The 72,089-nt window shown below is 35.7% G+C and overlaps 2 protein-coding genes across 5 annotated transcripts; both read left to right on the top strand.

Moving 5' to 3' along the window:
• The first annotated feature begins 13,069 nt into the window (after positions 1 to 13,069).
• Positions 13,070 to 56,921, top strand: LOC133313542 (uncharacterized). Of its 4 annotated transcripts, none has more exons than XM_061514929.1 (14): positions 13,075 to 13,423; positions 15,705 to 15,814; positions 22,074 to 22,136; positions 22,233 to 22,422; positions 31,546 to 31,650; positions 31,744 to 31,874; positions 31,995 to 32,559; positions 33,629 to 33,697; positions 33,851 to 33,927; positions 38,863 to 39,144; positions 41,395 to 41,719; positions 41,808 to 41,957; positions 50,306 to 50,842; positions 56,495 to 56,921. In XM_061514929.1, exons 1-14 carry the CDS (start codon positions 13,166 to 13,168, stop codon positions 56,681 to 56,683), a joined length of 3,051 nt encoding a protein of 1,016 aa, XP_061370913.1. In that variant the 5' UTR covers positions 13,075 to 13,165; the 3' UTR covers positions 56,684 to 56,921. The 4 variants fall into 4 exon arrangements, with proteins under 4 accessions (XP_061370916.1, XP_061370913.1, XP_061370914.1 ...); XM_061514930.1 differs by having other exon boundaries at positions 13,076 to 13,423; positions 33,632 to 33,697; XM_061514932.1 differs by lacking the exon at positions 50,306 to 50,842 and having other exon boundaries at positions 13,070 to 13,423.
• Positions 56,922 to 62,867: 5,946 nt separating this feature from the next.
• LOC133313544 (asparagine--tRNA ligase, cytoplasmic 2) lies at positions 62,868 to 68,839 on the top strand. The gene is made up of 8 exons (XM_061514935.1): positions 62,868 to 63,254; positions 65,027 to 65,263; positions 65,830 to 66,414; positions 66,997 to 67,182; positions 67,296 to 67,360; positions 67,679 to 67,805; positions 67,922 to 67,980; positions 68,656 to 68,839. Exons 1-8 carry the CDS (start codon positions 62,868 to 62,870, stop codon positions 68,837 to 68,839), a joined length of 1,830 nt encoding a protein of 609 aa, XP_061370919.1.
• Positions 68,840 to 72,089: the final 3,250 nt, after the last annotated feature.

Raw genomic sequence — 72,089 nt, 5'->3', positions numbered from 1 at the left:
ATCCCGCTTCGTATTTTTATTCCTATGGTTTGCCCCTCAAATGTCCATCTTGTAGCACCTTCATGTATTCTACCATTATAATGTATGATTGCATAAACTGACCCATTTTCTAGAAGAAAACAACAAAAACATTAGACAAGAAGAGGTTAGGAAAATTAGAAATAGGATAAACCAATTCTTTTATTCTAAATTACATTATTAAAAAACTAAACATTACTCATCAATCAATAAGCATTATATAAAATCTATACATATAATTAATTATACATGTGTATGTTAGGATAACACCAAAGAATTAATTTCAAAGATTATAACTATTCACTAATTAAAGTAAACCTTATGTATAAAAAAATAAACCCTAAATATTAATTGCAAATCAATTATTCTAAATCATATTATTAAACACAAAACACTACTCTCATTAATCACTAAGCATTATGTAAAATCTCTATATATAATTATTATACATGTATATTGTAACATCTCCTGTAATCGGCTAGCAGAGAGGATATCACATTAATTTCTTAAATCATATTTTAAATTAAAGAATATAAGATTCTAACGTAGTAGATTTAAAATAAGGCATATGATAAAATATTCTAAAAATTAAATTATACAGAAGTCAAGTTCACTATTACATCTGAAATAGCCTAGATTACATCATAATCTAACTTGAAAAGAAATATTTTTATTCTATTAGTCAATCCACTGATCTCCGTAAAGTCTTCAAAGTCTTTAACCATGGTGTTTTATCCTACTTCAAAGCTACACATACAGGCCTGTTTATTCTTTGGAAAAGTTAGCACAAAAACAAACACACGTGGGATAGATCTCAGTAATATTGTGGTTTTTGAATTATAACCATTTCGGCCGCAATAATGGAAAATATCATTATCTCAAGTAAATTTATAAGGATAAAATAACTACTGAAATAATAACATGTAATAAATTGTATAAAATTTAACTGAAGCTTTTAGTGTCCAAATTTTGTGGGTTTCTGAATGTGAAAGTTCTGTATAGCGAAGCTCAAGCCATGATAAGGTATCCTTTATTCTATAACTATTCTGATCCCCTTGTGGATCAATCACATCAGGATTATACAATTAAAATTTACACATTCTCTTAATATTCATTTAGTACCAAAGGAATTTCTTGGTTCTATAATCTTGATTCTAAATCATTACCATAATTAATAAATTTACAAACTCATAAAATAAAAGATAACAGATAATCAAAAGTGTAACAACACCTTCACAACTTTTACAGAAATAACTTCAAAATACCAGCTTTACATATAAAATAAATAAAAAGAATAAAATTTGGAGAATGAGGTTTTACTCCCAATATTACCTTCCTATTTATTTTTCTTACTTTCTTTTTTCTGTCTGTCACTCTTTCTCCTTGCTCTTTTTTTTTCTTTTTCCCTCATTATCTCACGTTTTCACTTTCTCTTTCACAGTCTCATGCTTTCTCTTTCTCTCTCTATTTCTTTCCCCTTGTTTCTTCTTTCTTCTCTCAGTTTCCTTCTTTTCTTTCTACTATTTTTTCGTTTTCTTTGTCAGGAGGTTATGTGTGTATGTGTATGTATATATATAAGGGAAGAGTTATATTGACAAACTTTTTTCTTACAAACTTACATACTACATTAAGTTTGACCAGTCACACACTCTTGATTGAAGTCTGACCAGTCAGACTTAGTGTAGTTTGTAACTTTGTAAGAAAAAAGTTTGTCAATATAACCCCTCTATATATATAAACATGTTAAAAAAATATCTAACTAAGTGTAATCATGACTTTTTAGATAAAATCTTACTAAGTATCGTCATCAGATAAAAATTGTGAGTCTCCTTGGGGTGCCTACACGTGTTACTAATAAATTTTTTATACACGAGTACGGCGCTAGATGTGCCAGCTAATTACACAACATCAATTAGTACGGCGCTTTAAGCACCCACTTGTGACACAACATGGTGCATCTTGCGTCAGTGCCAATTTTATGTAAATGACAATTTATGAGACATAGTAGCGCTTTTTGTGCCACTCTTACTATTCATTTCACATTTTTTTGTGTATTAAATCTATTTTAGGATAACACAAAAGAATTAATTTAATGAATTATAACAACTATTCACTAATTAAAATAAACCCTTGTATAAAAAAAATCCTAAATATTAACAGGAGTCAATTATTCTAAATTACATAATTAAACATCTAAAAACTACTCATCAATGACTAATTATTATGTCAAATATCTAAATATAATTAATTACACATGTCTGATTAAAACATAAAAAAATTATAACATCAAATAACTAATTAAAATAATAACTAAGAAATAATCACTATATAATTAAATAAATAAATTTAAATAGGTCCAAGTTTAGAAATGCAACACATAAAGTTGAGAAATGGTTCACTTACCATAGTGTTTTTATTAGCTGCTACCCTCGAAGTAAATAATGCAGTGAAGAAAGTTGAAGTAAAAATATCTTGGTTGTTGCAGAAACTTTTTATGGAAAAAAGAGGTTTGGAAGAATTTTTGAAAGAGTGAAAGGTGAATGATAATGAATGAATGGGATAAAAAAATTTCGGTAGATATACGGGACTCCACTTGGCACACCTTCCCATTTACCCCGAGGGGGGCATTTGCAATTTTTTTTTTAAATTTAGTTCCCTGGGGTTTTGGATTTAAACTAGAACCGGGGCCCGGTTAAGGGGCGATACTAGTTGCGAGAAAAAAGAAAAAGAAAATTAGTGTTTTGCTCAGGTAGGGGCAGGACTTAGGTTGCGTTTGTATTGACTTTTCAATAAAGTTTTTTTTTATGATTTCCTTATTTTAAAAGTACTTTCTACAAAAATTACAGTTATTTAGATTTTAAAAAAAATATTTGGCTTTTGACTTCTGCTTTTCTTAATAGTTAAAATTTTTAACTTCCAAAAAAAGTAAGTTTTTGACTTTTTTTTATGACTTATGCTTTTTTTAAAAGCAGACATCCAAACAGATTTTTTTCGAAAAGTGCTTTTTTTCTTAAAAAAAAAAAACTTTTGAAGAAAAAAAAGCCCATCCAAACAGGCTCTTAAACCAGCTGCCCCCGCTGCGGATCCAAATGCACCCATTGGTAAATACCGGGAATCGAATACTACATGAGGAAATAAAGGGGTCAAAATCCCCCATTTGTTCAAAAAGCCCTGATATTGGTTGTCATTGTATATCGGTAAAATACATAACATAGTAGACTGCTGAGTTCCTTAAGCATGTTGACAGAAGTTCGATTCCTGGCTGTGTGTATAGAAAATGCTTTATTGGTATAGGCAAACTCACTTCGGTGATCTTTACGCTTCGAAAGGATTAGTCTTCGACTATCAGCTGAGGAATACCTTGAGGAAACTTAAAAGAAAAAAAAATGTATCACAACACAACTTGAATGCAAAAATTTGCAAAATATAAAAAAGCATTTAAAAAATGGAAAAACATTTTCTCATGTTGTAGGAGAATTATTTTTCTCTTACTAGCGACCTTTCAATTTTTGTGCAATAGTTTTTTTTAATAGATGTGAATCATCCACAAAATATGTTTTGTAGCATGAGAAATTTTTTTCCTACCGCAGAAAAAAATTAAAACCCAAAAAGGTTGTCCTTATTCGAGCTCGAAGAATTGTTGACACCAGAGCTTTGACTCAGTGAAAGCTCCAGCATCATGCGTCTGTTCAGATAATCACTTATTTCTAATACATGTTATTTTTATTATTCGTGAACTAAATTCATAAGGTACATTTAAGAGTGTTCACCAACCGATGCAAACTGATTCAAACCGCTGTGACAGAACCGAAAAATCGAAAACCGAATTAACCGAAAAATCAAAAACCGAAAAAATCGCAAAATTTAATTAGATTGGAACGGTTTTTGGATAGGTTGGTAAAAACTGATCCAATCCAAACCGATCCAATAATTCCACAACCTTACCATCTACCTACTTGAGCCTTTCATCAATCTTAGCTAAAAAATAATATAGCAAAATTCTAAATCCAAGATCCATTAATTAACCTATCATGTTGGAGAAAATGGGTTGTGCTTGATCTATATTATGCTTTTTTTTGTTGGTAAGATACACAATATATTTTTATTACATAGGTTATTGTTGTACATTAACTCCTCTATAGGATAAAAATTTGGAAAATTTAGATTACTTCATATCTCAGACAACCATATTATAACTTTTTTGTTAGAGGTAAAAGATGGTAATTTAAATTTTTGTTGTGCAATGCTTTTAGATTGCACAATAATCATCATACAAACTTTACAAAGCCGATACATACAAAAGATATGTTATTTGAACAATAATCATCATACAAATCTTAGGTTTTTCAAAAAATCAAAAGCCGACCAAATCCAAACCGAATAAAATTGGATTGAAACGGATCGGATTCGAAAAAAAAATCCAAACCAAATGGATGATTACATGATTAAACCGAAGAAATTAGATCAGATGAATTTTGCTTCCAAAATCGATCCAATCCAGACCGCGAACACCGTACATTATTTCTTCACATATAACTTCTAATCAAATGACATAATATGATTCAAAATATTTTGGTCTTATATATAACACTAACTTTTTTATGGATTATTTTCTTCTTGATAATGTTTTTAATGGATTTTTAATCCTACTACTTATGTGCTTATAATATCATAATATTGCTGTAAGTTATTTTGAATAATTGAGATTAAATAAAAAATGAGCGACTGAAAGTATTATGTTTTTGGTTCCATGTGAGATTCATTTTTCATTCGATTCATATTTTTTAATGCATTATAAATCTATAAAATTATTTTATAATAATAATAGATGACAAGGATCGATAAAATTGAAAATGATTGTATTTATAGAATCTAAATCGAAAATGAGTATCGCATATTAAAAAAAGTATTTTAATTAGATAACAATATATAAATTAATGGTTAAAAAATATTTTTAATCTTTTTAACTAACACTATTTTTAATTTAGAACCTATAAAAAAGTTTTTAATTGATCCGTATAACATACGGGTATTATAATTGGGTTTTATATATGTCATGTTATAGGAAACTTTTAATGTTATATTACTCTAATACATTTAATGTGGGTCCCACTCAAAAAGAAAGAAGAAAATAAGGTGAGGCCATCCTTTTTTGTGAGAGTATCATGACACTATAAATTTCCTACAACATGACATATATAAAATCCATTATAATTTAGCCATTATCGTGTATTACTTTTATAAAACTATCTCGTAGAATAATAACGAATTAAAGCATAAGATTTGAATTAAAAATAATTGTTACATATAACAAAAATATTATATTTTTAATCTTTAGTGGCGACAATTAAATTTAGTTAATTTTATATTTTAAAATAATTTTATGATATTATATCCATTCTTTTTGGATGTATACACATGTTCATCAATTATTCTATTAGTCCACTTAGATCTATTATAGAAAGTATTTCTCCCAAAACTATTTTCTCATTCCCATAATGTTGTTAAACCCGATCCGGGCATCGACTCGGTCGGGGTATTGGGTCACTGGTCGTACCGATAAGTCACTGGTCGGATCGGTTGATCCAAATATATATAAATATATATAGATATAAACATATAAATTCAATTATATTCTCCATATCTAAAATGAATTAAACAAGGTTCACTAAATAAGCTAAAAAACATGAAGCATAAAAAAATAAAAATACATTTTATTACTATGTCAATTTAAATTGCAACTCAGAATCCCCATAAACATACCTCTCAATGACATTTGATAGAGGTTATCTCTATCTATGAAGGAAGAAACGAAAGAAAGGGGTGAGAAGAGAGAAAAGACTCAGAGGTGAGAGAAAAATGATTCAATTCTTATTTCAGTTACTTGACATCTGTACAAAGCAATTCATTTATATCAATACACGTTTACCCTTTCCCTTACACGTCATCCTATACTAAGCACCTTGCTATTTCGGTTACACTTCTTTTATTTACAATGTATCTCTAAATCTTAGTGGCTTCCTTCTTTCTCTAACTGCTTTCCTTTCTGCTATGCTTGGCTCTCTTATATCTCCAAGGTTCTCTTCTTCTGTTTCTCCAGCTCTTGCATCTTTTATGTTCTCCTCATCAGTTAGTGTTGTATCAATACTCCCACCATTGAAAACAACCTTGTCCTCAAGGTTGAAGTTAGGAAACTGCTGTTGGAGTTTTGCTACACCTTCCCATGAAGTCTGTTCAGCAGGCATTCCCTCCCATAATATCAAAGCTTCAATTGTACCATCCTGATGCTGTCGAGAAGCTAACACTTGTTTAGGCTGCATAACAGGCAAACCACCAGTAAATAACTCTGGCAAGGGAAATGGAGAGATATCATGGTCCCTTTGAAACGGTTTGAGGAGTGACACATGGAAAGTATGGTGGATCTTGGCTGAGGCAGGTAAGGTGAGTTTGTAAGCAACCTTTCCCATTCTTTTCTCAATAGGATAGGGTCCAAAGTACCTGTACCCAAGTTTATTGGAAATACGGCAGCAAGTGATTGTTGTCTATAGGGATGAAGGCGAACCCACACCAAGGTACCAGGTTTGTAATGAACATCCCTTCTATGGCTGTCTGCTTGATGTTTCATGAGCTGCTGGGCTTTTTGTAAGTTACTCTTGAGCTGTTGTAGTAGCAGTTGCCTATCACTCAATAGTGTGTCCACCTCAGGTGTTGTAACTGTTGTGGGAATGTAGTCTAGTATTCCAGGAGGGTCACGACCATATACAATTTTGAAGGGGGACATGCCAGTTGCTGAATGAGATGCAGTATTGTAACATAATTCTGCCCAAGCTATCAATCTGAACCAGTGCTTAGGAGACTCGGCTACAAAGCATCGCAAGAATTGTTCCAATACTCGATTCACTACTTCGGATTGACCATCCGATTATGGATGGTATGCAGTGGATCTTCTCAAACTTGTTCCACTTAGCTCAAACAATTCCATCCAAAATGTACTAAGGAATATGGGGTATCTATCTGAAATGAGAGACTTTGGAATGCCATGGAGTTTACATACCATATCTGTAAAAAGAGTGGCCACCTTCACAACATTAAATTTTTTTGGCAAGGCTCCAAAGTGTGCCATCTTGAAAAGTCTATCAACCACTACCAAGATTGCTGTGTGCCCATAGGAGTTAGGAAGGCCAATGATGAAGTCCATGGAGAGGTCTTCCCACACTCTCTCAGGTATTGAAATTGGTTGCAGAAGGCCTGCAGGTTTCTGAGTGGGAACCTTAACTTGTTGACAAACTATACAAGAGTTAATATACCTCTTAATATCCTTGTGCATGCCGAGCCAGAGGAAGCTTGTAGAAGCTCTAGCAATTGTCTTTTGTATGCCGAAATGACCACCAGTCAGTGTGGAATGGCACTCCTTCATAACCTTATCAATCAAAGGTGAGTGAGGATCAAGGAGCAATTTCCCTTTTTTTTAATACTAATCCATCTCTGATTTCCAAGCCAGGATCTGCACTGTTGGAGTTTGTTAAAAGTTGATGGTGTTGCTGGAAAAATGCATAATGTATATTCTCTTCCCGTAATTCATCCAAAATATCAAATTGGTGGACTGAAAGGGCCATGAAACTCATGATATCAGGTTGTCTTGATAAGGCATCAGCTGCACGATTTTCCTTGCCTGGTTTGTAGACTATTGTATATTGGAATCCCAAGAGTTTGGTGAGGTAATACTGCTGCTCTGGAGTTTGGATAACTTGGTCCAAGAGAGATTTTAAACTCTTTTGATCGGTTCTAATGAGAAATCGTCTGCCAAGCAAATAATGTCTCCATTTCTTCACTGCCTCTGTTATTGCATATAATTCTCTCACATATGCTGCTGCTCTCTGCATTTTCAATGACAATTTCTTGCTAAAATAAGCAAGTGGATGGTCTTATTGAAGAAGGACAACACCCACACCAAGGTCAGATGCATCAGTCTCAACAACGAAATCTTGATCAAAGTTTGGTAAAGCTAACACTGGAGCACTAACCATGGCTGCCTTTAGACTTTCCAAAGCTGTTTGAGCAGTTGGGGACCAAATAAAAGCATCATGTTTAAGTAAATCTGTTAAGGGAGCTGCAATGGTTGCATATCATTGAACAAATTTTCTGTAGTAACCTGTGAGGCCAAGAAAACCGCGTAGCTTCTTGACATTTTTGGGAGCTAGCCAATCAAGGATGGCCTTTATCTTATTTTGATCCATACTCATTCCATTGGAAGAGACAATATGTCCCAAATATTCAACCTCCTTTTGAGCAAAAGAACACTTGCTTTTTTTGATAAAAAATTGGTAAATTTGCAAAGTATGTAAGACATGTTTTAAATGTTGTATGTGCAGGTCCATATAAGTACTATACACAAGTATATCATCAAAAAATACAGCAACAAACTTGCGCAAATAGGGCTGAAGTATGTGGTTCATTGTGGCTTGAAATGTAGAAGGAGCATTGGTTAGCCCGAAAGGCATAACCAAGAACTCATAATGGCTTTGGTGAGTCCTAAAGGTTGTTTTGTGTGTATCTTCTGGCTTAAGGAGAATTTGGTGATAACCAGCCCTTAAATCTAACTTGGAAAAAATTTGAGAGCCTCCTAACTCATCCATTAACTCATCAACAGTGGGAATAAGGAATCTGTCTTTGATGGTAATGCTATTAAGTGCCCTATAGTCAATACAAAATCTTTATGTTCTATCTTTTTTTTTAACTAAAAGGACAGGAGATGAGAAAGGGCTATTGCTATGTTTGATAAATCCAGAATCAAGCATCTGTGCAACTTGTTTTTCAATTTCATTTTTTTGAAAATGGGGATATCTATATGGTCTGACATTTACAGGCAGTGTGTTGGGTTCAAGGTGAATTTCATGGTCTATTTGTCTATGTGGAGGCAAGTCTGTAGGTTCATGAAAAGTGCATCAAATTCTACTAAAGAGTTGTTGTACCTGTGGTATTGCAATCTCTGTTGGTGAATCAAAAATAGTGTCCAACATCTTCAAATGAAACAAGGATGCCACTTGTCCTGTTTGCTGTATCTTGCGAAATTGATTAAGAGAAATTGGGCCTGTATGAGATTCTCCTTTAAGCTTGATAGTTTCTTTATGCCATTGAAACTCCATAGTCAGCTTATTGTAATCCAAGGTAACTGGTCCAAGTACTTGCAGCCACTGAACTCCCAGGACCATATCAGCTCCTTGAACTGGTAAGATATAGAAATCCTCCAAAAAAATATGGTGCTGAATTTGGACAGGAACTGCAGGACAGAAGCCTTGACAATGTAATGTCTGCCCATTACCCACCATGACTTCGAACTGCTTGTCATTGGTAGCAGGTAAGGATAGTGAAGAAACCAGCTTGGGTTGGATGAAATTATGTGTGCTCCCTCCATCCACCAACAATGAGAACTCCGATTTACCAATATAGCTTGTAAATCGCAATGTTTGAGGGACAATCACACCTGCTAACGCGTGGAAACTGATTTGAGGAATAGTTGTAACAGACTCATCCACCTCATTTCCAAGAGGAGAAAGGGAAGAATCAACTAATGAATGGAATTCTTCGACTTCCTCTTCATCGGGAACAATCAACACATGAACAGAAGCCTTACATTTATGACCAAAAAAATACTTGTCTCCGCAAGTGAAACATAAATTTTTGTCTCTGCGTTCCTGAATTTGGCTTTGTGTTAGCCGTTTTCAATCGGGTTTTAGTGTATTTGTAGTGTTAACTGGATAAGCAGTCTTGGTTGGGTTTGTATTCTGGGTTGTTTTGGAAGGGTGAAGAGGTGTGGGTAACAATGGAGGATAAGAATAGTGTAATTTTGGGGGGTTGTTCTTTAATTGGATTTTGGACTCTTGGATTTTTGCTAAGGACATGGCACAGGTTAAGGACGTTGGACGAAAGGAGGAAACATCATGTAAAATTTCAGGTTTCAATCCTGAAATAAAACAACTTACAAGAAAGGATTCAGACAATCCATCTACCTGATTGGAAATTGTCTCGAATTGCTCCTGATACTCCATTACCGTTCCCGATTGAACCAATTTCGCCAATTTGCCTTGATAATCTTCCATTTCGGATGGCCCAAATCTGCTTTGTAAAGCTTTAGAAAACCCAGACCACGAATCAATCACTGTGTTCTTGTGCAACCACTGAAAACAAGCTAATGCTTTCCCCTCAAAATAAAAGGGCGCTATCTTCAACCTCTGATCTTCAGCCATATCATAAAAATAAAAAAATTGATTGATTTTATAGATCCAACCTTGTGGGTCGTTTAATCCGTCGTACCTGGAAACCTTAAGTCGCAAATTCTTGGCTGCAGCATGATCGCGCGAGCATGCAGAGTGGGAATTTGTCGCGGCACCGTGTGCTGGTTGTTGTTCTCTGTAATTATCAAAAATTGCATCCAATTTACATGCTAATTCTTGAAAACGCTTGTTCATCTGCTCCTTCAAGATGTCTACTTCAACTTGTGTGTTTTCCAAACAATCATCAATGGATCTGTTGCGTGTTTCCGGTGCCATAGTTCGGGGATGAAAGCACCAATTGATAGAGGTTATCTCTATCTACGAAGGAAGAAACGAAAGAAAGAGGTGAGAAGAGAGAAAAAACTCAGAGGTGAGAGAAAAATGATTCAATTCTTATTTCAATTACTTGACATCTGTACAAAGCAATTCATTTATATCAATACACGTTTACCCTTTCCCTTACACGTCATCCTATACTAATCACCTTGCTATTTCGGTTACACTTCTTTTATTTACAATGTATCTCTAAATCTTAGTGGCTTCCTTCTTTCTCTAACTGCTTTCCTTTCTGCTATGCTTGGCTCTCTTATATCTCCAAGGTTCTCTTCTTTTGTTTCTCCGGCTCTTGCATCTTTTATGTTCTCCTCATCAGTTAGTGTTGTATCAACATTGAACTCATATTTTTCATATTCAACTACATTAAAATGACATATGTCACATTCTTTAATTTATTATTCCATAAATTGCTTCAGTATTGGAAACTAAGAGATCATTGTAGAAGAGTATACTAGCAAATAAAATTACAAAAAGTTTTTAAAATGAGTTTTACATTTTTTTAATAAGATGAAACAAATTTTTTTTTTTAAATGAATGACCCGACCGGGTCGCCGAGTCACCAGATTTGGCCGATTTTGACCGAGTCGATGCATGATCGGTCCAATACTTAACCTGAACCGGTCTGATGATCGGTTCACCGGGATTCGGGTCGACCCGACCAGATCGGGCCAGGTTTTACAACAGTGCATTCCCAAGACTCAAACTCAATATTATTATTGTTCAGAACTTATATAAGTCACGTAAACTCAAGATTGTGAACTTACCAATTATAAGGTAAAGTGAAAATTGAAACTTTCGATAATTTTTCTAAAATCCTAGCTCTAGGGGGTGTTTAGTAGAGGAAAAAAAATCTATGCCTGGTAATTACCATTGCTAGGAATATACTGGGAAAGCGAATTATCAGGAAATGTGACTAAAAAACTGTTTGGTAGGCCAAAACAAGGTTGTTGAATCGCAATACATATCGTTTATCATTTGACCAGTTTTTTTATATCGAATCGTAATATACAAAATATATTAAAAAATAATTTAAAAATATATATTAAAATATTTATTTAATAATTTCCTTTATTAATACATACATTTTAGGTTGATTTTTGATTTTAATTCACAAATAAAATCTTTTTTTTCCTTATTAATAATTATGTTTTAGATTAATTTTTTTAATTTGAATCATAAATAATTTTTTTTATTTTTTTAATATTAAAAATTAAAAATTTTGATTTGATTTTCGTATCTATGATATACGATACATATCGTATACATGTAGTATGGCACAATATCGTATCGTCTGATATGAATCCCTTTCTGATACACCCCAATATACGTATCGTTATATTTGTAAATCGTATCATATTGTATAAATCGTATCGTGTATTGTAAGATACTGATATCTATAGGCCAAAATATGATCAAAAATATTGGCTCAAGTTTTCTGTTTTCTATATTGGTTGATTGTAAAATATTATTGGGAATGTAACTGCACATTTACCAAAATAAAAAAAAACTGCACTATTGGCACTAATGGTGCCATCACTGCACTATTAGCGCGAGAAGAAAGTATTGCTTGAAGACTTGGCATTAGTGGCGTCATCATTGCGCTACTGGCGTAGTGGCCAAAATATTTTCCCACCTCTCGGAAATGGTGGTATTCTTGGATGACATTTTGCCTTAAAAATTCACAAATAAGAATTCTCAAAAAATCAAATTCTCAAGAAAAATTTCACAATTCTTATACCAAACGTTGGTAAATAAGATTTCCAATATCACTTTTTCGAAAATCTAAAAAAAATCCTTGTATTAGGGCTACCCCATTATCTTGAAGCCTCTCTTATTGTGGATTCTCCCGTATTAAAAAAAACATGATATAGTCATGGGAGAACCATAATCATACAAAGGTGAATTAGTGATAATAAAGGAAGAGGAAATTTTTTTTATTAAAATAAATATTTACAAAATCAAAACCATTGGCTATCTTTGTATGATTATGATTTTTTATATAATTATATTATATTTTTTTAAATATGAGATGATCAATTTCCTTATTATTATATACAAATACAATAATATGCCACACTAGCAATTGTCTCCATCATAAACACTAGATGATCTCATATGTTACATTAATCGACCCGTTTGAATCGATCAATAACAACAATAAATAATAAAATTAAAAAAATATATAGTATAGGTGTGATTCGAAGAAATGTTTTTTCATATCCACACGAAATCAATACGAATGACGTGACTAAAAAAAATGTATTTTAATAAATATAAAACAAATAAAGTGAGCCAACTGCCAAAACAAACTGTCACTAAGAAGCAAAGATGTGAAGTAAGAGTAGAGTGGTCCATAGCCCATAGAGTTCCGAATTCTTAACGAAACTGGGATATTCCCTTCCTTATCCCCATCAATTCTAAATAACGAAGATTTTCTTTTATTTATTTATTTTTATTTTTATAATTCTCTTTGGGGTAGTCGCTGCATTTTCATTCTGTTAATTCCGATTAGGGTTCTTCCAATTCCGATTAGGGACATGGACTTCATCCAGAGCCGCGTGGAGCCATGGATCAGGGACCAGCAAGCGAAGCTTCTCAAGGTGTCGTGGGGCCCACTCCAATGGCGGATGAAGTGGCCATGGACAAGCCACAGCGAGCAGAAGAAGCGGATTAAGGAGGAGTACGAGCGACGGAGGAAGCAGCTTCAGGATCTCTGTCGAGCACTCAAGGCCGAATCAATATCCGATTTGCAGGATCTTCTCTGTTGCATGGTTCTCTCCGAGTGCGTTTACAAGGTATATAGTGTTTTCGTTAGCTTCAATTGTTTCTTTTTTTCCACTCTCACTGAATAATGTGTTTCCTTTTTGTTTTTGTTTTTTTGAAAAATAATTGTTCGTGTTGAATTCACATGTAAATGCTTGTGGTTCAGTTACAATTTAAGTGGCATATGGAAATTCCCCAAAATATTTTTTTAAGTCAAATTTATTGATGGATAGAAGGTTGTGCTGCGTTTGCAAAGAAGTGGCATAAGGGAAATTATGAATTATGTATTTGGAATATTTTATTTTTATTTTAATTTTGAAAAGCGTTGTGAGAGTGTGTGTTGAGGACATGGTAGGGTGTTGAATTGCATATGGGTTTTAACGGTGCTGGTTTTTGGTGTTTGCTGCTGCATTTTCCTCTTGGTAAAGGATAGTTGATATCTTGATAATAATGGGAAGGGTCTAGTTCACGTAGAGGGTCATTTGATACTAGAGGTTTTTCAGAATTCCTGAGAATGGGGTTGGAGTTACAATGGGATTGTTCATGCTTTTGAAGGTCAAGGTCATTGGAATTCTGCATGTTTTTTGTTGGAATATTTTTCCTCTCTATGATCGACAATAAGTGACTGTCTTTTTGTTTCAAATTCAACATTGTATATGCACTTTGACATTTTTGCCAGATTGGGATTTGTAAAGCAGGAGCTGAATAATGTGAGATTTGTCAATGAGTTAAAAGAAAAATTGAATTGTGGACTACTTAAATAAATAATTTTATATATACTAGAATGTTGAATGTGAACATATTTAAGAAATTGAACTTAGTATCTTAAATTATATTTATGAACATAAATTTTATTAATTTCTTCATTGGGATTTATATCTTATTAATTAATGCTGACTCTAATATTATAGAACCTCGGGTTGACTGTCAAGACACACAATTCTTCCCCAAACAGTTTATTCTCAAGTCTTACATTGATCCCCAGTGGATGGTTCAGTGCTAAATGGGTCATTCATCTTGTTTAAAGTTTGGACTCAAAAAAATCTTTCTAGAGCCCTTTTACATTATGACATATAATGTGTCCCAATTACCATTCCATTACAGAGGCATCCTATTATTAATTTGATATATAAGAATGATAGAACTGGACCAGAGATTAAAGAAAAATTACCATTCGTCTTATTATTAATTTGATGTGGTCTCCCTCCCTTTGGATCAATGGAGAACCCAAGGTTAGGAAGAGATAGAAAAATTACAGAATTTTTGTTTCTCAAGTTTTCAAGCTCTCTCCCGCTCACCCAGTTGTCACCACTCAATACCCTCTTTTCTCCCTTTTCTTTCCTTATATCCTACTTCAGCCTATTCCGTTAGAGGAATATCCTCCAATATCTGGTAACTTTAGCAACTGTGTCTAACATTGTCAATTAATATCAGGTAGCTCTATCTACTAGATCTAACAGCATCAATTAATGCTAACTGTTATTATTAATAGGGCCTGGCCCAACTAGATCATTGGGTCTATACTTATTTCTTCTCACATTCACCTTCCTAATTGTGGGCCTGCCACTGACAAAGAATTATTGGGATGCTTTCAAATATGTGGTGAGGAATTAGGATGTAATGTTGATTACCTTATACAATGATGTAGCCAAACTAGAAGAGATACATACAATGCAGGTATAAAGAAAATAATTCATCTTATTTAATAATATGATGCTATGACAGATTTATGTTTTAAAATTTGAAAACTGGACAAAAACTGACTTGAAAACTGCAATGTTTCAGAAAAATAATTTGAAAAAGTTGCACAAATAGTATTTGTGTAACTGATGGATCTTTATGATTGATTTGAAGTGAAGATTATATTGTTACAATTTGGGTTTTATTTTAGGAAAGTTAAAAGTGAATGGAAAATAGGGAATTCCTTATAATAGTACATAAAACTCTTCAGTTGCTTTGACTTATGATGTAAAAAATGGAAAACCAGTATGCTTGTTCCAGTTACAATCAACATATAGTGCTACTCTGAATCATATAGAATGTAATTATTGCCACGTCTTGATAATCTATTGAGGGTCATTCCTGGAGCTTTGTTTTGCTGTAGTGTTTAGTTAATCGCTATTAACATGAGAAAATATATTGGATAACAATAATCTAGGAATTACCTGCATAGTATATGCGCCTCAGAGTCTCACAAGTGCCTACAACAACTTTGGTACTTCAATAAGTTTTTATGCATACAATGCTGCCTATTTGTTAGTTAGATACAACCCACATATAACTCACATTTACTTGTACTTCCCTACACCATAGAGACCTGCTGCTGAGCTGATTCGAGCTGTAAATAAATTTAAGGCTGATTTTGGAGGACAAGTTGTTGCTTTGGAGCGGGTGCAACCTTCATCAGATCATGTTCCTCATAGGTTTGTCATTCTTTATACAATTTAAGTATTTAACCATGTCAATTTGATCATTCTTCTTATCTTATATTAATTGCATAAATGCCATTAAATATTTTGATATTCAGAGGCTTTTATCCTTTTCATTTTAAAGTTGACATTTGATTTCTTGAACATATTAGAATATATTTGGATTGTTTTTTGGAGGTAAAAAGGGGAGGTTATTTGGATACCTTGATATTAATTGGCAGTGTTCCTTATTTTTATTATTTGTTTTTGAATGTAGTTGTTTCAGTTTGTTTTATTTAGTGTCTTTGACAATCTAGCTTGTGAATTTCTCAAGAGCTTACATTGTTAAGAAGAAATATTTAGATAATTGCAATTACTTTATTTGTGACCGGTTAGATGGATGAATTTCCTCTGAGAGTATAATTGTGCTTTCAAGTTTTTCGTCTGTGTTTCTTCTTGTTATACTCTAGAAGATTATGTATTCTAGTATTTGAATTTTATGGACTATCATACTTGCAGAAAACAGAGCACATTTTACTTTGTTTTTTGTTTTTGCAATGAAGATGTTAGCTACGATATAAGGATGTTGGACAAACACAGATTAGGCCAATCAAATCTCCTAAAATTAGTAATTAAAAACAATGTCATCCAAATAAAGGAAACCAAATGTTGAAAGTTGATTGACCGATACGCCTATCAAACTAAACAAAGAAACAAATAAAATGAATAAAATTGATATTTGAATGTTAATCACATGGAAAACCACACGAGACTCACAAGAATAGTTATTTGATTAAAGATCTATTTTATCCCATCTCTTAATTCTTCTCAAGAACATCAATGTCTGTTAAGACCCCAAGCAATATTAAAGTCTGATAGAAGAAGTAGGGGATCATAATTTCCATGATTTGTTGAGTCAGCAAAGTTTGTTATTATAATGTTTTCTTTTCTGTTTTGAGGGAGGTGAGTGTCGTATAGGATGGAGCTAGTTTTTTTTTTTTTTTGGAATACAGAGAGAGCTAGTTAAATAAAGGGGGATGAGTCTTGAAATTCATCTCTTGCGAATTTGGTACCAGTACTAGATATGGTATAATCCGGAAGCTAGTTGGTGGACCTTTTTAAAAGCATTTTTCAAGGAATTCCAACCGGAGGTTTGCTTGGAGGATGACGAGGCTGGATCAAATTGAACTTTGTCATAGATTTGGAGGCAGAGACGACACTATTGAAAGAGGAGGGGAGAATAATGCGGAAGAGGAAAATTCAAGGTTAGAAACGGAGATACAAATAAAATCCCCATTGGAGATGAAAGTAATACCAACGCTTCAATAACCAAAAACAGAGACTCTAAAAGAGAAAAGGTCAAGGTTTGGGAAAAGGAGGGTGTGGAGATGGAAACTATGGATGAGAGAGAGGAGTGGGCAATTCGACACATAAACCAGCGACACAACAGTCGACAACCAATGTAAATGACTCGCCACCAAAGTTGTTGGATCTGCACCTTCACAAAGGAGAGGACACGTCTTCATGATGCAGTCATGAGAGGAAGACGAAGATGCAAGAATTGGTTGCAATTGAGTGATGGCTACCTAGGTTAGGAAAGGAATGGCAGATGTTGGGCCATGTTACTGACGCAATGGGTTAGGCCGAAATTAGTCGCAAATCAGCTCAGTCCAGTCAAATTAATTTGGATCATGATGAATCGCTGCTCATTATGTTGGGAATAATGGATTACCCATTTCGTAGCTAGCCTCAAGTGGAAACAATCTCCTCAACAACAACCCTAGCATCGTCGCTAGCAAGGAGACCGCAAAACCTTAGAAGAGCAGAAGGAAATGGCAGCCTTGGACACAAGGGCGGTGGGATGCGATTTTTGCATGAGGAGATTTAGAAGAAGTAGCAGAATGATTTATTCTTCAGTTTTGACGAACCCAAACCACCAATGTAAGACTCATTTGTTCTAGTTGCTGATACCAGAGGAGAGGAGAGGAGAACAATAACAACGAAGAGAGGAAACCTTGCCATGGGGGGAGTTGGCAGAATAGGATGCAAGCAAAAGAGAAGAGAAAAGAATCTTGGTCAAGGATAGGATTGGGCCAATTTGTTTCGGGCAAATTTACTCGCGAGTTTGACAACCATGTCAAGAACTCATAGAAAGCATGAAGAACAGATAACTTCATTCAATATAAATAGGAAAGATTACATAAAGATTAATTCAGAAACATAAAATTCGATTGGGTTTCATCTAACCCTAATTACAAAGAAAACTAGCCAAACATGTGAAGCTTCCCCAAACTCCATTAATGTGATGGCGTGATGAATTTTCACAAATTCCAACGTAATCTTGTCTCTTACTTGTCTCTGGCTCTCAAAAGCATGAAAATCCGAGCAAATGTGCTTCCTCGATGTCAAAGGTGCTTTCCGGTGTCAAAAGATTTTAAAGAATGGCTTAAATATGTGAAGGTTTAGGTGAAATCCATGTCATGGGCCATGAATGGGTTGTAAATGGGCGCTCCTGTGCGCAAAAATGTGTCATTTTATGAATTGGAGCGTGCTACAGGGCACTCTGGGGCGCTGCAGCGCACTTTGGTAGCAAGCACACTGTTTCCTATTTTGGGCATAACTTGAGCTATACTCGTTCGATTAATGTGGCCTTGGTCTCGTTAGAAAGATAAAAGAAAGATCTACAACTTCTATGAAGAACACAAGATCCAAATCCATCATCTGTGATACGATAATTTGATTGGAAGACAAAATTAGGGAGATTTTCTCTAAATCATTGCTCTTCATTTATCGCTTTAAGTCCTTCTAGCTTAACTGTTGCTCCAATTCAACTCAATTGTCCTACAAAATTAGCAAAGATTAAACATATGTCAGAGGAACAAAGTTAACGCTTTTTAGCCAAATAAAAGTTTTCATGCTTTAGATTAGATTTAAGAGTGATTTTTGTCCTTAAAACATGATAAACTACGAGTTTATATGTACTTTAGATGGATCCAGTGTAGAAATTAGGGCGGAAATTGGTGAAGAGAATTTTTTCCTCTTTGGTGCCAAGGTGGAAGATGTCCGTCGACTGAGAAAGGAAAGAGAGAAGGTACTGATCATATATGATCCTTTGTTTGAAGAGATAAAAAAGTTTTTTTTTTTGAAGTGGGGTGTTTGGAAGCTATGACTATAGCCCCATTCTTGATTCTTTGGAAGGAAAACCTACTGAATGCCATTCTGACTACCTTTTTGTTTCATGGCTTCCCAAATTACATGGATGCTTAATGGGATATATTGGAGGAAGTAACTTTATTTCTTGCATAAAGACATGCCTACATTTCAAGCAATGGGACCCGGAGGATGATTCTTTTTGGATTGACCTTCACCTTAAGGACAAGGTGAAAGTTTTCGGAGGGAGTATTGTTAAGACCCCAAGCAACATTAAGGTTTATGATAGAAGAAGTAGGGGATCATAGCTTCCATGACTTGTTGAGTCAGCAAAGTTTGTTAGTATAATGTTTTCTTTTGTTTTTAAGGAGGTGAGTATCATATAGGACGGAGGTAGTCAAATAGAGGGGGATGGGTCTTGAAAGGCACCTCTTGGGAATTTGGGACTAGACTTGGAGAGTCCAGGGCCTCTACGGCTGTCCTGGGATTATTTCTTTTCTGTTTGTTTTACAACTTTCCATCGTCAGTATTTTATTTTTTCCTTTTATTGTAATTCACTGTCTCTGCTTCAAGAGTTGTAACTTGTAATAGAACCTACATGTTTCAGTTTGACAAGTCTTAATCAATATTAGTATTTTTCATTCCTCTGCTCTTTTCCTTGTTATTTTATCTGGTTCTTAACAGTGTCATTAACTTTTGTTAAAGTACCATAAGCTATTCTCACAACTTGTTTTCAGTAATTTTGAATAAAGTTACTAGAAGGGAGGCATTATTGGACTAATGGTCAGAAGCTCCCGAGTCAATAATACAATAATCCATGTATTGCATTTTCCAGTTTGAGCATGCAAGGCTGTTAGAGGATTACCTCGATGTGCTATCACACCAGTACATGTGTGTTTCTCTTGCCTGTGAGTTAATTATTTCTTAGATGATCTCCAATTGTTCCTTGCAAAACATGGCATGTTCAAGTGATGCAGTTGTCTCTTTTCCTCTATAGATACCATGAACCCTAACCAAGGTAGTCAATAGCAGCGCGACCTGTGCCGTTCGCGCGTAGCGCATCCTCGCCACCAAGAACCATGCCACACAACGCCAAAACACAATAGCGGCCATTGCGGCCACATTTGTGGTGACATCGCTGGTGAATTGCGGAAATGGTTGCGGGTATGGGCGAAATACAAATTTGCCCTTATTATAAAGCTGTAACAGAAAAATTTTAAGGGCATTATCGTTTTTTTGAGGCTTAACACTCTCTTTCTGCCTCTGTACGAACGCAAACAACTCGGCCTCCTTGCTCTCTCTCGCAAATGTTTGTTCTTCTTCACTAACAGAAACGAAACATCTCCCTCTGCCTTTCTATATATCTCTCTCTTGCGTGTGCTTACAGGTATTTTTTCTGGGTTCTGTTTATTCTTTATTTTATTTTCTGGCTTCTGTCGTAGCTTTTTATTTTTTTTATTTTTTATTCTAGATTCTATTTTTTTACGCTTCTGTTTTTTTTTGTCTGGCATTATTTTTTCTTGCCGATGTTTTTTTTCTGGCATCTGTTGTAACCTCTTTTTTTTTTTTTTTTTTTGATTCTATTTTTCTTAGTTGCCTCTTTTTCTTTTTTTTGTATAAGCCTCTGTTTTGTTTTTGGGGTTTTTTTTTCTGGGTTCTGGTTGTTCTTTCTTGCCTTTATTTTTTTGGTTGTTCTTTTTTTCCCATTTTTTTTTCTGGGTTTGGAACAATTCTTTATTATGAATGGATGTCTTTATTTTTGAGTATATATATGTGTGATATATCTAGGTTCTATTGATTCATTTCGCTATTTTTGCCATTTCCGCAACCGCAACCTGCGCTGAAGCTATAAGGTTTTTCAGGGTTGGCCGCAATAGGCCGCAATTCGTATTTGATAACTATGGGCCTATGGCTCTAAGTTCTTTCTCTTGGTTGCTAAGGTTTCCAGTTAGCAGGCATTCCACGTAACTTCTAACAAACCTTTTTGGTGTGACCTGTTTTATTGCAATGTAACACCATGGTTTACCATACCTCGGAGACATATTTGGAAGGCAGAGTTGCTCCTAACAAATGCAGAATGCTCTGATGCTTGTTCTATGCTTTCTATCCCATGAGTCAGTTACTGCTACTATTCCTCCCACTGTACTTCAATAATCATTTCCTTAGTTAGGGTAATCATGATCCTGCCTCTGGCTGCATCATAAACTTGGTTAAGGTCTAAGAGGAAGCTATCAATCCTATCCTATGCCACAATTTTCCTTTAAGTGGTTGCATCATGTTGCTAGCATTTCACCAAGTTCCTATAGTATTGAGTAACTCTTATCACCCTGCTTCAGATCCCTCAAGATACCTTTTATTTGGAACAAAGCAACAGTTTGTCTATCTTGGAATAGGACTCATGTAGCATCCCAAATTTCTTGACTGGCTTGGCCAGCATGCAAGTCTCCCCAATCTCCGTTGGCATGGAATTCGCAAGCTAGGATATCACCACATTGTTATAGGCTTTCTATGTATTGTATTTGGATGAGACTTGTTTGGTTGAATAGTTTCTCCAGTAAGGGAGTCTTCCTTTTGCGACCTCAAACATCTTAATACTATGGGACCACATCAGATAATTGGTCCCATAGGATCGGTGTCTTGTAATCATTAGAGGAGGATTGTCATAGCCATGTTAGTGGATGGGTGGATGCTTGGTTGGTTGTTGGAGGAGGATGGCGTTTGAGAGGTGTTGGAGGACGTCTCTTGAGATGTTGTTTGATCAGCACTCATGATGCCAAACTGGATCATGGATCCTCGCCCACACCTTTAGGAAATGACTCCTGATACCATGTAGAAAAATAGAGCACGGTTTATTCTGCTTTTTTTTATTTTCATGAAGATGGTAGATGCAATTTAAGAATGTTGGACATACGCAGATCAGGCTGATCAAATCCGACAAAACCGGCAATTGAAAAACAGAGTCATCCAAACAAAGTAAACCAAATATTTAAGGTTGACTGAATGATTGGCATAGTCAAACTAAACAAGGAAACAAATAAAAGGAATAAAGTTGATATCTGAATGTCAATCACACGGAAAATCACAGGACACTAACAACAATACTTATTTGATTATGTTATCGCAGGTATTTGTTGGCAGAGGCAGGAGACACATTATTTGCTTCCTTTATAGGAACAAAGCAGTACAAGTGAGTTTCTCAGGTTTCTTTTGTGTAAGCCTTCAAAATCATTACAACTTCAAGAATATGATTTTTTTTTTTTTTAACTTTTTATTTTGCTGAAAGGGATGTAATTGCTGATGCAAATATACTTCAAGGTGCAATCTTTCATGAGGATGCTAGTGAGGAATCTGAAGGAGATGCAGCAACTGAATCTGATAAGGGTGAAAACAAAAATGGAAAAGAATATATGTGGAATCCTCTAGAATCAAGGTCTAAACAACGGAATAGTAAATACAAACCTGCTGCTCATAGGGTAAATAAGCTTGTTCTCCATCATATATTTATTTGGTTAAATTAATTGGTAGATCTTATACTTTTTGGGATGTATCAAATAGGGCTCTATAGTTTAAAAAGTTGAAATTGGGTCTTAGTAGTCTCAAAAAGTTTTTTTGTAGGGTCCATGAATCCAGCCTGCTGTTTGTTAATATATATATATATATATATATATATATATATATATGGGGCAGGATATTCTTACACTAGTGTAAGAATAACAAGTCTTGCACCAAATTTTGATCATTGATTTGCTTACATCTAACGGCTCAAATATCTGATAAATCAAAACCATTAGATATAAATAGGATCAACGATCAAGATTGAGAGGGATCTTTTGACTCCGGTGTAAGACTTAGAAGTCTTACTCCTTATCTCAGTCGTTGATTTTCGTCCATCTAATGATTATTATTTATTTGAAATTAATAATTAATTGATTGGTATAACTCAATAAACTATAACTGTTAGATGGATGGAAATCAAAGGTTAAGATGAGGAGTAAGACTTCTAAGTCTTACACCGGAGTCAAAAGATCCCTTCCCAACACTGTAATCCCAAATTAGTCGGGGTCGATGACAGATGAACCTAAATGAAAAGTATGAAAAAATTGAGGGAAAAAAAGATAGAAATAAAATTAAAAGAATTATAAATAACATTAGAAATAAAAACATAGCAATAAACAATTCAAAAGAAGAATAAGATAGAATAAAAATATTTCTCTCTCTCTCTCTCTCTCTCTCTATATATATATATATATATATATATATATATATATATATATATATATATGCACGGCTTGTTCCAAGCCAGGGTAAAGGAGGAAAGTTGGCATCAGGTGTAGCGAGCAGACCGTAAAAGAAAATAGCTATCTATATGAGATGAATCCTTACGATTTTTTGTTGAAGCGAACATCTCATTAGGGATGCATTGCATTGGACCTCAAGCGTAGTGAAAATTAGGCTAGGGTTCTTGTTTCAAGGCAAGACTTTGCATCAGACCCTTCGTGTAGTGAAGTAGGCAAAGGGCCACATCTTCACCCGGATTTGGTGACCAGTATGTCTAGCTCCTAGCACGCAAATGGGTGAATGTGGTAGGCAAGAAATCCCTAGGGGCTAAGTATGCGATTGGGAAGCTATAAAATAGGAAGCTTAAGGGGAAAGTTGAAGGAGTTTGCAAATGTTTTTGCTAGAAGAAAAGTGAATATTGCTTACTTGCAAGAGACTATGTATGTTGAAGAAAAGGCTAAGGAAGTGGAAGGTATTGGTTTCAAGTTGTGGTACATAAGTATAAATAAGAGTAAAAATGGAGATAGGGTTATGATCGATAAAAGTTTCATAGACAAGGTTGTTGACGTCAGAAGAAAAGGCGACAAAATTATTTTGGTTAAGTTTATAGTGGGTGATTTAATTTTGAATATCCTTTTGCAATTATCGAAAATAACCAATTTTGGAAAAATTTGGAGGAGATTTTGCGAGGGATACCACGATAGGAGAAGATTTTCATAAAAGGAGATCTAAATGGACATGTTGGTAGAAACAATAGAAGTTTTAATAGAACTCATGGAGGTTATGGCTATGGGACCAGAAATGAGGCTGGAAAATATCTCTTGAACGTTGCATTAGCTTATGATTTGATGCTAGCGAGCACCTTTTTTTGGAAAAGAGAGTCATACTTAATTACTTATCGCAACGGCCAAAATTATAGCCAGATTGATTTCTTTCTTGCTAGAAGAGAAGATAGAACCTCATATGTTGAGTGTAAAGTACCTTGGAGAGTGTGTAGCTACGCAACATAAGTTGGTAATTCTAGAGGTTCTGTTAGACAAAGTACATAAAATGCAGAAGAGTGCTCAGAATCCATGAAAAAGATGGTGCAAGATAAAGGAGGAAAAACGAAAAGTGTTTAGGAAAAGAATACTTCATGAAGGACTATAGCAGTTTGATGGGGAAATAAATAAAATGGGGAACGAGATTGTTATGTGTATCCAAAAAGTGGGAAGAGGGTGTTAGGGGAAAACAAAGGGAATTGATTTCAAACAAGGGAAACTGATGCACTTATAGTTGGCCCATTGTACATGGCCCAACCATTGATTCAAGAAACTCGTAGTCAACTAGAGTTGTGGCTCAATAAGTATGGCCCAATTGTTGAAAGAGGCAATGATTTGAAATATAACAAATTACAATCGAATCCAAGTCTAAGTAAAGCAGCAGATGTGATTGTGATTTGTTTGGAAAGAAAAGGAAAGCAACATATTTGGTGTGATTTGAGATTAAAGATTTGGGATGTATTTTGAATTATTTATTTGTAATTTTTATTTATTTTTAGATGTCAATTACTTTTATTTATTTTAGGAAGTTTTATTATTTTTAGAATTTTAGATTTTTGAATTTTGAATCAATTTGTAATTAGTGTATAAAAGGGTGCTTACGACCCTTATTCTAGGAGTTGAATATTTTGTTAATTTGATAATTATAATTGAGAACCGGATGGTTACTTTTTTGTGAAATCCTAACTTTCTGTTTAGCCACTTTTCTATGCGCTTTCGACATCAGAAACTTGGTAGTGGAATGAAGAGGTGCACGAGGCAATCAAACAGTAGAAGGACTACTTTAGATGTTTGCATAATGTCCTAATGATGAGAACTTGCAAAACTTTAGATTGGCCAAAAAAATGCTAAAAAAGCAGTATGAAAGGCAAGAGGCAAGGTTTTCTTCGAATTGTATAAAAATCTTAGGAGTAAGGGTGGTGAAAAATGTATCTGTAAAATTGAAAAGATAAAGGATAAGAAAAATAAAAACTTGACCCAGGTTAGAGCATCATGGATGAAAATAAAAATCTGTTGATAAAAGATACATAAGTTAAAGAAAAGTGGATGAAATACTTTAACGGGGATAGCGATAAAAGCGTGGTGGATTTGGAGGACACTTGTGATGATTTGAACAAAAGCTTTGTGCATAGAATCAAAGCCAATGAAGTTAAGGAAACATTAAAGAAAATAAAGACTAGTAAAGCTTTGGGAACCAATGATGCCTCTATTGAAGTGTGAAGAGGCTTAGGGGATGTGGCTATAAGTTGGTTGACCAATCTTTTCTATAAGATTCTTCAATTTAATAAGATGCTTGATGTATGGAAAAAAGTATGCTTGTGCCTATTTACAAAAATAAGGGAAATATCCAGAATTGTTCTAATTATAGAGGCATTAAGCTTATGAGCCATATTAAGAAGCTGTGAGAGAGAGTTCTTGAATATCGCTTGATAAGAGAGACCAAAGTCTCTATAAATAAATTTGGGTTTATGCCAAAAAGATGTACCATGGAGGCTATTCTCTTGATACGACAATTAATGGAAAGATATAAAGAAAAGATTAAGGATCTATAGATCTTGAGAAAATATATGATATTGTTCCAAGGATTTACATATGGTATTTATAGATCTTGACCAAAGCGTATGAGGGTTGGTTTTTGAGAAAAAAAGAAAAGTACCATCAAAGTATGTAGAGACAATTAATGATATATATAATAGTGTTACTACATATGTGTAGGCTTGTAATGGAACATCACGGTTGTTGTACACCAAGGCTCTGCTTTGAGTCCTTATTTTTTTACTTTAGTTATGGTTGAACTGAAAAAAGATATCCAAGATTAAGTTTCATGGTGTAAGCTATTTGCAGATGATATTTTGCTTATTGATGAGACCAAGACTGATGTTAATAGAAAACTAGAATTGTGAAGAAGCATGTTGGAGTCTAAAAGATTTATGCCAAGTCGGTACAAGACTGAGTATATGAAGTGTGAGTTTGCTCTGACAAGAGATGGATATCAAGTTTTCGTACACTTGCTCGGGCAAGAGATACTCAAAAAAGATGCTTTCGGACATCTGGGATCAATTTTGCAAAATGGTGGAGAGATTTATAAAGATGTAAATTATAGAATCAGAGAAAAGATTGATAAAATAACATAGTGCATCAGGGTTTTTATGTAATTGCCAAATTTGTCTTAAGTTAAAAGGAAAGTTCTATAAAATAACAGTAAGGCCTACAATGTTAAATGGGGCTGAATGTTGGCTAGCATCTAGGCATCATGAACTTAAAATGAGAGTAGTGAAATTGAGGATGTTAAGGTGGATTTGTAGTCATACAAGTATAAATAAGATAAGAAATGAAGATATTTGACGAAAGGTATGAGTAGTACTGGTGGTTGAAAAGATGAGAGAACTTAGATTGAGGTGATTTTGGCACATGATGCGAAGACCCCTAGATACTCTCATAAGAACAAAAGTTTATTACCTAAAGCTTGAGACATAATGAGGAAAAGGTTGACCGAAACTTACTTAAGGAAAGTTAGTAAAACAAGATTTAATGGAGTGAGATATAGATTGACGGAAAATATGTTTTAGGACGGATTGAAAGAAAGCTATTGAAATCGTGGAGGGTTAGACCCATTTTCTTGCAGTGCTCCAAATGGTCATTTTTTAGTCCTTTTCCCCTATATCTCCCTTTATTTCTTTCTGTTAGAATAGTTGTAAAAATAGTTCAGTATATATATAGTCCCACATCGTATGAGCTCAACCTATTAGGTCTTTTAGTCTCTTTAAATAGAGAGCTCTTGTACATTGTAATACACCATGTGATTATTCAATATACAATTATTCTTTAATCTCAAGTTGGTACCAGAGCTATTTCGTTCTAGGAACCCTCGCTTCCGCTTAGAAATCTTGTTCTTCGCTTTAAAACCTAAGCCCACTGCTTAGGAGTCATCTTTTCTTTGCCGTGCGTCCTTCCGGCAAGCCATCAAGGACTGTAAGTGGAGCCACCGTCAGTCCTTTTCCCCAAACAGTCACCGGAGCCACCGTCAGCCACTGTTCAGGCTGCCAGAGTACTTTTCCGGCTAGATTTCAGTCTGGAACGAACGCGAACAACACCCTCTCCTCCCGGCGACCTGCTCTGTGGAAGTCCGGCCACCATCGGAGTTGTCACGCGCTCTCACGCGCCTCCTGTCTTCTCTGCGCGTGGGCTTCACGCGCCACCTTCTGCCGACGCGTGATCACTATTCCGGCGGCTTTTTCCGGCCGTTCTTGGACAGAACTTCTCGCCTTCTTCTCCTCTTTCCGGATCTGTGCTTGGTTCTTTGTGGGTCTCACTTTAGACGCGTGCTTCTCCTCGATTGGATATCGTTTGCCTTCGTTTACGACTTTTATATTCTGTTTTTAAATGGCAGCAGCGTCTACTGATCTCTCGGAGGTTAACTCTCCTTGTCCTCCTGTCAAAACTTCCTCAGGAATCATCTCTACTAATATTGGGCCCATTACATCTTCCAAACTGAAGGATTCTACCTCTCTTGCTGCGAATATAGCTCAGTCAGACAATGCATCATTTGGTTCAGTTTCTCTCTCATTTGGTTCAGTTTCTCTTCTCAAGAAGGCTTCTCCTCAGTCTCAACCATATACTGGTAATCCCATTGCTTGTGTTTCTCATTCTACATCACTTGGCACTTGGATATTTGACTCAGGTGCTACCGATCATCTCTATGGTAACAAGGAACTCTTTACATCTCTTACTTATTCTGATCATTTACCTTCTTTTACCGTTGCGGATGGAACCAAAGCCCCAGTTCGTGGGATTGGACAAGCTCGTCCGACCTCTACCTTGGCCTTGACATTTGTTTATTACATTCCTGGCATCCCTTATAACTTAAATTCTATTAGTAAGTTGATCCACTCCCTCACTTGCACCATTACTTTCTCTAACCATTCTGTTTCTGTGCAGGATCCGGGTACGGGGGAAATGATTGGAGTGGGTCGTGAGTCGCAGGGGCTTTACTATCTGGATGTGCCTCGTCCTTCAGTGGCACTCTCTCTCACAGAATCTCCACAACTTATCCACAGTCGCCTCGATCATCCAAGTCTTTCAAAGTTGCAGAAAATGGTTCCTCTTTTATCCGGTCTTCAGTCTTTAGATTGTGTGTCATGTCAACAAGGGAAGCATACACGTTCCTCTTTTGCCAGTCGAGTCAATAAACGAGCTGATGCCCCTTTCTCTCTTGTTCATTCAGATATCTGGGGTCCAAGTCGTACCTTGTCTGTTTTAGGTTTTCGGTATTTCGTTACCTTCATTGATGATTTTTCCCGTTGCACTTGGGTCTATTTAATGAAAAATCGTTCTGAGTTATTTTCCATTTATAAAAAGTTTTATACTGAGATTCATACTCAATTTGGTGTTTCTATTCGTATTCTACGTAGTGATAATGCTAAGGAATATGTTTCTATTGATTTTTCTAATTTCTTGGCCACACAAGGTACTTTACATCAAACTACTTGTCCTCACACTCCACAACAAAATGGGGTGGCTGAACGTAAAAACAGACATCTCATTGAAACTGCACGTACCCTTCTTCTTCATATGCAGGTTCCCCTTCACTTCTGGGCAGATGCTGTACTCATCTCTTGTTTTCTCATCAATCGCATGCCCTCATCTGTGCTCAACAATGACATTCCTCATAACCTATTGCTTCCAGATGTTCTTCTTTATCCTCTAACTCCACATGTCTTTGGTTGTACTTGTTTTGTTCATGATCTCACTCCTGGTAAGGATAAGTTAACATCCAAAGCCTTTCAGTGTATCTTTCTTGGTTATTCTCGTCTTCAAAAGGGTTATCGTTGTTATTCTCCCGATCTTAAGCGTTACTTAGTTTCCGCTGATGTCACTTTTCTTGATCAACAACCCTTTAATTCTATTCCATCTCAGTTGTCACAGGTTGATCATGTTCTTCCTGTCCCTTTTCTTGACTTGTCTTTGCCAGCTGCAGGTGCTTCTATTCCAAATGAGCAACCTATTGCTTCTATACCTGAGGATCGTCCACTTCTCACTTATCAGCGTCGCAAAACTGTGCCTCCTGTCGACTCGACTCTTGCTGACTCATCGCCCACTACTGTTGCTTCTTCCTCTCCGGATCCTTCACCAGAGACTCTTCCCATTGCTCAAAGAAAAGGTACACGTACTACTCGTAACCCTTATCCTCTTTATACTTTTTTGAGCTATGACCGTCTTTCTTCACCTCATTTCACCTTTGTTTCTAGTCTTTCTTTCTTCTTTCTATTCCTAAGACCACAGGTGAAGCACTTTCCCATCCAGGGTGGCGCCAAGCGATGCTTGATGAGATGACTGCACTTCATTCCAATGGCACTTGGGACCTTGTTTCTGCTCCTCCAGAGAAGTCTACAGTTGGTTGTCGCTGGGTGTTTACTGTGAAAGTTGGACCTGATGGCCATGTTGATCGACTCAAGGCCCGCCTAGTTGCAAAGGGTTTTACTCAAATATTCGGCCTTGATTATAGCGATACATTCTCTCCGGTCGCTAAGATGGCGTCAGTTCGCCTATTTCTTGCTCTTGCTGCTATTCGTCACTGGCCACTCCTTCAACTTGACATCAAAAATGCCTTTCTTCATGGTGATTTACAAGAAGAAGTTTATATGGAGCAACCACCGGGTTTTGTTGCTCAGGGGGAGTCTGGGAAGGTGTGTCGTCTTCGCAAATCCTTATATGGTCTCAAGCAGTCTCCTCGGGCATGGTTCAGTCGCTTCAGTTCTGCTGTTCAGGAGTTTGGCTTAATTCGCAGTAAAGTTGACCACTCTGTGTTTTATAGGATCACATCTCCTGATAAGTGCATCTATTTGTTAGTCTATGTTGATGACATCATCCTCACCGGGAGTGATCAAGCTGGAATTTGTCAGTTAAAACAGTATTTATTCAGTCAATTTCAGACAAAGGACCTCGGGAAGCTGCGTTACTTCTTGGGAATTGAGGTAGCACAATCTAGACAGGGCATTTCTATCTGTCAAAGGAAGTATGCCTTGGATATCCTAGAAGAGACTGGTATGTTGGCGTGTAAGCCAGTTGACACACCCATGGATCCTACTATCAAATTACTACCCGGACAAGGAGAACCATTATCTGATCCTGGACGTTATCGGAGGTTGATTGGGAAGCTCAATTATCTCACTGTGACTAGGCCGGACATTTCTTTTGCTGTTAGTGTCGCTAGTCAGTTTCTTGATTCTCCGTGTGATTCTCATTGGGATGCTGCTGTTAGGATCCTTCGTTACATCAAAGGAGCACCAGGGAAAGGTTTATTATATTCAGATCAGGGAAATACAGAAATTTGTGGTTATTCAGATGCCGATTGGGCAGGATCACCCTCGGATAGGCGCTCTACTTCAGGCTATTGTGTTTTCTTTGGAGGAAACCTGATTTCTTGGAAAAGTAAGAAACAAACTGTTGTTGCCCGATCTAGTGCAGAGGCGGAGTATCGTGCAATGAGAATAATTGTAAAAATAGTTCAGTATATATATAGTCCCACATCGTATGAGCTCAACCTATTAGGTCTTTTTGTCTCTTTAAATAGAGAGCTCTTGTACATTGTAATACACCATGTGATTATTCAATATACAATTATTCTTTAATCTCAAGTCTTTCTTTACGTATTGTTTTTTCCGCTTTATATTTTTCCTCTTATTTATTTATTTTTTGGTTTAATTTTTGTTATTTTTTTTTTCACTTTGGTCTTTTTCTTTTTTCTTCTATGTATTTTTTTCTTTTATTTATCTTTATTTTATTATTTTGATTGTTTATTGCTGCTTTAATTTCCTCTATTATATTTATATTTATATATATATATATATATATATATATATATATATATATATATATAAGGGTCCCATTAAAAGTAAGTGGGTCTGATTAATATTGTCTCTCTCTTCTCTTTATAATGGAGCCCACTCACTTATAGATGGAAAGTATAAGGACCAAATTACAGCTTTTTAACAATAAGGACTTATTTCAAAAATTCTAAAAGTAAGGAAAATTATAGATTAAATTTACCATTTTAATATTTTTTTGATTGTTGCTGCTTTATATGGTAAATTTATAGTAGTTTAATCACCATGAATATCTTTTCTTTTTTCATTTCTTAATTTTTCAATTATTAACTCTTTATTTCAATCAATAATATAATTTCAACCTTAGTTCTGGATATTTTGCGATATATCAACATCACTTACGTAAATATTGTCTCATGTTTCCAATAATTTCCGTCACATTACTTCTCAGGGTTTCATGGCTCGTGCTAAAGGAATACCTGCTTTAGAATTGTATAGGCTTGCTCAAAAGAAGAAACGCAAGCTTGTTTTATGTGGCCATTCACTTGGTGGAGCAGTGAGTTTGATTCTTTCATCCGGCTTTCAAACCATTACTTTCAATGTGTATTTAAAGAATTTGCATATACTGAGTTCCTCGTATTCTACACAGGTTGCTGCATTAGCTACTCTTGCCATTTTGAGAGTAATTGCTGCTTCATCGTCATCAAAGGAAAATGAGAATGTCCCTATTAAATGTATTACATTTTCTCAACCTGCAGTTGGAAATGCTGCTTTGAAGGAGTAAGTTTTCATTGTATTTCTTTTCTCCTACTCTAAATTGGTTAGTTGCCGGTCCTTTTTTCAAACATGAAAAACTAGTATATTTATTATTTCTTTTCCTTTTATTGTTTTTCTGTACAGCTATGTTAATAGAAAAGGTTGGCAGCATTATTTCAAGAGTTACTGCATCCCGGAGGATTTGGTTCCCCGTATTTTATCTCCTGCTTATTTTCACCATTATAATGCTCAGCCACCGCCAATGCCTTCTGAAAATGCAACTAACAAATTGTTGGGTAAACATGATCAAGAGGTAAGGAAGCCGAAAGAGAATGATGGAGAGCAATTGGTTTTGGGGGTAGGTCCTGTGCAGAGATCCTTCTGGAGACTCTCAAGGCTAGTTCCTTTACAAGGGTTACGAAGACAATTTAGCAAACACCTAGAAGGACGAATTAGTTCTGTTGAAACAAATTCATTGCGTGATTCTCTTGCTAATACTTTGATTGAGGAGGACGTGGTTGAAGCACAGTCACTTGAAATACAAGAGGGTTCTGATGGCATATCACTCGAGCCTTTTCCGGAAACTGATAAAGAATCATCGGAGGTGACAGCAAATGGGAAAACAGCTACAAAGAGCAATGCCATGACTGTAGATCAAGAGAAATGGCACAGAGTGCCTTATTTACCTTCATATGTGCCATTCGGACAGGTAGATATTGTGGACTCATGATACGTTTCAGCTTTCTTTTGCAGTCACCAAAAATGCTTTATTTTTTTATTTTTTTAACAGTTTAATGGTGTTTTACTCTTGCATGTTATTGTTAAAGGCTGATTGATTTGTCCTCAAATATGAATTGTATGATGATCTTCTTATGTTGGTTTTAGTATTGTTTGGGTTGTTTTTTCCTGTGATTTTATCATCCAGTGTTTTATCATTTTCATGACCAACATGAAAGTAATCCGATTTACATGTGATACAATCGGAGGGACAAATATTGTTAATTGCTGGATTCTTGAAAGTCCCTGTACTACGGCTTTCCTGTTTGTGAATTCCGGGCAGTTAATTAATTTGTAAAATTAATCAATTACCAGCCAAACTATGATTAGATTAGACCTTAATTATAACAAGATAACATATGTGATTGTTTCTTGGTTGAAACACAGTAATTTTAAAGTCAGCCATAAATAAAATTCCACTACATGTACAACACACTCATTCATTCTTTGTTTTCATTCCTCTGCATGATATTCATTCTGCTTTTCTCTGTTTATGGATGATGTCTTATTCTCCAACCTCGAACACCTCTTACAAATAAGGTATTCTCTTACTAAAAACAGTGTAGTAGACTCTCATTTAGCTCAAATATTTCTTAAGTTATCCTTTATCTAATTCAGAAAAGTTGTTTTCCTAAAGAGAAAAATAGGACGTTGTATCATGTGAGCTATCTCATGCATTCCCAAGGAAAGGATAAAAGTGTTCATGTTCACTAAAACCTCCTTTTGACAGTGATTTGTTGGCTTAGTATTTAAGGTTTAATACTAATGATTAAGGCATTGGATTTTATAGTCAATATCTACCAGATTTCTTATTTTGTTTATTTGCCTATGCAATATCTTTAAATGAATAAGATACAAAAAAAAAGGTGTAAAATGACCCAAAACCTGCTATTTTTCCTCCATAAATGCACAATCTTCTTCAATTTATTTTTATAAGCTCTCCATGCTTTATTTCCATTAATATTAAATTTTGAACTCATCATAACCTGTTTCATGTAAAGCAGCTTTATTTGCTGGAAAATTCCTCTGTAGAGTCATTATCAGGAGCAGAGTACTCAAAGTTGACATCGGTATGAGTTTCTTTTCATTTCTTATGAATATTTGATATAGTTCCACTCTCCCTTTTGGGCTAAAGATTTATCGTCCAACCATATCATATTTACGAATATAGTAGTGTAAGTTCTCTCATTTTGTTTGCTTTCTTCTGGCAAAGACATTTTCAGGTCAGATCAGTTATTGCTGAATTGAGGGAAAGATTTCAATCGCATTCAATGAAATCATATCGGTCTCGATTTCAGAGGTGATTATGTTAACTATATTGTTAGAATGTATATATTAAATTGTGTTAGTTTGTCTCACATCATGTAAATATGGCTCAAGCCCATATATCATATTATTATAAATATAAACCTAGTGTGGTCATACTAGACACACAATTCCTGAAATTTACGTTCTAGAAAACCTTAATTATCCGAAACCCTAACCCTGCTTCTGGGAAACTCTAACCGTACTTCTGCAAAACCCTAATTTCGCTAGGCTCACTGCCTCAAGGCCATCTCCTTGTCATGCGTCTTACCGGCAAGCAATCCTTGTCGTGCATCCTACCGGCAGCCTCCTTAACCATTAGCCACTACTCGGTTGATGTTCGATCGTCTCCAGCAACCAATTGCCGTCCATCTTGCGGTGACTTTTTCGACAACATTTTCAGAAAAACACTTTAGCAATCACAACCACATCCTTAGGGTAGTTCATTTTGTATTGGCGGTGCCCCCATCGAAGCTCCAATGTGCCCACACGCATCAGTAAACCATCACTACATAGATTTCTTCCACGCGCGTGTGGCGGTGCATGGACATGCCTCCCTCAGACTTCTAGCTATAGATTAGGTCTCCTTCCCATATAGGCGCCAGAACCGTTTAGTTCTAGCTGTGGGTCCTCTGTTTGCGGGAGTTTTTCACCCTCTTTGGTGTTTTTCACCTTTTTTTTGTGTTTTGTATGTCCGTTTTTTACCTTTTCATGCCTGTGATCCACTACGATGGGAAACCATTATCTTGTCTCATGTGGTAGTGGCTGCAATACTAATAGAACTTGATGTTCTTTCTGTCATAAATTAGGACAATATTGAGGAACATTATAGGGCGAAACATCATAAGCCTACATCCACTACTCTTGCACACATAGAGCTAACATCCTCTGCTTTTGTTGTGGATATTCCAGTTGTAAACCGTGAAGTTTTCCTTCATTCTAAGGCCACCTTAAGAACTGGTAATATAATTGCTTGCACCTCTAAACCATCTCTTGGACCATGGACAATTGACAGTAGTGCTTCCAATCATCTCTATGGCAATAAAGATCTTCTATCCCTTTTACGTATTCAAACAATTTACCTCTGGTCATCCTTGCTGACGGCATAAGACAATTGGTCACGGAATTGGACAAGAACAACCATGTCCGTCTTTACCTTTAACCTTAATTCTTTATGTTGGCTGACCTTTTAATTTAATATCTATCAATCAACTCACTCATTCTCTTCATTATTCCATTTTCTTTAATCCAAAATCTATTCTTGTGCAGAATCCCGGTACGGGAAGGACAATTGAAGTTGGTAGTGAGTCATGCGACCTTTACTATCTTGTTGTGCTTAGTTTCCCATTGATATGTACCATAACAGTTTCTCCTGACCTCATTCACAGTCATCTTGGACATCTTAATCTATCCAAACTCTAGCAGATGGTCCTTCATCTATCTCGTTTTCAGACTTTGGATTATGAGTCTTGTTAAAAAGGGAAACACACACATTCTTCCTTTTTTAATCATGACAACAAAATGGTAGAGGTTCCCTTCTCTCTTGTCCATTCGGATATTTGGGGTCAATTCTAGTTTAGGATTTCATATATATTGTGACCTTTATTGATTATTACTCTTGCTACACCTAGGTTTTCTTGATGAAGAATCGTTTTGAATTGTTTCTCATTTATCAGAAGTTTTTGTGCAGAATTTTGTACCCAATTTGGAACCACTATTCGTGTTTTACATAATGACAATGCACTAAAATTATGGCCTCTGATCTGCAGGAATTCTTGACTCAACAGGGTTCCTTACATCAGATTACCTGTCTTCAAACTCTGTAACGAATGGCGTGGTTGAACGCAATAACTGACACCTTGTTGAAACAACTAGAACTCTACTCCTGCATATGAATGTTCCTCTTCACTTTTGGGGGGATGTTGTTTTTACATCTTGTTATCCACCATATGCCTTCCTCTGTGTTGGACATTGAAACTTCTCATCATATTTTGTTTTCTGATGCTCCTGTGTATTTGGTGCCTCTTCATGTTTTTTGTTGCATATGTTTTGTTCACAATCTCAGTCTAGGGGAAGAAAAGCTCACAACTAAAGCCTTCGTGTGCCTCTTTCTTTGTTATTCATGTCTATAGAAGGGGTTATCATTGCCACTCCCCAGACCTCCAATGTTATATTGTATTTGCCTATGCCACTTTTTTTTTTTATCAGCGACCTTTCTCTTCTTCAACAACTAAGGTCTTTGTGGTTGACATTATCCTCATTCCTTTCTTTGATCTTCTGTCCATAGGTGTCTTTGGTCCTACGCTTGCCCCTTCATCATCTTGTCTACCAATCACTTATTAGCGATGCCATTGGCCATCCATTGGTGTCAACCCCATATTAGAAGATGCTCTTGGTGACTTATTGCCTTCACTTATCATTCCATCTGCCCCGGCTCCTGCATTAGACAATTTGCCTATTGCCCTCCATATAGGTATCCTCTCTACTAGCAATTCTTATTCTCTTTATGTCTTTGTGAGTTATAATCGACTTTCATCACAACATTTTATCTTTGTTTCGATTATTTCTTCTGTTTCTATTCCTAAGACCATGGATGAAACACTTTAACATCCAGGTTGGTGCCAAACGATAATTGATAAGACGATTGCTTTACATTCAAATTACAGATGAGATTTTGTTTTTGCTCCTCCGAAAAAATTTGTTGTTAGATACTGCTTGGTGTTCACAATTAAAGTCAATTTAGAGGGCACTATTGGTCACCTCAAAGCACATTTAGAGCCAAGGGATACACTCAAATTTTCAGACTTGATTTTGGATATACCTTCTCTCCTGTAGCCAAGATGGCCAACGTCTGCCTGTTTCCTGCTTTGTCTGCATCCACTGCTGGCCCCTTTTTCAGCTTGATATTAAACAAGCCTTCTTACGTGGTGATTTGCAAGAAGTTTACATGGAGAAACCACCCGGATTTGTTGCCCCAGGGGGAGTCTGGGTTGGTGTGCAAACTATGCGTATCCTTATATGACTTGAAGCAGTAACCTTGACCTTGGTTTAGTCATTACAATGCAGTTGCTCAAGCTTTTAGTTTAACTCATACCGAAATTGATCACTTTGTATTCTATCAGCATAGTTCTCCTGGTCAATGCATCTATCTGCTAGTCTACATAGATTGCATTATCATCACTGACAATGATTGTGTTGGGATTGAACAACTGAAATAGTATTTGTTTAGTTAATTTTTTACCAAAGATCTTGGCATGCTCCTGTATTTCATAGGCATTGAGATGGCACAATCTAGACATATCTCAATCTCTCAGAGGAAAGATACCTTGGATATTTTGGAGGAAACTGACATGTTGAGGTGTATGTCCATCGACACACCCATGGATCCCAATGTCAAACTTCTACCTTGATAGCGGGAGCCACTTTACATATCCTTGCCCTTATAGAAGACTAATCGGGAAGTTGAATTATCTTATTGCAACGAAATTGGATATTTCTTTTGCAGTTAGTGTAGCCAACCAATTCCTTGACTCTCCTTGTGTTTCCCACCGGGACACAATTGTTAGAATTCTTTGATACATCAAAAGGGCACTAGGATAAAGCTTATTTTATAAAGATAAAGGGCATGTTGATATTTGTGGCTACTTAGATGCTAATATAGCAGGCTCTTCTTCAGATAGATGTTCCACCTTACGTTATTGTGTCCTTTTAAAGGGAAATATGATTTATTGAAAAAGTAAAAAGCAAACCGTGGTACCCAAATCGAGTGTAGAAGCTGAGTATCAAGCAATGAGAACTGCAACCTGTGAGCTTATTAGGTTAAAGCAATTAAAGAACTAAGTCTCTGTGAACAATGTCAAATGAAATTAACTTGTGACAATCAGACAACATTACACATATCCTCCAATTGAATTTTTCATGAGAGGACCAAGCATATCGAAATTGATTATCATTTTATCCGAGAGAAGATTTAGTCCGAAGATATCGAGGCAACATTCGTCAACTCCAGTGATCAGCTTGCAGATTTTTTCACTAATGCTCGTAGGGGTCATCGGGTTCACTATAGTTTTAACAAGTTGGGTGTGTACGATATATATGCACCAGTTTGAGGGAGTGTTAGAATGTATATATTAAGTTATGTTAGTTTGTCACACATCATGTAAATAGAGCCCAAGCCCATGTATCTTATTGTTATAAATATAACCCTTGTGTGGTCATACCAAACATACAATTCCTCAAATTCAAGCTATATGTTATATATAATAAAAGTTGTGCTTATCAACATCAATACACCTTAATCCCAAACTAGTTGGAGTCGGCAATTAATGAATTGAAATGAAGCAAGAACATATTAAGAAAGCAAAAATAATAAATAATAAAGAAAATATAAAATAACAATAAATTAAAAATAAATAAACAAAGCATAGAAAAATATACCATTTCGCATTGCAAATAGCTTTCCTCCACTCCATCTTAAGACAAACTGCATACCAGTCTATTTCCCACTTCATTAAGTTTTGTTTTACTTTTACTATTTTCCCTTATGTAAGTTTTGGCCGACTTTTTCCTTTCTTTATGTCATGCTCTCAGAAACAAACTTCTTTTTATACTGGAGCATCTAGGGTCTTTGAAGAACATGCCCAAACTATCTCAATCTATACAAGTTGTGCTTATATAGTTTCCAAAATTATTACACACTTAAATGACTGTATGCTCACATTTTCAAGTCCAATTCATGTCCTAAATAGTTTGTCTATCCTGTTGTATAGATTTTCAGAGTTTCCGCCCCCTCCTAGCTCCTTGAATCCCAACCTAGTGGGATAAGGATTGGTTGTTGAAGCTTCTGATAGGACTTTTATACATAATTGATTGAATTATTGAATGTTTCAAATAGGAATAATCGTTTTTCTTTCCCCTGTTCTGGTTGCAGAATTTATGACTTGTGTATGAGTGATAATACATCAGCTTTCTTAGGGATTGATCAATGGCAACAGTTTCCTCATCTACAGCAATGGCTTGGCCTTGCAGCTGCAGGGACTGTGAAGCTTGGGCATATAGTAGAGTCTCCTGTTATTCGTACTGCAACTTCAATTGTTCCTCTGGGATGGAATGGTGGGCCTGGAGCAAAAAATGGAGAACCTCTGAAAGTTGATATTACGGGTTTTGGGTTGCATCTCTGTACACTCGTTCATGCTCAAGTGAATGGTAACTGGTATTGTCACTTCCCCGTGAGACATCATCATTTATTGGTTTAGTTTTCTTTTAATTAAGGTTCTAGGACTAATTAAATCTGTTTAGACTTGTGGCGGTAGTAGTTGGGGTAGGCCAGAGCAGAGTCACTAATGGTCAGAATGGTTAAGTTATATTGACAGGGACCGTTAAATCACTAGAAAATATCAAGCTTTTTCATATTTCATGAACAGATGGTGAGAGAAGCAGAGGAGTACATTTAGCTAGCACTCATTTATGGATTCTAAACATAGGTATCATCCTCGAACTTCAACAACATCTATATGACTAAAGAAAGGAGATTCCCCTATTTTTTATTTGAGTTTTTCTTTTTTAAAACCCCAGTACTTTAATTGAAAAGAGTGGAGAAGATAATTGTCAGAGAGGCCCACCACTTCTTCATACTTCCTTCTTTTAAGGAGCTCTCTCTCTCTCTCTCTCTCTCTCCAACTTACACTTTTAAAGCCAATTTTAATTATTTTGTTTTGGGAGAAAGAGAGAGATGAAGAGAATGTGGACATGTTGTGGCTTGTTTTAAAACTATATATATATATATTGAAAATATATATATATATATATATATATATATATATTAAAATATATATATATATATATATATATATAGGGACAAGATCTTCTTACACCGGTATAAGAATAATAAATCTTACACTCAATCTTAGTAGTTGATTTTTGCATATCTGACAATTATAATTTATTGGGAATTAATAATTAATTAATGAAAATAATCCAATTAATTACAGTCGTTTGATGGACGGAAATCAACGGCTAAGATTGAGTGTAAGATTTATTATTCTTATACCAGTGTAAATTGATCATGTCCCATACATATATATATATATATATATATATGGAGAGAGATCATTTGACTCCAGAGTAAGACTTATAAGTCTTACTCCCCATCCTAGCCGTTGATTTCTGTCCATCCAACGGTTATAGTTTAGGAAGTTATATTAATTAATTAATTATTAATTACATTATAAATGACAACCGTTGATTTTCGTCCATCAACAGTTGAGATGGGGAGTAAGACTTAAAAGTTTTACTCTAGAGTCAAAAGAACCCTCCTCCCCTATATATATATATATGATTTATCCCACATTGACCCTTGAACTGCCAGTCACTATTGAATCTTCAAAACATTAACAGCGTGTTTGGTAAATGCTTTTTTTTGGGGAAATAATAGCTTTTTCTTCAAAAGCTCTCCCATTAAGTGTTTGATGTAAGAACTGATACATTGTGTGATTTTCAAACACATTTTAAATTTGCATGTAATATATCTTTGAAATCTTGGTTCATTAACAGTGTTTGTGTCTTGTTACTCCATCTCCAATATTTCATGTGATTTCTAATATATTTTGTTCTATTCATGAAAGCATCTTATTTCACTTGAGAAAGCCCTAACATTTTATGTTACAAACTTACAATTTGCTTTGATGCTGAATTTTTTGAAATTTGTTGAGACATAATACTTTTCATTTGTTTTAGCAATGCATTTAAGTAATGGTTTTATGGGCACTTAATCTTCTGTGAAAGTCTCTATGCTCTGAATCTTCATACAGGGAATTGAAAATTTACATATTGTCCAAATGTGCTTAATCTTTTGCTTTGGGATAATTGATTTTTGTTCAGAAAAGCAGTCTTTTTTTGTCCAAGTGCAACTGTTAATTGCTAGCGCAATAATATTACGGGGGGAAAATTAAATTTCTTTCACTTAGGCTATGTGAAGTTCCCGAGGGGATTGGATTAAGTGGTTCATAAAAGAGTGGACTTGGATTGGAAGAAGTGGATAGTTGAAATTTCAAAATACTCCTTATCAACGTAACATGTTTTAACTTTTAACAAATATCACAAAGGGTAGAAGATGCATTAAACATTTTTTACAGTGCTAAATATCTTTAACCATTCCGGATCCTTGGGGGTTGGATTTCAGTGGGTTGTACTTTGTAGGATGTTTCCGTCCCCTCATCCTTCTCAACTGCATGTGTAAATTTTACTAAACAGGTAGAATCTAATTCGATATTTATAATCTAGATTCCTTGTTTAGTGACAAAGGATGGTATGGAGTTAATATCTGTGCAGTGACGTGCAGCTTAGCAACTGAAGTATATATGCACTGCCTCTTTTACAGTAACTGTTTCTCGTTGCATATATTTCCTACTAAATAATTTAAATGCACCTAGAGGTATGTGACTGTTATTTATATTTTATTTAGGTGTTCAACTACAGTTGAATCCTTTCCTTCTCCACCAAATTATTGTTCAAATCAAGAAATCCAGCATGAATTACAGAAGATGAGAATTTTAGTGGGTGGCCCGCTAAGAAGGCCTCCAAAGCATCAAACTCTGTTAGATTCATTGATGTCTCCTTTTACTTCTGTTGATTCAGAGACTGCTAGTAGTTCAGCACCTGGTGACAAGGATAAATTCATCCGACCGGAAAGTTTAAATAACTTCATAATATTCTGCACCAGTGATTTCACAACTGTATCCAAAGAGGTTCACATGAGAACCCGCAGAGTACGATTAGTTGGGCTGGAGGTATAGACAAACTTCGCTCTGGGGTCAGCGTGTATATAATTCTTTTTATTATTCATCCAATGACTCACATGCATTTGCTTATCTGCAGGGAGCTGGTAAAACTACTCTTTTAAAGGCAATCTTGAATAAATGTAAACCGAATACTGCCACCACTGAGAATGTGGTTTCAGAGGTTGATGTGCAAGAAGGCATTGCTGATGGTTTGTGCTATTGTGACTCTGCTGGAGTAAATATGCAGGTTTTCCATTTTTCTTTGAGTGCTTTTATTGAAAAAGGTTTTCAGTATATTGATATGAATAATTACGTGAGGAATGAGGAGTATTTATACAAGAAAAAATAGCTAAGCATGACTCAACTATGACTCACCAAACCTAATCACAATCATAAGAATGACTCAGCTATGACTCACTAAACCTAATCACAATTAATTCTAATCAATTGCAATTAATCCTAATTAATAGGAAATAAAAAACAATCAATCCTAATTAATCTTAATTATTCCTAATTAATAGGAAATAAAAACGGAAAAATATTTGAATTTGAATTCTGATTTTCTACACTCCCCCTCAAGTTGGGAGGTAAATGTTGATCATTCCCAACTTGCCAATCAAGTCTTCAAAAGCTGGCCGGTGTAGGCCCTTAGTGAGAATATCTGCAATCTGCTCTTTGGTAGGAATATACACCATACATACACTTCCATCATCTATTTTTTCTTTGATAAAGTGGCGATCAACCTCCACATGTTTTGTTCTGTCATGATGAACTGGATTTTGCAATACTGACAGCAGCCTTATTATCACAATACACTCTGACAGGTAGGGAAAAAGAGATCTTCAATTCCTCAAGGAGTCTTCTTAACCAAATTCCTTCACAAATACCATGGGCTAGAGCCCGAAATTCTGCTTCTGCACTGCTCCGGGCAACAACTGTTTTTTTCTTACTTCTCCAGGTCACACGATTTCCGCAAATATAGGTGCAATATCCTGAAGTGGACAGCCCAATCTGCATCTGTATATATTTCAATCATCCTCTTGTGTCCCCTTTTAAAGAACAATCCTCGTCCAGGGGTGTTTTTGAGGTACTTCAGAATTCTATAAACTGCACTCAAGTGTTTTTCCTTAGGAGAATGCATGAATTGACTAACCATGCTAACTGCAAATGCAATATCAGGCCGAGTGTGAGATAAGTAGATCAACTTCCCCACCAATCTCTGATACTGCTCTTTGTCAACTTCTTTCCCATCTTCGATTCCCAATTTAATATTGAGTTCAACTGGAGTCTCTGCTGGCTTGCACCCAAGCATTCCTGTTTCTTGTAACAGGTCTAGAATATATTTCTTCTGAGTTAAAGAAATTCCTGCCTTACTTCGAGCAACTTCCTTGCCTAGGAAATATTTGAGAGATCCAAGATCCTTCAGTTCAAACTGATTAGCTAAACATTTCTTCAAAGAGCTTATCTCCTCACAATCATTACCTGTGACAATTATGCCATCAACATAAACAATGAGAATAGCAATTTTACCACCATTAGAGTGTTTTAAAAATAAAGTGTGATCAGTCTGATCTTGGAGGAATCCTCTTCCCTTAACAGCTTGAGTAAACTTCTCAAACCACTCTCTAGGAGATTGTTTAAGACCATAGAAAGACTTTTTCAACTTGCATACTGAATCGTCTCCTTTTTCAAAACCAGGTGGTGGATCCATATAAACTTCTTCATGTAGATCACCATTCAAGAAAGCATTCTTTACATCTAATTGTTGCAAGGGCCAACCAAGATTTGCAGCAAGTGATAAAAGAACTCGGATAGTGTTAAGCTTGGCAACAGGGGCAAATGTCTCTTGATAGTCTATCCCATGAGTTTGAGTGAATCACTTAGCAACCAGTCTGGCCTTATACTTGTTGATGTTGTTATCTGCATTAAACTTTATTGTGAACACCCACTTGCAACCTACTGTTTTCTTTCCTCTGGGTAATGCTACAGACTCCCAAGTTCTATTTTTGTTGAGTGCATCCATTTCTTCAAGGACTGCATTCCTCCATTTTGGATCATCAAGTGCTTCTTGGATATTTTTTGGTATTTTTGTACTGTCTAACATAGTGTTGAAAGCACGAAAACCTGGGGACAACTTTTCATATGTGATATGATGAGAAATAGAATGAGCAGTACAAGATCTAGTACCTTTTCAAAGAGCAATAGGCACATCTAGGTTGGCTGTATCAGTGTTGCTGGAACTAAGACTCGAGTCAGAATCCTGGCAGTCTAGAGGCTCCTGAGGTGATTCTCGCCTGCTGTAAAACTTTCCCCATTTCCCGAGAGGATCTCCATTATCTGACACATTAACTCCCCCTGTCTTTTTCATAATGACTCCCCCTGTCTCCAACGGCAAAGGCAAAACAACAGAATCATTTGGTTTCCAAGACTTATCTTCATCAACCCCAATAGACTCCCCTTGAAGAGAAGTCGAAGGAAAAAAAGATTGTCTCTCATCAAATGTGACATCCATAGAAACAAAGACCTTACGAAGTGAAGATGAGTAACACTTGTAGCCCTTTTGGTTAGGAGGATATCCTATGAAGACACATTTAATGGACTTAGGATCGAGCTTGGACCTTTGATGGGAAGGAACATGTACAAAAGCCACACAACCAAACAACTTGGGAGGAAGGGAAGAATGAGCCCGAAAAGAAGGAAAGGTGTGGGTAAGACAAGATAAAGGAGATTGAAAATTTAGGACACGAGAAGGCATCCGATTGATGAGGTATGCTGCAGTCAAGACAGCTTCCCCCCACAAATATTTAGGGACATGCATGGTAAACATAAGAGCTCGAGCAACTTCAAGGAGATGTCTATTTTTTCTTTCAGCCACCCCATTTTGTTGAGGGGTGTTAGGACAAGAACTTTGATGAAGAATACCATGCTGGCTGAGATAGTTTCCAAGAACAGAATTAAAATATTCAGTACCATTGTCAGTTCGAAGAATTTGGATAGAGGTCTGGAACTGAGTTTGAACCATAGCATGAAAGTTTTTAAAAATGGATGCAGCATCAGACTTATCCTTTAAAAGGTATACCCAACATACCCTAGAGTGATCATCTATGAAAGTTATAAACCAACGAGCACCAGAGATATTTTTTTCACGGGCTGGACCCCATATATCACTATGAATCAAGGTAAATGGAGAAGAATCATGATGGACTCTAGGAGGATAAGAAACACGAGAATGTTTTGCAAGCTGACAAATATCACAAGAAAAAGAACTGGGATTTTTAATGATAAATAAGCTTGGGAACAACTTGTGAAGATAAATGAAATTTGGGTGTCCTAACCGACGATGCCACAACAAAACATCATTACAATCATCAGACAAACATACCGAGTGCTTCACAAATTTTTTTCCTTCACAAGAATCTTTTTCTAAATAATAAAGTCCTTCTTCCTCTCTAGCACTGCCAATCATCAGCCCCGAGTCCTGTTCCTGGAAAACACAAGCATTGACAGAAAACTTGGCAACACAATGTAACTCAGACGTAAGTTTGCTGATAAAGATAAGGTTACAACTAAGAGAGGGAACATGAAGGACTGAGTTCAAAGTAATGTGTACAGAAAGTTTAATGGATCCTTTTCCAGCAATAGTAGAGAAGCTGCCATCTGCTGTTCTTATTCGTGATTGTTGATAGAAAGGGGTATAAGAACAAAATAAGGTTGCATTACCTGTCATATGATCTGAAGCCCCTGAATCAAGAATCCATCGACTACTATTATCAACATGGAACGCTATACCTTGTTGAGCAACATTGCTGGATGGAAATTTACTTTCAATCAACATGGCTGCGTGTGGTAACGCGTAGGGCGGACGCTCCGTCCTTTCTCTAGTGCGTGGCTCAGCAGAATCCGATGGTCCTTCTTGAAACTTGTAGATCGGCTCCTTCTGTTTCGAATGGTGCCGATCTTGGTCGGAAATGTTGCCGGAAAAATTTTCCGACGGTTGCTGACGGTGGCTGACGGCGGTGGAAAGCTGGGATTTTGCCTTTTACAGTGATTGGTAGCCTTACTTTGCTCTTGGGACTTTGTAGGAAGGGAAAATAACCTTAATAATGGTTAGAGGTTGAGTTTTCCGGCGTTGTGCTGCCGGTTTGACCGTGGTTGTGGTGGCTGAGTTTTCTCAGGACCAATTTGCTTTGATATCATATTGAAAAAGATTTTCAGTATATTGATATGAATAATTACATAAGGAATGAGGAGTATTTATACAAGAAAAAATAGCTAAGCATGACTCATCAAACCTAATCACAATCATAAGAATGACTCAGCTATGACTCACTAAACCTAATCACAATTAATTCTAATCAATTACCATTAATCCTAATTAATAGGAAATAAAAACGGAAAAATATTTGAATTTGAATTCTGATTTTCTACAGCTGTTTTCCCCTATTTTCTTCGTGCTTTCCCCTGCAAAGTGATCTCTTTTTTATTCACTTGTTTATTTTTGAAATTGTAAAGAACCAATTCAACCCAAAAGCTTAAGCTGTTGGGTGAGGCTACATTAATGGTTTTATACATCTCAACACGCCCCCTCACACGAGAGCCCACTGGGCTTGAAGGGTGAACAATGAACAGGCCCACCTACCTGTGCGAAGAAAGAAATTCCACTAGAAAGAAAGTGAGGGGCGGTGAGGATCGAACCCGGGACACGAGGCTTTGATATCATGTAAAGAACCAATTCAACCCAAAAGCTTAAGCTGTTGGGTGAGGCTACATTAATGGTGATGCACTTGAGTCACCATAAGTTATTATAATTGCATACGTTTTAGTTTTAAGGCCTTTTATAATTTTAATAATTGCAGACGTTTCAGTTTGCATGACTTTATGTTTGGTTTATGGCTATTTCCGTTTTGTATTAGTTTTAAGACCATTGATGGTCCTTTATTCTCAGTTACTTTTTGTATTGCCTGATTAAAAAGCTTGTTAGAAGGATGTGAAAAGAAGACTTTTGATGATTGAAGAACGATAATATAGCAGAAAACTTCTGCATTTTCCTGAAAGCCTATTTTCCCTATAATTTTGCATCATTTGGTATCAGAGCTCAGGTTGCCTCAAAGATGGCTGAGCAGGAGAATCGCGGAGATCGAGGTCGTGGTCGTGGACGAAGAGGTCGTGGCGGCAGAGGACGCGGTCAACCTACCGATGACGATTATTATACTGATGCGAGAGATGCTGAAATTGAGGAAAAGGACAGACGGATCCAAGAACTCGAACAACTGCTTGCAGAGGCGCAGTTGCACGGGTCAGAAGGGAGACAAGAATCTGAACTGTCATCTCCAGAGGAAGAGGAGGAAGAAAATCCATTTTGGAACCGCGAAAGACCAAGGAGAGGTCGAACCGGTGATCAACCCTTCTCATCTAATTTTGGGATGAAGATCGAGATTCCAGAATTTGAGGGATCTACTCACCCTGATGTATTCATCGACTGGTTACACACCGTTGAGAGGGTTTTTGATTTAAAAAACCTCACATATGAGCAAAAGGTGAAATTAGTAGCAATCAAATTGAAGAAGCATGCCTCAATTTGGTGGGAACATGTCAAGAAACAAAGAATCAGAGACGGAAAGTCTAAAATTCAAAGATGGGACAAGATGAAGAAATTGTTGCAGCACAAATTTTTGCCTGCTCAATACAGACAAGAGGCCTTTATTGAGTATCACAATTTCAGGCAACGTGATCTTACGGTGGAACAATACACCACTGAATTTGATCGTCTTCGAATGCGTTGTGACATGGTCGAAGAAGATGAACAAGTGATTGCTCGATATCTAGGTGGATTGTGGGATGAAATTTCTGATGTTGTGTACTTACAACAGTATTGGTCTTATGAAGATGTGTGCAAACTGTCCTTGAAGGTGGAAGGACAATGTAAAAGAAAGGGTGACCGTTCGAAGTTTCAATCAAGATTTCCTAGAAAGGAATTCAGAGCTAAATCAGTGAGTTCATCAGCATTTTCACCTGCGGAAAGGGGTTCTACGCATCAAAAAAATATTCCCAACAAGGAAGGGTCGAGTAAAGGAAGTAGTGCAGGGAAGAGATGTTTCAAGTGCCAAGGAATTGGACACTTTGTTGCAGATTGTCCAAATAAACAGATTGTGACGTTTGCAAGATGCTCCTATTTTTGATGAAGAACCAACCTATGACAATGTAGATGAACAAGAAGAAACAGAATCTGAAGAGGTAGAAATTGTCTATGCTGATACCGGAGAATCACTAGTCACTCGAAGAGTCTTGAATGAGGATTTGGTGAATGATGAAACTTGGCTTCGGCATACCATTTTCCACACCAAGTGCACCAGCTGGGGAAAAGCATGCAGTGTGATTATAGACGGAGGGAGTTGTGAAAACATTGTTTCTACTACTATGGTAGAAAAATTGGGGCTAAAAACAGAAGCACACCCACAACCTTATAAGCTATCTTGGTTAAAAAAAGGAAATGAGGTGAGGGTAACCAAAAGATGCCTCGTGTGTTTTTCAATTGGGAAAAAATATTCAGATGAGGTATGGTGCGATGTCGTTCCTATGGATGCTTGTCACATTTTATTATGTAGGCCATGGCAATTTGATAGGAAGGCAAAACATGATGGTTTCAAAAATACTTACACCTTCAAAAAGGATGGTCACCTTATTAAACTAGCACCTTCAGATTGGTGGAAGGAAGCAAATTAAGCAAATAATTCTTTGCTGTCCAAGTCAGAAATTTTAGAACTGGCAAAATTCACAGATGTAATGCCAGAAGAATTGCCGCCTGGATTACCACCTGAAGAAGTTGACGTCAATAAAGATGACGCAGATTCGAGGGCTAATCTTTTCGTAGCAGGGGAGGATGATGCACTTGAGTCACCATAAGTTATTATAATTGCATACGTTTTAGTTTTAAGGCCTTTTATAATTTTAATAATTGCAGACGTTTCAGTTTGCATGACTTTATGTTTGGTTTATGGCTATTTCCGTTTTGTATTAGTTTTAAGACCATTGATGGTCCTTTATTGTCAGTTACTTTTTGTATTGCCTGATTAAAAGGCTTGTTAGAAGAATGTGAAAGGAAGACTTTTGATTATTGAAGAATGATAATATAGCAGAAAACTTCTGCATTTTCCTAAAAGCCTATTTTCCCTATAATTTTGCATCAAATAGTTTTATATATCTCAACAGAAATGTTTTTATTATTTGTGGGAGAAAAAAAAAACCGGCATGTTCTTCCACTCTCATGTCTTAATTACCTGCTTTGTGGTTCAAACCTAATGTTAACCTGTAGAATGTTTGTTGCTATTGCTGGCTTCATTCCAGAATTTGTTTTCTGACCCTACATTCTTGATGATTTGATGTTTGGTGATGTACTTTGTTAGAATAGTATGTTAAAGTAATACAGTATATATAATAGAATAGTCCCACATCTTGTATATGATAGATTAGTTTATGTACTTGTTAATATATATATATATATATATATATATATATATATATATATATATATATATATATTAGGTTAATTAATGTACTTGTTAACATATAGCTTATGTACTTGTTAACGTATTTATATATTCCCTATGTGCTCATATTAGACACATAATTATTCAACCTTAGGTGAATTAATGAAGGATGTTTTCGTAATTTTGTTTATTTTTTTATCATATACATTTTACTGAAACACCCTTCATTAATTCACCTAAAATTACAGAAACACCCTTCATTAATCAAAACGACGTAGTTTTGGGATAGCTGTAGATAACCTTATCTAAAGTGGCTGTAGAAATGTTTACCCCATATAGGAAAAAACATTTTATATATTCCCTGTGTGCTCGTATTAGACACACAATTATTCAATCTTAAGTTACTTGAAAGGTATGGCCATGATCTTCCCCCTTTTTTAAAGATGCCAAAAGGTTGAAACATTGTTAATGCAATTTTTTTTGTTCAGGAGAGTTATGGCATCATCAGTCTGTTTACATGCATTACAAAGGGAAAACCCTAATGCACAATGTTCCCCAACCTTGTGAGAGTGGGGTGGGGGTCAATTGTACATAGAATAACCCTTACGTTTTTTCAAAGAGGCTGTTTTCTAGACTTGAACCCATAACCTTCTGAATTGCAAAGAAGCAATTTTGTCACTGCTCCAAAGCCTTGCCCTTGGTTTACATGCTTTATATTTTTGAATACATAGTAATTACTATTTTAGTCAAAAGGGTTGATATGATGGAAAACTCACTGTTATTAGTCTTCTTAATAGCTAAACACTTGTTCTGCATATAGATACTTATTAATTGAATTCTGAAGAATTTTTTTTTTTTTTTTATAACCAGGTCGTGTCTAATATTGTAGTCAAGCAAATATCTCATATGCTTATTTATGGTTGGTTTTTAAGAGCTTGACTGAGGACATGTGTAGCTTGCTGTTCATAGTGAGCTCGGTTGCTAATAAACATAGTACAATTTGAATTTTTAAAATATATTTAGTGATGTTCATTTTTAGGATAAAGGTGGTGGTGTTGTTGATGTTGATGTTGATTTGCTTTTTTCTTTTCTTTTAATTGTTTTACAGCAACTGAAAATGGAAACCTCTCGCTTCAGGGATGAACTATGGCTTGGGATTCGAGATCTAAGTAGGAAAACAGATTTGATTGTTCTTGTTCATAACCTATCCCATAGCATACCTCGATATAGTAATTCAAATGGTACTCAAGAAAGGCCAGTCCTCACACTTTTCCTGGATGAAGCTAAGTCTCTTGGAATTCCTTGGGTTCTTGCAATAACAAACAAATTTGCAGTAAGTGCACATCATCAAAAAGCAGCAATTGATGCTGCTCTGAAAGCTTATGAAGCATCTCCTAGCTCAACGGAAGTTATAAATTCTTGTCCGTATGTTATGCCTGGTTTTGCTGGGGCTTCTCTTTCATGGGATGCAACCAATGCTGATTCTAATAGATGGGTGGATGCTCAAAAGCTTATGTTTGCTCCTATTAACTTCGTTAGGAGACCTTTCCAGAAAAAGGAGATTGTTCTTCCCGTTGAAGGTGTGAACTCTCTTTGTCAGCAAATCCATCGTGTTCTTCGCAGTCATGAGGAGTCTTCTTTTCAGGTAGGAAAATCTTAATTTCATACTATTTAATCTCTTTTTTAATTTTGTTTGAGTACTAGTACCTCATTTTTTGTGTGTGTGTATATTGTACTTCTACTTTTTGATTGTGGCTTTTGATCTAAAAGTTATCATCATAAAACAATGTGTTAATGCTGTTTTAGATAATCATCATGAGTCTTCAGTTAAAAGCTTAAACTTTTGAAATAATTTCTCATCATGGTATGAAAGCCTTAAATTTTGATCCTTGCTGTCCCATTCTCTATAATTAAGTTGAATTTCAGCACAAGGTATATTATAAAAGCTTAAGCTTGTGTGATGGGGTGTGTTTGGTATATACCTATTCGTGATCCTTCACCTAAAATCTTAAGTAAATAAAGCATGACAAGTAATAATAATGCAGTATTTAGAAATTAGGAAAGCCATTTGGATCAAGTAAATAATTACTTAGGTAAGGTGCACCCAAGGTAAATAAAGCATGACAAGTAATAATAATGCAGTATTTAGAAATTAGGAAAGCCATTTGGATCAAGTAAATAATTACTTAGGTAAGGTGCACCCAAGGTAAAGGGTATTTGGGTGTTTCTGTAGTTGTGCTATTACTTGAAATGAAAATTGAGGTAATTTGTATGTCAATTATTCAGTAATCAGATTCAACTCTATTTCATTCTAGTTGGTATCTGAGCTTTTGATCCGAGAGTGTAACACCCCGTTCTAGAACCGGTTTGTTAACATCGCATTATGATATTAAGCGCAGTTACAATCACATGGGTTCAATTAAAATCCGGATAAATTTTTCATTTTAAAACATGCCGAATTTGTAATACCCAATTTCGTGATCATAACCGTATTACCTTGCGGAATCAGATAAATTAAGCTTAACATCATGTTCTTATTCCATTTTTAAACCATTAATGTACTTCCTATTTATTTCACAACTTCTACTATATTGTAGATCTCTTCATTAGCTACCCGTGGCTTCAAACCGCGCTCAAATCGGAGCACTGTAGCCCAAGTTATGACAATTTGAAGCAACACAAGAGGGTGTTGATCACAGGCCCCGCGCGCTTCAGCGCGCTACCGGGCGCTCAAGCGCGCGTTATCGGGCGCTAAAGCCTCCATCTGGGCGCTTAAGCGCGCGGAGGCAGGAAGCATCAGGTTTTTCAGAGTAAATGGGCGCTTAAGCGCGCCCCAGGGCGCTCAAGCGCGCTATCCTGGGCGCTTAAGCCCCCATCTGGGACATTTTAGCGCGCAGAGACAGAAGCATCTCCTCCTTCAGCGGCTAAGGGCGCTCAAGCGCGATGAGGCCGAATGCATTGGCACTCACAGGGGCAGCAGGGCGCTTGAGCGCGCTCCTGGGCGCTTAAGCGCGCTGCCAGGGAATTCCAATTCCCACATTTTTCAAGTCCAATTCTAGGGGAAGATGCATCCCCCTTCCAAACTCCAATGGTTCATACCTCAAAACTAAATCCTAGCACTCATCCAACCTCTCCTCATGAGATTTAGCTAGAATTTGGGCAGCATAACCTTTGTTTTCTCAACGTTTTCAAATTTAAACAAAAGGTACCTAATTGATTCTCAGCCCAACCAATTCAATAACTCAATACATAACAAGCATGCATATATTGAATTCCAAGTAGGCATGATTTACAGTACATATTCATTACAATTCATGGAACTTAGCTTACAAAATACTATGATCATTCCCTTGGCTCCCATCAACAAAAGAGATGACCAAAAACATGAGCATAGGCTAAGTCCATTCCAATATACAAATCATACATCTATCAATTGTCTATGAATTACAATCCTATACATGTGAGCTACAAAACATGTATGATATCAAAATACTGGATCCTCATGCATCAATACTAGTCCAAGTATGGCCACTTGCCACTGGTGGCTCCTGCAGCATCCTTACCTGAAAGGGGGTCCCCACAATACGGGGTGAGATATACGAATATATCCAGTAAACCAGGGGTCCTTGGAGCATCTCTCCACCCCACAGTTCCATATCAGTGTAATAGCAATAACAATAATAATGCAGTAAATACATATCTATGCAAAGTGCAATAACATCTCCAGGAGAAATCCCTCGAGCTCTCAAGCTGTCCTAAGGAAACTCAGATGCAAATAGTCCTACTGGCCAGCTAACTACCAAGTATGATTTACGCATCGTCATGCAACATACCAACATAGGGAAACACCATCCTATGCCACACCAAATGCGTACACATACGTATAACAAAGCATTACACTATTTTATTGCATTTATATACACAATCACAACCTCTACCCTTTCAGGGCTTGGTAGAACAGTCAAGGGAATTACACCCAAGGTCCGAAGGCTTACCTCAAGCTTCAATTCGACCTTTGTTCACCACCAACAGTTTCAGCAACCAATTACAATAATCACTCTTTTCAAATAAAACCTACACAAGGTTTAATGCAATTAACACATATTGCATCCAATAACATCACATAGCTATCATCCAAGCTATACAATTCATACCAAACATAAGCATGAACTTACCTATCCAATGGAGCTAATCAAGCTCCATAGCTTGCTCCAATGGTTGACCACTTACGGTTGGTCCAAATGTCTCAATCCTAGACATCACAAGGACACAATCATCAATCAACCAAGTCAAACCATTTCTCATAATTGCAAGAAAACTCTTCAACAAGCATGATAATCTTGCAATATACCTAGTATAGTCATTTAACTAACTAGGATCATTTTTACCGATTAAATGACATTCCTAGCATTTTTCACAACATGCTCTAAGCTCCATTCTTCCTAGAACATAGCTAATTTAACAACATTTCATCACAAACCCTAAAACACTATTCATAAACCCTAACTCATGGAATTTCAAGGAATCATGAGGTTCAAGGGTTAGAATCTTACCACCAATGGTCACACAACCAAGGATTGATGGTTCCTCAAGCTTCAATGGAGGTTGAAGCACTCAAAACCCCAAATTTCACCAAATGGGCGAATTTTTGAGAGCCAATATCCCTCTCCACAATGCTCCCCACTCAAAACAAAGCTAGGATTATGAAAGAGGGGAAGATTTAGAGTGGTTTAGGCTTTGGAATCACTCCAATCGGTTGGGATTTGCTCCCTCCTCTCTCTCTTCTTCTCTCTCCCTTTCTCCTCCTTCTCCTTCTTCTTCTTTTCTTCTCTTCTGGCTCGACGGGTTGCTGGGGGAAATGGGTTTTCTTTAGTTACTTTATCACTTAACATAGGTTAAGTGGTAACATGTGGATATTAGTTCATCTATCTATTCAACTCCATTAATTACCAAACTTTACCCAAAAGTCTGGAATATTATTCTAGGAATATTTTTATTTTTATTTTTATATTTTGGGTACTTTTGCCTACACTCATTAATACCCCTTAATTTTCACTGAGTACACATTTTAACTCCAAAGTGACTCAGATTCATTTAATTAAGCCTTATACTTAATTTTACTCACTAAAACATGCTCAATTATTTAATTACATGCTATTTGCTAATTAATTAGGTTAGGGCTATTACAGGGAGACTCTGCCTTCACAAATCAACCCTAGTTTGCCTTCACTACACCTTTCGCAGCAGCCACCATGTTGTAGCTGGCCTTGTTCCTCTTATGTGCCTTTGTCGCACTCAGTTCTCTTCCTAGCCACCAAGCCTGCTGATGCCACTGCCAGCTGCTGCCTCTTTTCTGATTTGCAATCTCACCAAATTTACAATCATCCTTCGTCTGACCAACTGCCAAAGACTCATCTCCGGCAACCTGCTCATGTGTCCTCACACATATGTGAGTCCCTCTGCTCATCAGTTCAAAGTTCAAACAACACACTTAAGGCAGCGCATGGCAGCATGTCCGTTTGCAGTTCATTCTTCCCATCTAGATTTGTCTTCACCTTGTCAAATTGGTAGCAACCCACAGGCCCTCCTTCTACACAGGAAGCCTTGTTCTTGACCCAAACCTTCTGTTCGCTATTTTATCCAAACACCCTACAACCATGTCCGACACAAATACCAACCACCCAACCTACTCCATCATTGTGCCTTACACACCTAATGACCCAAAAATTTTACATCCTGCCTATCACCTTCCTGAAAAGGCAGGCATTATTTGCAATGGACCCAAGTCATTATTTGCAATGGACCCAAGTCATTCATACCACCCTCAAAGGCAGGCAGAAATTGGACCACAATGAAGGGAATGCCCCTGATAAGACCCAAAATTAACCCAAACCCTTTGGCACAGTTGGTCCGGAGGCTGTGTTCCCTTAATCAGTGATCTCGAGTTCGAGCCCTGGATATAGAAAAAAAGGATTGGGTAGAGCCGCCCCCGCAAGGGTCCTACGGTGCTCGGTTTGGGATTAGTCTCACCCCCGAAGGGGGTGGGGATACCCTTCAGTTACTGAAAAAAAAAAAAAAAAAAAAGACCCAAAATTCAATAAGTGGGATGACGAGGACTCTTATCATTAGATGGCTGTGGAATTCTCACTTGGATGGTCGGAATTGCATGTTCCTACCTAGTAGCACATGAAATTTAGGACTACCTTCATCATGCGACAGGACATACCCACCTACTATGAGTTGAAGTCAAAGATTTTCTCTACCTAACAAAGAGATCTCACAGTTATCGATTATTACGGGATCATGGGATGTGGATTGAGCTTGGCCAATATTATAATCTGAGGATGGAGTGCACTAAGAATGCTTACAGAGTATGGCCAGATTTGTTGAAAGAGGTATCATATTTATTCTAATATGAAGATGGACCGCAGTAAGAATGCTTCTAATTTGACCAGGTTTGTTGAAAGAGATCGCATCTCTGAGTTCCTCTCTAGTTTAAATTCTGAGTATGACCCTACCTATGAGAGTACAATTGGTGAGAAAGGAGAAGCTTCAATCTCTATCTGAGGTTTTCTACAATGTTTGTGTAGAAGAGAGTAGTTGAACTGAATCATGCTTGATGACACAAGCCAACTTGATGGATTAGCCCCTTGGCAACGGGCAAGACAACCTAACCAGGCTCTTCCTCTTCCTTCTCTAGGCTTAATCAAGAGTCACTAGTTCGCCTATTGTGAGAAATCTGGTCACGCCGAGGAAAATTGCTTCAAACTCTATGGGAAGGACTAGGACTAGGTCAAGTAACAATTCCTCGGTCAAATGTGGGATTTGAGTATTGATCAATGGGAACTGCTGCATGTAAACTCATATGGTTAAGAGTGTTTCTCATAAATAATAACTTTGGGCTTCTGGAAAAATTTTAGGATAGCCATTTGAAAAAAAGAAAAGAAAAGAAAAACAGAAAAAAGAAAAAAAATTCTAAATAGACTTCTTGAAAATTTGAATTTTAACAGAGCTCACAATGATGATGTTTCATCTATGTATCTGTGATTCCACCGATTGGAATTTGGGATAATACGTAACGTTGTTCCTCCACTTAAGCTATTAAATCAGAAGCTCAATTGTTTATGCTCTTCAAGATTTCCTGTTTTAAGTGAAACTTGTTGCTATATCAATTGATATTTTGTAGGTGCTCATTTTTTGTTTATCATGTTTCTTTCATTGCAAAATTTCAAATGCATTTGTTATACAATAATGCACACTAATAATTTTGATTTCTTTTTTAATGCTTTTATCACAGGAACTTGCGAGAGATAGACTAGTGATGGAGTTGACACGAGAACAAGCACTGTCAATTAATGGAAGTAGAGATGCTCGGGCTAAGGTAACTTCATTGAATTCTGCTGCTGTGGGTGCATCTATTGGGGCTGGTCTTGGCCTTGTACTGGCAATTGTAATGGGAGCAGCATCTGCCCTGAGGAAACCCTAAGGACCAAATTCCTCTCTTATAACTGACATGGAGTTTGCCCAATGGGAGTTGGATTTCAATTTTTATTTTTTTTTATTAGGATTTCATTCTTTTCTTAGATAACAGATAGAAGAAATTTATGAAGTGCAGTGTCACACTAGCAACATATGAGTGCTCAATTAGTTTATTTAATTTTTAGCTCCTTGAGTTTTATGTCTGTACCGTTGCCAGACTTGTTATGAAATTAAATTAGAAAGGAATAGGGATGAATTTAAGTGAAACTTAACAAAAACATTTGGACCATCCGGGTTTGCAGTGGCACGCTACGTTCATGATTTTGGAAGCGGATAAAAGTTTAGATAGCTTATAGACATAATATACCCACTCAAATTACAAAACATCAACTTAAGGGAATAGTAATTCTCATGTTAGTAGATAATTTTATTTTATTTTCTATACATTCCTAAAAATTGTGGTTCATATTTTTTTTTTCTCTTCTTTTCATATGTATTCACGAGGGGCTCACATATTTTTATGTGTTTAGGAAATAATTTTATGGGGTTAATATTTATGCTTTTACTGTATAATTTTTTTTTTATCACATTCACATAAAAGTGAATAAGTTTCACTAATATTTTCTCTCTCTCTTTTTTGTAATGGGATTCATTTACTTTTATGAGTGTGGTTTTCTGCATAAAATCAGGAACGCTTTTTTTTTTTAATTTTATCTCCTATAACATGAAAAATATTAATCTCATAAATTTATCTAGCTACATTTATATATGTTTTAGTAATATATTCAATTTTGATGTCACGTAAGTTCATATATTATGGTTGTGTTTCCTGCAAAATGAAGAATAGTACAAGGAAAACATCTTAGGAGAATTATTAATCATAGTGAATTATTTGTGCTGATAGTTTATGTATGACACTATCAATCTTGTGTTATATGATATTTAATACCCTTGACAAATTTCCTACAATTGTGCACAATTTGTTTTGCATTACAAAAAAATGCAGACAAGATTTGTTTCTTTATTACAATATTTATCATTGGATTTTTCTCACTGTATTTTTTTTATATATTTTTAATGCTATGAGTATATTTTTTAATTATTTTTTCATAATTACAATGTAATTAAAAATAATAATATAATTAAATTATAAATAATGTCACATTAAATTATAAATAATGTCACATTAAATATTATCTTGAACTCAATGAATTTAACAAAAAAAAGAAAGAACGTTAGTAATAAATAAAAAAAGTTTGCATGTACCAAAAAAAAAAAAAAAGTTTGCAACTACATAATTTACAAAAAAATAAAATAGAATAAAATCTGTGCTAAAATTATGTTAATTATGTAATTGTATTAACTAAATAAAAATAACTTTTTAAGATTTTTAAAAAAAAAAAAAAACTTGATTTGGTATCTTGAAAATCTAGATATTGGATGTGATTGCATATCAACATTGGGCTTTGGTGATGGTGGGTTCTCAGGGGATGTTTGGTATGCAGAATATTATAGAATTATTGGGAAAGTGGTTAGGTAAACATTGTTTACCATGTTTGGTATCTGTTAAATTTATCAAATACCGGTATATTATTTTGCCAGTGCAAATCGATTTGTATTAGACTCTGGAAAAAATAATTGCATTTTGAACCGTGGTATTTTTTTAGTCTGAGTCGTGGACAGACCTGTTATTCAATTTGAAGACCAAAATGCCCTGAAAAAGTATATTGGGTACAAGGTGTCTGAAACACCTCAGATCTATTTTCTACCACAAATTGTCTTCGTCTCCATTCGTTCGCTTCAACTGCGTTGTGTGGGTGGTATGTTCTTCACAAAGTCTGATTTCCGAGTACAACGGTTGATTAAGAAATGTAATAATTCATCTCCATTAAGGTTGAACTTTGAAGTTGCATCAAGTAACTTTGATTTCCTTTGTGTGTTTCTTCCTTGATTAATGAACTTCATATTTAAAGAGAGAATTTGTATTCAACTTGATATTCGAAGCTTGAAGTTTGACAGTACAATGGTGCAGGATCAGTATATGTTCTGCTACAGAGAGGCTGATTTGGTTATGTATATGTGAAAACATGCACCTGCCCAAAATGTAGCTTCCAGTGTCGTTCGCAAGGATGGCTGCAAAAAGACGCTCGTTCAGCTCCGGAGTTCGTTCGTTTTACAATTATTCAAAATGGTGGGCAATTTGGTAATTTAAGTTTACTTTTCCATCAATATTTTACACTTATCCAAACACAACATTAGTAAAATTTACCCAATTTTCTTAGAAAAATTTTAACCTACCGAACACTTTTTTTAATTTACCGGACAAAAAATTCTTTCTACTATATTCTGAGCAAATTTCTTTTCTAGTAAAATAAAATATTTCTTGTACCAAAAGCTCCCTCGGGGTATTTCGACCTTTTTCTCGGGTGGCATATGAGTGGAAGGCATGTTCGCAAACTGCGATGTTTTGTTAGAGTCAAAGCAGTTTTCATGACGAGGGTGGTTGAACCTCTCAACATTATTCCAGTGAGAAAATCGGAGCTCCGTAAATGGACAGGGTTTGGGGTCAAGGAGTGGTTCAAATGATGAAAATGTTTGGTCCCGCAGATGGTATTATTGATTTTATGCAGTTTGTACTACGAATTGGGTTAAAATAGTTTTGATGCATTGTTCCATTACTTTGATTTTCAGCAAATCAAACATACCCAATAATTTAAATTAGTATAATATGTGTTGGAAAAGGTTTTATGCTCATTCCAAATCGTTGATAATTAATTCACTTGTATTTGATTGCTCACTGTGAAAAATATATCTAAGCCTAAGGCCCAACAACTAAAGGGAAAAAATCCTAAATCCCTAATAGGACTATGGACTATGAGCAGCCACCATATATAAGTATATTTATCTTTTTTTTTTCTTTTTTTGAAATATTTTAATTGATTCATCACTTCGTGACTAGTCCGATTCGGGGAGGGGGTCTTTATTTTCATTCAACAAGATACCATAAGGTAAACATTCTACCTTGCACACAATTATGGCAAATATTGACTTCAACATATGAGTGCCTTGCAGGTGCACATCCCCCACAACCTGGACTACTTTGAGGATGCTCAATTTCAACCACACTTCATGATTTGGTCACACATATATTCATTGGCGCAGTTTGTGTGAAAAGTACATTCTTATTCCCATCTAGACGTGGTAAGAAAACTCTACCCATTATAAATAAATGAAGATCGCTAGAGTTTCTGTCTGTGATTTCTCTGCAATTGGTACTTCTGCACTTTAAAAAGGGATCTATAATATCTTTGCTGGGTCCAGAAGCACGCCAAGCTTACTCAGGTCGTTAGCCGATCAGTTGCCAAGAGCAGCGCATCACCGTTTGGTCATGAGATAGAAATGATTTCAAGAAACGTATTACCCAATCGTACTATATTTTTCTGCAATTCAGTGTTTGTGCACAACCACTTCCATCTTTTTATCTTTTCAATAAAATGTTTAATACAAGGTCTAAGGCATTAAGAAGAATAGCAGGGTTGAAACGTCAACCATTATGAAGCTATAGTTGAAGGTCAAAATCAATAATGGAGCTCTCTTCAATACGTTCATCACAACACGCAACACCTTCTCTTGTTCATAAGGTATAACGCCTCAAGAATTGGACTAGATAACGTTCCTCCCAACACGAAATCACGGTTATTGGAAGGTCCAACGATTTCGTCGCAAAATACAAGTAGAATTTCGTCGAAATATCCATCATAAATCATATCGGATAATATTGTCGCAAATTCCATCGCAAATTGCGACAGATTAACTCATAGCCGTTGCAAAGTTTTCTCCCTAGGTTTGCAACCAATTTTCCGGTCGTAAAAATTTTCGTCTCAATAACCTGTCACAAGTTTTTCATTTTTGAGACATAATTAATTTCTGTCACAATTTGCAACGGAAATGCGACGAAATTTGCATCCATTTTTTTAGTGACCAAAATTTTGACATATATTCGTCGCAATTATTGTATAGTCACAATTTTCGTCGCAGATTGGGACGGTTGATTTTTCATCGCAATTTGCGACGATTTTTTTTCATAGCAAATTATCGTTGCAATTTCAGCATTTTCTAGTAGTGCACACACCACCCGTTTGACAACTTCTATACACCACCCGTCGTTGACTGAACATATCTATCCATCGGATAGTACAATTTCATTATTTTTCCTTTTTAATAAGGGTATACTCATGTGGCTCTGAAAATGTTCTCAACAATCCTGAGCCTAAATTCAGTCCAAATTCCAATACCTAGACTTGGAGCACCCCTGCCTTGGAAAAGTGTGTTACTACATTGAAAAATAAGGTTTTTCTTTTTGGAGAACTGAAAAATAAGTTTTAGGGTTTTTCTATTGAGCTTTTTTTTAACCAACAAAGCCCAACACACAATTAGTAGATGGTTGGGTCCCTTAAGCATGCTAACAAGGGTTTGATTTCTAGCTGTGTGTATGAAAAATATTTTGTTGGTAGAAGTAAAATTCAATTCAATGATCTCTATGCCTCGAATGAATTAGTCTTCAGCTGTCAACCTGAGGATACCTTGAGAAAACTAAAAAAAATAAAAATAAATAAGTTTTCAGTAAAAGTACTGTATCCTTATAATATTTTTCTAACTATTCAAAAAAAATGCTAGAAAACATTTTGGTAACTAAAAAGGATTATTTGACCGATTCACCACGAGATATAGAATTTCTATTCGGCCACTGATTAATACATATCATAAAAAGAGAAAAATTCATTCTAAATTAAGGGATTTTTATATTTATTTGTTTTAATCTAGAAAGTTTAAATTATTTAGAGTAAACTCTTAATATGTTTTTTCATAATAATTTAATCTCTCAATAACACAAGTTATAATCAACTTGATTCTTTAACTAAATAAAATGACATCACATTACTCTTTAAATTAAATTTTGTTACACTTATATCTGTCCGTCTCGTATATATATATATATATATATATATATATATATATATATATATATATATATATATATATATATATTCATACTTTGCATATTTATTTAACCTTTTTTTCAATTTTATTTATTTTGGTTCATTGATCGATCATCAACCTTTAACTGGAATGAGAACAAATTTGATATTGACATTGTTGATAAAGGGTAAACATCGGCGTACAAGGCATCCTCATTTTAAGAGAGTAGAAATTGTTACATGGAAATTTATCTATATATTTTAAAAGAAATTATTTTCTAAATTCGTACATATCCAATCACAAAGAAACAATTTCATTGCTAGGTGCTCAAAAGCTCGCCTTTTGATGTTCTTGTTATTGATACTTTGATAATTAACGAATTAAATAATATTTTAAGGGATTAATATTTTATCTACATACATATAAAAATATACATACTCCATTTTTTTTTCATAAGAGGTGCTAAAATATATTATGACTCACGAATCAACTCACGATATGACACATCAAAATAAGGGTCATGTCGACTAGTGAAATAAAATAGGTTATGCACATTTGAATAAATGATATGAATTGTTATCATGTTCTGTGATGAGTTGACTCACGTAACCTGTATGTTAACCTGCAAATATTTTTTTTTAAAAAAATAAAAAAATTGAAATTTCGATAATTCTGTCACCACTCGTTATGAGTCCAGATCAATTCACATATTTTATTTAGTTTTTTTTTTTAAAAAAAATTGATTTTTCAATTTTTGTGAATCAATGCCACCCATGGCTGATCTGTCTGGATTTTAATTTTTGACAATAAAAACGTATTATGTTGGGGGTTAATTAAACACTTTGAAAATCTGAAATAGTGGAATTATTTATCGTTATCTTTGAATTATTTATCAGTATCTCTTAGGTTTGCGTTGTTAGTTATACGTATTTCAATTATGGAGGCAAATGCAATGGGAAGTCTCGTCCCGCCCAATTACCGAACATGAAAGGAATACCAAACCCAACCCAACGCACTCACAAACCTCATTTTCCAAACCTCATTTTCCTTCTCAAGCAAAGCATCTTTCTCTTCTCTTCTCTTCCTCCTAGCTACTATATCATCACCAATACCATGCAATGCAACCCTTCACAACCACATACACATACTCATACACATACACGTACACTTTCTCTCTCTCTCTCTCTCTCTCTCTCTCTCAACGCACCCTTATGGCAACCCAAGAAGCAGCTTTCAAGTACTCAAACCGGGTTCTCCTGAAGACCCTTTTCGAAAGACGCGACGAACTCATCGGCCAGAGAGTCATCGTTGGCGGCTGGGTCAAGTCTTCCAAGGAGGTTCAGAAACCGTTAACACCGCCGACTACGCCGCCGTTAGTGGATGACACTGACGACGACAAGAAGACCAAAGACGTGTCATGTGTTGAAATTCTTCAGTCTCGGATACCCTTCATTCGTAACATCTTTGATGTTTTTGGTGGAAGTGGTTATAATACATCTCGCAAGAAACGAGACTCTGTGCCTCCAAAACCTGTCCCTCCCAAGCCTACTATTGCGTATCTTCAACTCACGGATGGTTCTTGCGTTGCCAGCCTTCAGGTGCGTTTCATCACTACTCTTTTCTTCGCGTGTGTTTCCTTCAATTTTTATTTTTTTTTATAGAATGATGGCATTGAGTTTTGAATCTATAACCTCTGCAAATTGTCTTTCTTTCTTTCATTAGTATTTGAGTCTCCAACAACGGTATAGCTGTTCTTTTATGACCGAAACATAATATGTTCTAATCTAAAAAATAATAAGGAAGAGTTCACCAATGTATTTGTTTCAGAATCATCTATACTCATGTGATTTTTTTTATCACATATGCCCTTGTGCTTTATAAAAAATAAGAGATCACAGCGGCATATGTGATAAAAAAACATATCCTTTTGTAAATCACAGGGACATATGCGATAAAAAAAATCACAGGGACACAAGTTATTCTGCATTAAACCTCGGGGGCATTGATAAACTTTTCCCAAAATAATATGTTTGCAAATATGTAATGATAATTGCTCTCATCACTACCTTAGTTAGCGAGTCTAACGAAGAGTGATTTTTTTTTATAATTTTTTTTTTAATTACGTGCTGGAAATATGACATGTATGTTATGATCAATGTTATTAAAATCGGCCCGATCAATGACCCGATCGAGGTACTGGGTTACTGGTTCAACAGTATGACTCGGTGATTATATATAAATCTATAATTTATATTAAAAAAATTATAAAGATACTTAAATAGTTGAAAAAAATAATATAAATTCTAAATATTCTAATATAAAAAATAATAAATTATATATTATTGTCCAATAAAGGATCAAACAAACAGACACATATGTAACTATCAAATCAAAATTCCCTACATAGTGGATAACTGAGATAATATTAGTATTGTAGGTACATAACTTATGTAAATCAATAAGTAACAGATCACTCAAATATGTCAATTATGATTTTTTTTAGAAAACTTTTTTTTTTTTGAAAATTTTTTTTTTTTAAAACCTGGGCCGGGTCACCGATTTTTCACCAAAATCGGTCGGGTCGGGTCGTTCCGGATCTGATACTTGATCGATCCAAAGTGATAATCGGACTGGTCAGATGACCGGTTCACCGGGTTCCCGGTCAACCCGGGTGGTCCGGTCCAATTTTCACAATATTGGTTATGATATTGCTATCTCATCTTCCTTTTTAAAAGTATTCATAATTGAAGTGTAAAAAATATTATAGTTATTATGTTTTTTATTAGATAATGATGTCAGAATTAGTGTTCTTAAACTCAAACTAATCATTTACTAATCGGTCATTGTAATGGGTCACTTGTCTAATTAATGAGTTATTGGTTGAACCATTTGAACCATATGTTTGTAGAAGACATAATATAGATAATAAAAGAAGCACTATTACAAAAGTATAGGTGTGATTTAGTAGTTGATGTTGTATGTACTCTTCAGATGGTCTAGTGCGGTTTGAATTTAATAACAATGTCAAAACTTTTTTAATATTTTTTTCCTACTTTGGTTTTTCCTAAGCATATGTGATTTTTTGGAAAGGTAAGTATAATGCATTTGCTTCCTTAATTGATGAATTATTGTTGGGATTATATTAATTCGCATATCGCATTTGCAGTCATAATCAGAGGTTTTAATTTCTTAACAATGGCCTCACAAAATATGAAAACAAAATTTAGAGTGTAATTTTCTTTGTTTTTAGATTATTAAATTAAGAATTTCAAGGCTTATTTATGTGCCTGAAGTTACAAGCTGATGGCTTTTTCAAGGAAAATCACTTTATATTTTTTCATGTTTCTCATTGTTATTTAAAATCTTTTAGGTTGTGGTTGATTCCTCAGTAGCTATACCCAGCAATCTTCTGCCTACTGGAACCAGCTTATTAGTGGAAGGTCAACTAGAACAACTATCACCACAAGGGAAGCATGTTATTAAACTTACTGCTGAAAAAGTTCTTCACATTGGGAAAGTAGATTCTGACAAGTATCCATTATCAAAGAAACTAGTCCCACTGGAAATGTTAAGAGATTACTCCCAATTTCGGCATCGAACAACTACTGTGAGATTAAATAACATTTTGCTATATTTTTTACTCATTCTACTAATCCTCTTAGTATTTTTCTAGATAGAATGTTTTCCAGGTTGACACATAAGATTTTCTCACAATTGACATATATAATTAGTTATTGTTGACTTGTCCTTTGTTAGTTTGAACAAAGCACTGCATTTTACTTATAACTTCTTCATTTGAATAATTTAATGTGCATGACTAGACCTTACCATACATTCTTAATGTCTAGAAATGAATTTAGTAATTCATAAGATTTGATGGAGTAAATTTGGCAACAACAATGCCATTTTCTGTTTTTCTAGGATGCTGTTGAAATGCAGCAATTTAGCACTTTGTTCAGCATGCATATAAACTGTTAGATTTGATACTAGTTCATTGCATTCTAATAGGTCCTGCTTATTCCCCCATTATACATATTTATCAATTATAAGCCTTGCCAGTGATGCAATAGCATCTTTGTTATGTTATTATTTTTATGACAGTTTCTTATAATCATAAGTTTAGCCTTTATCTGTTTTTACTTTTGATTAAATTATGTGTGGTTCATATTTTAGGTGGCAACTGTCATGCGAATTCGTAGTGCTATGTCTTTTGCAACCCATTCATTTTTCAACAATCATGGATTTTTTGAAGTGCAAGTACCCATTATAACTACCACAGACTGCGAAGGATTTAGCAACATGTTCCAGGTTACTACCCTGGATCAGAAAGCAGAAAAGAAGAAGCTAAATACCATTCATGAGACTGAAGGTGTTAACCTTGAACTTGTGAAAGCAGCTGCAAAAGAGAAAAGCAACCAAATTGAGAATTTGAAAAGAACTGAAAGCAATAGGGAAGCTCTGGCTGCAGCAATTCAGGATCTGCGAAAAACAAATGAGCTTGCATCACAAATGGAAGCAAAAGAAAAGAAAAAATTAGGAACTTTATTCAAGGAAGATAAAGAAGACTCTTCAAAATATTTTTTCTCTTGCCAAACTTATTTGACTGTGTCTGGTCGTTTACATCTGGGGAGTTATGCATGTGCACTTGGAAATGTATACTCATTTGGACCTAGATTTCAAGCAGATAAAACAGATTCTGCTAAACATGCTGCAGAAATGTGGATGGTTGAGGTTGAAATGGCTTTTGCTCAATTGAAGGTATCACTTTTTCCATCTACAGGATCAATTTATAAGATACTCAAATTACCATATAACATCTATCTATTTAGTTGTTGAGATATATAAAATCATCAATGTAGCCTCACTCAACAGCTTAAGTTTTTTGAGTTGAATTGGTTCTTTACATGGTATCAGAGTCTCGATGTACCGAGTTCGATCCTCACCGCCTCCACTTTCTTTTTAGTGGAATTCTTTCTTCGCACAGGTAGGTGGACCTGTGCATTGTCCACCTTTCAAGCCCAGTGGGCTCTCGTGTGAGGGAGCGTGTTGAGATATATAAAATCATTAATGTAGCCTCACCCAACAACTTAAGCTTTTAGGTTGAATTGGTTCTTTACGGTTAACATTCCAATATCTCATTCCATGTTGTGCAATATTACTGATAGAATTGTTTACCATCTGACGGGGGTTCCTAGAGTAGTGACAAAACTGCTTCTTTGTGACTAAAAGGCATTTGGACTAATGCCTGCTATATGCATAATTATCTAATTTTTTTCTTCTTTTTTGATTGGAAGGTTTTTCTATCATTTAATAGTAAGTTGTACTTTGTGGTACTTTCAGGATTCCATGAATTGCGCTAATGACTTTTTCAAGTATCTCTGTACGTGGGTTTTTGAAAATTGCTTTGAAGATATGAAGTTTGTTGCCAAAAGAATTGACCACAACTGCATAAATCGTCTTATGGAGATTACATCAGGTTCTCCTGAAATGATGACCTACAATGAAGCTATAGATGTTCTTAGAAAGGTAGGTACTACCAAATGCTCATGAACGTAACATTTTGATCTCTGCCACTGTTTTTTTTCTGAAAGATAAAATTGATATTTTCTTTCTTACATATTATTTAGTTGTCTTCCCAGGTGGAAGATAAGAAATTTGAAACAAACCCTGAATCGGGTGTTGTACTCACTTCAGAGCACCTAAGGTATGTGGATATTATCATCATACTCTGAATTTTCTTATTATTAGAAATTCCAAGTGTTAGTGGTAAACTCTACCGTTGGTTAGGAATTGACCAAATGAGGATTATATAAGTGGAATAACATATGAACTTAATGTCTTAAGGTTTTGGATTAAGATATTGTGTCGAATCCACTTATTCTGGTATATTGTCACTTAATCCATTGATAGCGGTCTCCGTTGTGATGAGCTCTCTCGGACAGTCTAACACTTATTTGTAACGTGAACAAAGTAATGCCTTCACCAATAGTAGTTACTTACCTTTCTATTTATGTCATGGCAGCTATCTAGCTGATACTATCTACAAGAAGCCAGTTATGATATACAATTATCCAAAAGAAGCTAAGCCATTTTACATTCGTCTGAATGATGATGGAACTGTAGCTGCATTTGACCTGGTTGTCCCAAAGGTATGGCCAAAAGTGACTGCTAGTGTGGTACATGCCTTAGTGTGAGGGCTATTAACAGTGAGGCACAGCTTTGCAAGTTACTTTTTTGTGTTGAAGTCTTTAAAAACCTTTTGCAGGTTGGAACAATAATTTCTGGTAGCCAAAATGAGGAACGTCTGCACATGATAAGCTCAAGGTACTTTTGTTTGCTGTTTCCTGAACTCTTTTGTGTTTTCTTATGCAAGTGCAGTGACTTTCTAGTTTCTAACAAAACAGAAAATAATTGTCAAATACTAGTTTCACATTCAAAATTTCTATATATATTAGTCCAAGACAGTTGAGGGTGAATCTTAGAACAGTGGTAAGGTTACTCTTTTATGACCGGAAGGTTACGGATTCAAGTCCCCTCACCGTTGCCCTCATAAATCGGGGAGCCTTATACCCTTTGGGATGTTTGCCATTTTATTAGTCCAAGATAGTCTCTAAAATTTACATAAGGCAATTGTTCCAATTCTTTTGGTACTTATATGGGCATGTTGATTCCAGCTTTTCCCATAATGCCTCTTTGATGTTCGGGATCTAATCATAAACTCTTAGAAGAATCAGCCATGAAAAATCTGAAACTTTATTAAAAGATAGACTCCCTAGCTTACCCTTTCTACATAATTTGGGTCCCACATTTCAGTATTCCAATTTCTCCTTGTTCATTACTTTTGTACAATCATGCCCGAAAGCAAATTCATGATAGAATAGTTTTTTCTTTGTACATGTGGCATTTAGTATCATTACTGTTAAGTAATGGTGCCCATTTCCATGGTAAAATACGAAATAAATCTTTTTCTTCTCTTTTGGTTTCTGTATTATATGACAGAATTAATGAGTTGGGCTTGCCACAAGAGAAGTATGAATGGTACCTAGATCTTCGTCGAAATGGTACAGTTAAGCACTCCGGATTCACTCTAAGGTTTGACCTTATGGTCCTCTTCATAACTGGCCTTACCAATGTTAGGGATGTTATCCCTTTTCCAAGAAGCTATGGCAAGGCCAACAACTAATTAAATTTTAGGCTAAGATTCAAGTTGTGCTTGGGGTTGATGGCATTCCAACTTGCAATGTTGTGGACAGTAGGAAAGAAAAGACATTGTAAGATTGTGTAACATACTAATAGCTTACATATATGCTTGATGTATATAAGGAAACTTATTATTGAAATGAAATTTATTTAAGGCTTGTGGAGTTCTTTTTAGTGCAAAATTGATTTTGGGTTTAAATTTGGATACGGATTCAATGGTTTGTCATCAAACAACACTAAATTATTGAAGTTTCAAACTATTATGAATGGCACATTCCCACTTCTACTGCAGGATAAAATATTTATATCATGATTGCCCCACGTCGGCACACTCATTCACATGCGAAACCACCTTATGTCATCTCATAAATTCTAAAACCTTTCATAATACGAACCTTGGGAGAGTCTCACCCCAAAAACTAGTTTGTAAGGTAGGAGAGCTCATAATCCATATAAACCCCACACCAGAATTTTATGTTTTCGATGTTGGACTCCAAATCTCATACCTTACAACTGGATCGTAACATCCCACCACGCTTTGCAGACCAAGGCCCACGCGGCCTGGCTTGGCGTTAGTTTTTTTACTAGCCCTGGGCAAACACTGCAATATCAATGTCACCAGTTGTGCCACTCGATTGCAATTGGGAGACATAATGGAAACTCTAGAAAGCTTAGGAGAGCCTCATCCCAAAAGCTAGCTTTTGGATGTGACTCTCCCAAAGTTCATATCAGTATGTCATGCTCCCACACCAAGGGAATGACCTTTTAAGTCATTCTTGTCTCTTCACTCTCACTGAAGCACTATCATTTGGCACGTGACACACTGCAACGCCCTGTTTGCAGCCGGTTAATTAACATTTATATGATAATAAGCGCAACATACTTAATAAATTAAATGTGGAAGCAAACTAGTCAATTTTTTCTTTTCCTTATGTGTTTCAAAATTTATTACTTTTATGGCCAAAATAATATGGACGACTTTTCGTCTGTATTTTCGACTACTCTGGACATTTCCCACCATGATAATGTTCACCTGATTAATAGTTTAAACATATCTCATAACCATCGGGTCTCAAAGTAATGTCCATCATATTACTTATATAATTACATCAAATAAACAAAAGAAATGCAATTAAATAAATAACATAGACTTGGGTGTACATCACTGATGACATATACAAACTACCAATATAACATAGACATCCCCTATGCTCTCCGAAAAGAATGACATAGCATATACAACTCAAAATAATAACATGTGATGTACATGTCAAAATAATAAACTAATCCTAACTATCAGGTCAGATAATGTCTCTCCTCAGGCCTCTTGCCACACGATGCTTCAGTACCATCAACTCCTATCCCTGAAATGGTAATCCCCATAACACGGGGTGAGATAATATAATTACCTCAGTAAGCAAGGGACCCTTGGAGGGCTTCTCCATCCCTAAGCTCACTTCTGGTATAACTATAGTATAAAATTCATGCATGCATCAGAAAATGTATATCAATGCAGTGTGCAAATAATAAATCCTACTGGCCAGAGAATAAAACATGTATGCATTACGCAAGGTAACTCATCAAGCCACATACACGTACAAGGTAACTCATCATGTACTACGCATAAGGTAACTCCTCTTATGCTTCACACACAAGGTAACTCCTCTTGTGTGGCACACATACATACATACATATACATGCACCATATAACAGTTCATATCCACATACCATATGAAAGAACCACCCTCCCTTGGACTTTGGTGGAACAAATGGGGGATTAACCCCAAGGACTGAAAGCATACCTGTAGCTTTCACCTAAGCTTGCTTCAAGCCCAAACAAGGTCCTCCATAGATACTTGAGTATCAACTCAATTCACAACACCTATTTCAAGGTGAAGAGTATATCAATTAATTATATATATACATAACATGTAAGTCTCACATCCAACCCAAGTTTGATACTTACCTCTATCCCAAGCTATCACGAACCTTGGTCAATGTCCATAGCTTAGTCTAGCATATGCTCTTGCTCCACTAGTCCACTTGGTTTCACACTATAATTCAATGAACGCATACCTATTAATATTCAATTCATAAAGCTTAAGGTTTCTAATCAACCATAAGCATTATACACTTAGTGGAGACTAGTATTCATAGTAAAATAATCTCATTTATCACCCTTTAATGTCATAATCTACTCATCCAACAACTTAACATGCCATTTCAACTCTTGCATTTAATGTTCAACTAACATGTCACTAAAACCCCCCAATTTATAAACCCTTACACATGTTAATCTCATGAAATCCAATAATGGGTTTAAGATAATTACCTAGGGCTCCAAAGTAAGCAAGAAGGAAGAGTTTCCAAGCTTCAACACCTCCCTTCTTCTACGTACCAAGTTAAATCCAAAAATGGCAGTCCTTGGATGAGTTTTCTTTCTTTCATACTCAACTCACAAGTGGAGAAAGAAGGAGAACAAGATGGAGATAAGAAGTGGGAGTGATCTCTCTCTTTTCTTTAGGCTTTGTTTGGGAGTTTGGAGGGGAAGGAAAGGAAGGGGATCCAAGGGGGAGGGAGAGGAAGGAAATTGAAGGGTATTCCCTTCCCTTGTTTGGAAGTTAAAAAAATGGTAAGGGAGGAATATAGAGGGTTAATGAAATATTTTTACCATTTTATCCTTTTTTTTGAAAAATAATTATTATATTTTACAAATTAAATTAAATTTAAAATTTCTAACAAAATTATTTATGTATTTTTTACAATACTAAAAAAGATTATATTTTTGACAAAATTTCTACGTTGCAAACGATGAAAATTGTCACAAAATTATTTTTTCATCAGAATAATTTTCGACGAAATTTAGTTTTCGTCAAAAGTTTTGACGAAAATGATTTCCTCCATCAATTGTTTTAAACGAAAAAAGAATTACGTCAAAAATTTTGACAGAATGTTTTCCGTTCAAAATTTCGATGGAAATGTGTTCTGACAAAAATTTTGACAGAAAATGTTTTGTCAAAAAATTGGAGAGAAATGTTTCATTCAAAATTTTCGACGAAATTTAGATTCTGTAAAGAATTTAGACAGAATATTTTTTGTCAACATTTTTTACGAAAATACTTTCTGTTATTTTTTTTTTTTATAGAAATGTGTTCTGCTGTCAATTTTGATGGAAATGTGTTTCATCAAAAAACATGACGAAAATATTTTCCTTCGAAAATTTTTGATATAAT

The sequence above is a fragment of the Gastrolobium bilobum genome, unplaced genomic scaffold (assembly GCF_033153095.1).
Source record: "Gastrolobium bilobum isolate Gb01-03AN ecotype WA unplaced genomic scaffold, APGP_CSIRO_Gbil_v1 utg1078, whole genome shotgun sequence".
Taxonomy (NCBI): Eukaryota; Viridiplantae; Streptophyta; class Magnoliopsida; order Fabales; family Fabaceae; genus Gastrolobium; species Gastrolobium bilobum.
This window is presented reverse-complemented; position numbering and strand designations above follow the sequence as displayed.

Coding starts and splice junctions, on each gene's coding strand:
- LOC133313542 (XM_061514929.1), top strand. CDS start 13,166: ATGGACTTCATCCAGAGCCGCGTGGAGCCATGGATCAGGGACCAGCAA. Junction 39,145..41,394: donor GCTCAAGTGAATGGTAACTG/GTATTGTCACTT, acceptor TATTTTATTTAG/GTGTTCAACTACAGTTGAAT. Junction 41,720..41,807: donor TACGATTAGTTGGGCTGGAG/GTATAGACAAAC, acceptor GCTTATCTGCAG/GGAGCTGGTAAAACTACTCT.
- LOC133313544 (XM_061514935.1), top strand. CDS start 62,868: ATGGCAACCCAAGAAGCAGCTTTCAAGTACTCAAACCGGGTTCTCCTG. Junction 65,264..65,829: donor TTCGGCATCGAACAACTACT/GTGAGATTAAAT, acceptor TTCATATTTTAG/GTGGCAACTGTCATGCGAAT. Junction 67,183..67,295: donor CTATAGATGTTCTTAGAAAG/GTAGGTACTACC, acceptor TTGTCTTCCCAG/GTGGAAGATAAGAAATTTGA.